General features: G+C 45.6%; 3 protein-coding genes across 4 annotated transcripts in view; 2 read left to right on the top strand and 1 right to left on the bottom strand.

Annotated features, from left to right (window-relative positions):
* The window catches only part of ESRRA (estrogen related receptor alpha), a 25,671-nt gene extending 21,150 nt beyond the window's left edge, over positions 1-4,521 (top strand). For both annotated transcript variants that reach the window (XM_040329007.1, XM_040329006.1), the window contains exons 7-8: positions 919-1,188; positions 3,580-4,521. In XM_040329007.1, coding sequence (XP_040184941.1) covers positions 919-1,188; positions 3,580-3,827 — 518 coding nt within the window. In that variant the 3' untranslated portion in view covers positions 3,828-4,521. The remainder of the gene's footprint in view (positions 1-918; positions 1,189-3,579) is intronic.
* An 8,956-nt stretch (positions 4,522-13,477) lies between these two features.
* On the bottom strand, positions 13,478-27,358 carry TRMT112 (tRNA methyltransferase subunit 11-2). Its single transcript, XM_040329005.1, has 4 exons — positions 27,216-27,358; positions 22,069-22,170; positions 13,740-13,832; positions 13,478-13,655 (listed from the first exon to the last, which is right to left on the bottom strand). Exons 1-4 carry the CDS (start codon positions 27,288-27,290, stop codon positions 13,554-13,556), a joined length of 372 nt encoding a protein of 123 aa, XP_040184939.1. The 5' UTR covers positions 27,291-27,358; the 3' UTR covers positions 13,478-13,553.
* A 121-nt stretch (positions 27,359-27,479) lies between these two features.
* Positions 27,480-52,688, top strand: PRDX5 (peroxiredoxin 5). The gene is made up of 6 exons (XM_040329004.1): positions 27,480-27,619; positions 34,503-34,637; positions 38,646-38,777; positions 44,884-44,922; positions 49,838-49,902; positions 52,462-52,688. Exons 1-6 carry the CDS (start codon positions 27,527-27,529, stop codon positions 52,565-52,567), a joined length of 570 nt encoding a protein of 189 aa, XP_040184938.1. The 5' UTR covers positions 27,480-27,526; the 3' UTR covers positions 52,568-52,688.
* The last annotated feature ends 19,401 nt before the right edge of the window (positions 52,689-72,089 follow it).

Raw genomic sequence — 72,089 nt, 5'->3', positions numbered from 1 at the left:
GCAAGGCTTTCTCCCTGGTGTGGAGTGTCATGCTCGCACCCTTCATTGGACTACAGGAGAGTCAGGACGAACACACAGCTCCTTTCTCTATCTGCAATGTAGAGAGCGTCCTGACTCTCCCGTAGTCCAAAGGAGGGGGCGAGCACGACACACCACACCAGGGAGAAAGCCTTGCATTACTGTGTGGAGTTACAGACAGAAGAACAGGAAGTGAGGATTTCTCAGAAGAAATAAGGAAATTTAAAAGCAAAATGGAAGGATGAGGTAAGTGAAGGAGGACTGCACTAGGGTAAAGGAAGCTATTTAGGGAAACTTTTTTTTTACCTTTTTACAACACCTTTTAACCTTGTATTGCTACATATGTCCCTGTTTGGGAGTTGTCTGGCCATTTCTTGTCTACTTGAGGGTTGTCAGACAACACAGGAAGTGCTGGGAAATGCCTCTCAAATTGAGACGCAGCAATAGTGATTTTTTATTTTTTTTCTAGCAAAGTGAGGAAAGGTATTCCGTATGTATTCCCCCTTAGAGAAATTTTCTCTCCCTTCCTGTCCAGGAGACGCTGTTTGACAGACCAGGAAGAGTTGAGAAAACTTCTGTATTGGGGCATAAACAGTACTTTAAGGATTTTTTTTTCTTAAAATATTAACCGGAACACAGGCCGCATTTAAAAACTGACAAAAGTTATTTTTCTTCCCCTCGGTTTTCCCCTAGTTTTGCCTGGACTTCGCCTTTCATTTAATTGTATTGTGTGGCTTTATGGTTTCTTTTACTCCCACCTCACAATAGTGGCTCATTCATGGAAGAATACACCTTGCTTTTTGAGGCTTCATTTGTAAATCTGCACAAATAGAAATGTTTCTCTCCCCTTGCAGCTGCTGTGTGGATAAGGATTTATGACTGGAACTTGTCCTTTCACAGGTTTTTCCTCGCTGTCCTTATCGGACCAGATGAGTCTCTTGCAGAGTGTCTGGATGGAGGTTCTCCTCCTTGGGGTGGTATTTCGTTCCCTTCCTTACGAAGATGAAGTTGTGTTTGCAGAGGATTTTGTTCTAGATGAGGAATCGTCTCGCTCTGCCCGTCTCTCAGACCTCTGTTCCTGTGTTCTTCATTTGGTGCGCAAGTATCGTGCGTTGCGTGTGGAAAGAGAGGAATATGTTATGTTGAAGGCCCTCACACTTACAAACTCTGGTAAGATGCATATGCGGCTTGTCAGCCTCTGTTTTTTTTTTTTCTTTAACGTATCTTTTTATTAACAAATTTTAAAGTGATTGTAAAGGCAGAAGGTTTTTTTTGTTCATTAAGATAACAAAAAAAAACTTCTGTGCGCAGCAGCTCCTCTAATACTTACCTGAACCCCATCTAGATCCAGCAATGTTGCAAGAGTGTCTCGGCTGCTCGGGACTCCTCTCCTCATTGGCTGAGACAGCAGCGTGGCACCATTGGCTCCCGCTGCTGTCAAAGTCAGCTAGACAACAAATGCGGAAAGAAAGGGTGTGGGGCCGGGCAGCGGCTCTGTGTCTGAATGGACACAGAAAGCTGTGGCTTGGCTCAGGTGCCCCCACAGCAAACTGCTTGCTGTGGGGGCACTCCACAGAAGAGAGGGACCCGAGAAGAGGAGAATCTGGGCTGCTCTGTGCAAAACCACTGCACAGGGCAGGTAAGTATGGGTTTTTGGACTCGGGTGGTGACCTTTCTACACGACAACATGGGCTCGCCCCTAGCTCTGGACCCCAAGCAGTGCCTTTTGGGTATTTTTCCAGATGTTCTAGACAAACACTAAAATCTTCTTGCAGGAGACACTGTTCTCAGCTAGAAAACGTATTGCCAGGAAGTGGATGAGACCATTGCCCCCTAAAATGACAGAGTGGAAGGTGGAGGTAAACGGGACGATGCCCTATAAAAAATGCTTATACATCAACAGAGGGTGCCCAGCGAAATACAACAAGATATGGGACCGCTGCTTGAATGATTCTGACACCTGCACATGACCAAGGAGGGATACCCCTTCATGTATATGACATGATTTATGTTGTTGCTACCATATTGATTAGTATGTAAGCCCTAATTCTACTTTCTGACATTGCTTCCAGTTGATGGGTACGTTGTATGTTACAATGTATGAACCAACTATTGTTACTTTTTGAGTATGGATGTTACCTGTATGTTACTGTGCCTCATATGTATAGCCATGGCCAAAAGTTTTGAAAATGACACAAATACTAATTTTCACAAAGTCTGCTGCCTCAGTTTTTGAGATGGGAAATTGCATATACTCCAGAATGTTATCAGACGAATTGCAATTAATTGCAAAGTTCCTCTTTGCCATGAAAATAAACTTAATCCCATAAAAAATATATATTCCACTGCATTTGTGAAGAAGGCTTCAGGGTGCCCAAAAAAGTCCAGCAAGCGCCAGGACCGTCTCCTAAAGAGGATTCAGCTGCGGGATCGGAGTGCCACCAGTGCAGAGCTTGCTCAGGAATGGCAGCAGGCAGGTGTGAGCGCATCGGCACGCACAGTGAGGCGAAGACTTTTGGAAGATGGCCTGGTGTCAAGAAGGGCAGCAAAGAAGCCACTTCTCTCAAAAAAAAACATCAGGGACAGATTGATCTTTTTGCAGAAAATATGGTGAATGGACTGCTGAGGACCGGGGCAAAGTCATATTCTCTGATGAAGCCTCTTTCCAAATGTTTGGGGCATTAGGAAAAAGGCTTGTCCGGAGAAGAAAAGGTGAGCGCTACCATCAGTCCTGTGTCATGCCAACAGTAAAGCATCCTGAGACCATTCATGTGTGGGGTTGCTTCTCATCCAAGGGAGTGGGATCACTCACAATTTTGCCCAAAAACACAGCCATGAATGCAGAATGGTACCAAAACACCCTCCAATAGCAACTTCTTTCAACAATCCAACAACAGTTTGGTGAAGAACAATGCATTTCCCAGCACGATGGAGCACCGTGCCATAAGGCAAAAGTGATAACTAAGTGGCTCAGGGACCAAAACGTTGACATTTTAGGTCCATGGCCTGGAAACTCCCCAGATCTTAATCCCATTGAGAACTTTTGGTCAATCCTCAAGAGGCGGGTGGACAAACAAAAACCCACTAATTCTGACAAACTCCAAGACGTGATTATGAAAGAATGGGTTGCTATCAGTCAGGAATTGGCCCAGAAGTTGAGAGCATGCCTAGTCGAATTGCAGAGGTTCTGAAAAAGAAGGGCCAACACTGCAAATACTGACTCTTTGCATAAATGTCGATAAAAGCCTTTGAAACGTATGAAGTGTGTGTAATTATATTTCACTAAATCACAGAAACAACTGCAACAAAGATCTAAAAGCAGTTTAGCAGCAAACTTTGTGAAAACTAATATTTGTGTCATTCTCAAAACTTTTGGTCACAACTGTACATGCCTTTCTTTTTCAATAAAACCTTTGTTTAAAGTAAAAAAAATAAAAAAATAAGCTGAACTTAGCCTTTAACTGCAGTCAAGACAGCTCACCAATTTGGCTTTACTCTTAAGTAATTCCTTTGACTCATGTTGTATGTACTATGTATTATCTAATGCATGTATCTCCACAGACTCTGTGCACATTGAAGATCCGGAAGCTGTTCTGCGTCTCCGCGATGCCCTACAAGAGGCACTTAGCGAGTACGAATCGAATCGTCACCCTGAGGAACCCTGTCGTGATGGAAAACTGCTGCTCACACTCCCCTTACTGCGCCAAACGGCAGGACGTGTCCTTCAGCACTTCCACGCCCTGCGGGAGGAGGGGACCGTCCCTATGCACAAGCTTTTCCTGGAGATGTTGGAGGCCATGATGGACTAAAAATGGAGGCATTCTAACGGCAGGAATCTCTTAACTACGTGCAAAGGAAGACGATTTAATGAATGTATGGGGGTCAGACATTTAAGGGTTTCTTGTGCACAAATACTTCTTGGAATTCCTTATAGAATAACAAGGAAGATACCACAAGACTGGTACAGACATATGAAGCAAAATGCATAGTTATTGGATGCACAGCTCAGAAGATATAAGCCATGGGACAGTGACTGATGGGAAACAGTGTCTTCCCTGGAGCCTATGTAACAAATCAGTGTTTTTTGTTTTATTCCTATTTAATTAAGCAATGTGTTTAATATCCCATTATGGGGTATTGAGAACAGCAAAAAGACCCGGAAGTCCTTCAATCCTTAAATGAACACTTGAGCCATATGCTGCTCCTTGTAAGCAATAGGGCACATCGTATAACTGCTGAAAGTAAGTTATTGGTTTGTGTCCCTCATCTTCTCTTACTGTATTTTATTGTGTATGACTACATGCCAGTTACTTGTTTTTATTTTTTAGTGAAAATATGCCTAAATCATCTTATTTAGTGACAATCTATGTGTTCAATGTCTTGAAAATGATTACTTTAGGATGTATGGTACTGGTTTAGGAACAAAACATATGTTGTTCCTGAACAAGAGCATTTTTAAATACTTGAGTTGATATAAATTTTAAGAACACTATTGATTTGAAATTGCAGGTGCTGTTTGTGGTAAGCAATTTCCTATTGTGCTTTCTTCCCTTTTTCCTTTGCTCAAAGTAGCATTTCGGTTCAGTTAAAGCGGAGTTCCACCCTAAAAATGAACTTTATATTAACAGCTTGCCTTTAATGTTAAAAAAATAAAATAAAAATGTTTTTACTCCCTTCTAGCTGGCTGTTACTAGGCAGATTTTGTAATCTGCCTAGTTCCAGGTCCTAGGTGGTTCAACTTCCTGTCCTAAGACCCCATTGCCTCCTGGGAAATGATGACACTCATTTTCCAGGAGTCTTTGGGCATTACTGTGCCTAAAAATCCCACAGCATGCACCTCTCCCTGAAAACCAGAAAGAAAAAGGCTTCACATGGCCACACATATGATGGATACGGCCACAACATGTGCTGGAGGATATAAGGCAAGTGTTTGCAATGATTTCTGATTGGGGAGCTAATAATATGTTTTAGGGACTATTTTAATGTAATACATTTTAGCTTGCAAACTATGCCCGGAACCCCGCTTTAAACCATTCAGCAGTCTCAAAGAATGTGGTTTGGAAGTGGAATATATATTGTACGGGGGTTGCACTTTTAGTCAATACAATGTAGATTTTTGTATTCAGACACTTGTGCACATTTTTAACCCTGTATCGAGATTTACCCCCATCAGAGAGCTGGGGACAGTCTTTCTGAACGAACATGTTAATATTATTTGATATGTTTTGTTCGGATACCTGAACATTCCACTTTTCAAAAACATGAAGATCTATATGGCTTTATTCAGTAGAGTTCCCATTGCTAATGGTAAACCTTTTAAATGCAGTAACCCCTATAAACCCCTATAAACCAATCAGAATTTACTCTGCTGCAGTCAAACCAGAACATGGATTCCAGTTAGTTGTAATTGGATATCGTGCTTAGAAGAGAATAAGTTCCCTTTATTGGCAGATGCCAAGGGAAGTTCTGTGTTTTCCTGTATGTATCAAACAGACAGCTATCCAGATCCCGCTAGGTTCATTTAGAGCAGTGGTTCTCAACCTTTCTAGTGTCGTGACCCCTTGATAACATTTCACAAATTGTGGAGACCCCTAACATAAAAATTGTTTTCGGAGCGTGGAACCCGTACTACAGTGGTGTCTCGCAGCAGTGACACCTATGCTGAAATCGGAAGTAGGGTCTTCTCCAGCTCCTCCCAGCTCACAATCCTCACCAGTCAGCGGATCTCTAGTCTACTGCCCCCCAGCCATGCCCTGAACTGAGTGGGCGGCTGCGGGCTCTAGGAACAGCCCAGCTGGGCAGCCGAGAAAAGGCTGGGAGAGCGGTGTGGGCTTCAGAAACAGGCCAGGATTTGGTGACCCCTGGCAAATCATCATTCGACCCCCCAGGTTGAGAACTACTGATTTAGAGGAAACAACACAGGTGCTGAAATTCAGTTTGCACATACTGTACCATTTGTCATTGCTGCCAGCCTTTGCCCCAATTTCTCTTCAGCAGCATCAGGTCTATTGGAACAGCTTATGCCTTGTACACACGATTGGAATTTCCGATGAAAAAAATTCCGTCTGACTTTTCATCGGATATTCTGACCGTTTGTGGGCCCCATCGGACTTTTTTCCGTCAGAGTTTAGAAATAAAATATGTTTTATTTTTTTCCAATTGTCCGTGTGGAACTCCGATGGAGGAAAAAAAAACACGCATGCTCAGAATCAAGTCGACGCATTCTCTGAAGCATTGAACTTAGTTCGGCTCGTCATAGTGTTTTACATCACCGCATTTTGGATGGTCGGAATTTGGTGTATGCAAGACGGCTTGAATGGAATTCCGACTGGAAATTCCTTTGGATTTTATCCCATCGGAAATTCCGATCGTGTGTACAGGGCATAAGGCTTCCTGCACACTGGCCTTGAAGATTTTTTTATTTTTTTTTTTAAATGCACTTTTACTGGCAGTTGACTTTTTTCTTTCAGCATGTAAAAGCACCTCTATATTGGCCTGTGTCCATGAACACATAGCCGTTTAGCAGGCTGAGAAAAAAAAAAAAAACAGCACCAAATGCATTCAGAAGAGGTGTGTTTAGTTATTAAAAAAAACAGTAACAGGATTGTTACTGCATTCTAATGAGCAGAAGACATTTATAGAATGCATTAACACCAAAATGCATATACCCATATGCGGGAAACATGGCTTTGAGGCACTTTTTTTCCTGCCAGGAGCAAAGGTGGCCAGGGGAGGAAAAAAAAATGTCCACTGTGCTTTAGGCCTAATGCATGGAAAATTGGAAAGTCAGTTATAAAAAAAAAAAGTGTCTATGCAGGGCTCAGGCTGCCTGGCCACATCATTATATACAGTGTTCTGTGAATGTGAAAACTACAAGAACAGACAGCCTTTGCGGCTGTCGGCTTTTAGTTCTCAAATTACCAGGGCGCTATTGGGCACCCTAGGTAGTTTATGGAGTCTTCCTGTCAGTTTTAACTGCCTGCCCCCAAGAGCAGGCCTCTTAGGCCCCTTTCAGACGTGCGGACCGTATGTCCGCATTTTCATCCATCCGTTGCGGATGAAAACGGGACATACATTGGTCCCTACGTGATTTCAGGTGTCAGCGGATGACCATCTGTAATCACCCGCCTCCGCAAAATCGGACGGAAGAACATCCTATTTTTCTTCCGTCTTTCGGATCGGGTGAACACGGACATACGGTCCGTGTTCATCTGATCCCCCCCATAGGGGAGAGCGGAGAAAAGGGATTTTACGGAGGATCCCCGCTGAGCTTGACGGACACAAGGAGGCGGATTATTACTGATCCGCCCCGTGTGAAAGGGCCCTAACACAGACTGTCTACAACAGTGGTCATCAACCCTGTCCTCAGGGCCCACTAACAGGCCAGATTTGCAAGATAACTGAAATACATGACAGGTGATATCATTTTCTGCTCAGTGATTGCAGTATTCTAGTCTGCATCTCCCCAAGGTAATACATAAAACCTGGCCTGTTAGTGGGCCCTGAGGACAGGGTTGATGACCACTGGTCTACAAGATCCCAACATTGCACTTGCAATCTGCTTTTTGCGGGTGCAGTGCAGGCTCATAGTAATATAGAGCATATGTAATCCTTATGTGTAAATCTTGCAGCCTTCAGGCTGGTCCAGTGATGTCACAGGTACTTCCTCTCTTGGTGGCAGGGGTTGTTACTTCAGTCCAAGAGTACTCTGGGACAGTCTTGGCTCAAAGGAAGTGGGATGAATAACAATGGCCAAATATGTTTAGGAGCTGAAAGGAATTGCACCAGGTTGGCATTACAGAAAAAAAGCTGTTTTTTGTTTTTAACACTTACTGGACATTTTATTTTTACTGGAGTTCTGCTTTAAGAACATGTTCTGCATTTCCTATTTCTGAACCTACTTGCTTAGAAGTGTGATGATCACCGAAGATGACCTTTGTAGTAGGATGAATAATATGCACATAGGAGGTTATTTACGAAAGGCAAATCCACTATGCACTTCAAGTGCACTTGGAAGTGTAGTCGCTGTAGATCCGAGGGGGACATGAAAAGAAAATAAAAAACAGCATTTTAGCTTGCACATGATTGGATAATAAAATCAGCAGAGCTTCCCCTCATTTCAGATCTACCCCTCAGATTTACAGCGACTGCAATTTCAAGTGCACTTGCAGTGCAAAGTGGATTTGCCTTTCGTAAATAACCCCCTTAGTGTAACTTTAAAATGATAGAAACTGTAGCAATGCTGCTATTGGCCACAAGGTCCCCATTAATATAGCCAAGCAAGTGTAGACACATCTAGAAACAATGGGGGTTATTTACTGAAGGCAAATCCACTTTGCACTACAAGTGCAGTCGCTGTAGATCCGAGGGGGACATGTAAGGAAAATAAGAAACAGCATTTTAGCTTGCTCATGATTGGATGATAAAATCAGCAGAGCTTCCCCTCACATCTACAGCGACTGCACTTGCAGTGCAAAGTGGATTTGCCTTTTGTGAATAACCATCTATGCGCCTCCCAGACTGCGAGGAATGGAATTCTACCACACACAGGATTTTGTTTTCTGCCTAAACTTGAAGCCAGTACCTTGATTTTTGATACTGAACAAAGCAAAACTATAAAAGCCACGAATCTTCATAATATTCTAAACACCTTCAGCTAAACATACAGGGAAAAAGGTTAAGGACACGAATACTAGTGAAATAATATAAATCAGATCAATATCTTACAAAATTCATGACACTTTTCTGCACTAAAATTCATGACACTTTTCTGCACTAAAATTCATGACACTTTTCTGCACTAAAAATGCATGCACAGTGTTTTCCATGCATTTCAATGGCTCTAGTTCACATCATGCAGTCAGTTTCCGGTGCAGAAACTGACTGTATGGTGCGGACTAGAGCCATTGGAATACATGGAAAACACTGTGACCCGGATTCAGATAGAATTGTCTATCTATGGGCGGGCGTAACGTATCTCAGATACGGTACACCGCCGTAACTTAGGGCGCAAGTTCCGTATGCAGAAACAACTTGCGCCCTTAGTTACGGCGGCGTATCGTATGTGTGTCGGCGTAAGCCCGCCTAATTCAAATGTGGATGATGTGGGCGTGTTTTATGTATATTAACTGTGACCCCGTGTATGTGACGTTTTTTACGAACGGCGCATGCGCCGTTTGTGAAAAAATCCCGTTGCGCATGCTCGAAATTACGCCGCAAGTCGTCATTGCTTTAGACGTGAGCGTAACTTACGTACAGCCCTATTCGCAAACGACTTACGCAAAATTTTCACAACTCGACGCGGGAAAGACGTCCATACTTAATAGTAGCTACGCCTCATATAGCAGGGATAATTTTACGCCGAAAAAAGCCATACCCTTCTGAATCGGCGCATCTACCTAATTAGCATATTCATCGCGTAACTATACGGAAGCGCCACCTAGCGGCCAGCGTAAATATGCAGCCTAAGATACGACGGTGTAAGACACTTACGCCGGTCGGATCTTAGGGAAATCTATGCGTAACTGATTCTCTGAATCAGTCGCATAGATACGACGGCCCGCACTCAGAGATACAACGGCGTATTTGGAGATACGCCGTCGTATCTTCTTTCTGAATCCGGGCCTGTGCATGCATTTTGTGCAGGGAACTGCGTCTGGTGTGAACTGACACTCTGAAACCTTGAAAAGGCTTGCATGACAAAGCTATTTTCATTTGTGAGAGTTGCTATCACTATAAAACTTGGTGTGTCATATAAATAGACGCAACATGCAATTTCTCTACCAGATGAAAACATTCTACATGAAATGGCAGTGGAAATTAATTTTAAACCAACACAGGCGTCTCAATTTTCAATCTAAATGGCTTAAAACTGCAAAAAAACACAACAGATTGAATTGTCTGCTATTTCATGCATTTTTTTTTTATTTATATATATATATATATATATAAATAAAAACTAAAAGCAGATTGAAAGCTTGCAAAATTGCCATGCGTACATGTTTTGCTATTGATAGTGTTAAAGAGTAACTCCACTTCTGTTGAGAAAAAAAACACCACATTCCCCTCCACCACATTATATTTTCTTCCCTTGTTGTTTTTACTTTGGATAATAAAAACTTTTTTTCTGCCAGTAAATACCTTATACAGCCCACTTTGTTTGTCTGGTAATAAGCCTAGGCTTATGACATCCTGCACAGCTTTCTCATCCCCCTCCCGGCAAACAAGAGCAAGTCATAAGAGGACAATAAGAACTGGGGGTGTGTCTGTGTAAATCCAGGACGTGAACAGGCAGCAGCTTCAGCTGCCCACAGTTAAAATGGTTGCAGCCAGACTCAGTGGAGGGAGATTTCTGCAGCATATTTGGCAAGAACAAAATCACAGTATATATAAAATAATATGCAAAGTGGTTGGAGGGAAGCTTCAGAATGGCAAAGATGTTTTTATTACAAATGATGTGAGCAGACTGCAGTTCCTCTTTAAGAAAGTGACATTGCCATCCTCTTGTTGAGATTCTGGGATTCAGTGTTTTCACTGAAATTGTGGCAGCAACCTCACTTAGAATATTTTTCTCCCACAGAGGCAGCATTTAAATTACAAGGTCTGCTTTAAAATACATCTGCCAGCATATCTGGGGGATGCTGGCCTCCTAAAACTGCCATTTACCTGGTTGTACTTCTTAAAGACCTGGAATGAAAATGTGTTGAAATTTCTAAATTTGTTCTAGATCAGGATCTCCAAACTTTTTAAACAAAAGGGCCAGTTTATTGTCCTTCAGACTTTAGGAGGGCCGGATTGTATCCCATCATTGGTATTGGTGGAAGAAATCGTGCCACATTGTTGGTGTCAGTAGTGCCCCAAGGGCCTAATAAAGGCTAACAAAGGGCCACATCTGGCCCTCAGGCCGCAGTTTGGAGACCCCTCTTCTAGATCAATGAATTGAAAAACACTAATGCCTTGTACACACGATCGGAATTTCCGATGAAAAAAGTCAGACGGGATTTTTTCATCGGATATTCCGACCGTGTGTATGCCCCATCTGTCGTTTTTCCGTCTGGGTTTAGAAATAGAACATGTGTTTTTTTTTCCGATGGAGAAAAAAATCCTAATCGGAAATTCCGATCGTCTGTGTGGATCTCCGACAGAGAAAAAAAACACGCATGCTCAGAATCAAGTCGACGCATGCTCGGAAGCATTGAAGTTAATTTTTCTCGGCTCATCGTAGCGTTTTACGTCACCGCATTTTAGACGGTCGGAATTTGGTCTGACAGTGTATATGCAAGACAGCTTGAACGGAATTCCATCCGAAATTCCGATCGCGTGTACAGGGCATAAGGCCACTCCTATGCGAATTTGATGTGGCTTACACCACATCCCAATCGCAGAACATTTTAAAATCGCTTTCAAAACATTCTGGTTCACATATGTGCGTTGCATTCGCACTGTGCGTTTTCTAGGCAGTGCGGTGCGAATTGCAGGTTAATAATCTTCATTTGCAGATGCATTCCTTTGTGAACAGGCATTCTCTCCCCCTCCTCACTACACCTCCCAATGGAGAGGAAGCGCTGAACAGCTGCTTTTTTTCCCCCTTCACACAGAGAACGGAGCTGGAATTCGCACCGGACTGGTGTGAATCTGGCCTGAACCTAAAGCATGGCAGCCAAGCAACCAATATTCTCAGAAGAGGGCAGCAATGGCAAACCCTGTAATTATGTCTTGACAGATGTACTTGAAAAGTGGGGACATACCTCTCTCCCCCCCCCCCCCCCCCCAAGGGCTCACACACCAAAAACACTGGATGCCATGGGGAGAACAAATGTGGGATCACTACACCATCAATTTTAGTTCAAGTGGGAAAATAAAATGTTTAGGCTTCTTGCAGCAAGCTAGCTAGATTCACGTACAGCGGCTTAACTTTGTGCGGGCGTAACGTATGTTATTTACGTTACGCCGCCGCAAGTTAGAGAGGCAAGTGCAGTATTCACAAAGCACTTGTTCCGTAAGTTGCGGCGGTGTAGCGTAAATTGGCCGGCGTAAGCCCGCCTAATTCAAATGTGGAAGAGGTGGGTGTGTTATGGAAAATAATCGTGACCTCACGTAAATGAAGTTTCGAACGACATGCGCCGTCCGTGGACGTATCCCAGTGCGCATGCTCCAAATCACGTCGCAAATAGTCAATGCTTTTGACATGAACGTAACCTACGCCCAGCCCTATTCTGAATCGACTTACGCAAACGACGTAAAAAATACGACCATACTTAACATTGGCTGCGCCATCTTTTTGGTGGTTTATCTTTACTCCTGAAAACGCCTTACGTAAACGGCGTATCTTTACTGCGACGGTCGAGCGTACGTTCGTGAATAGGCGTATCTTGCCGATTTACATATTCAAGGCGTAAATCAGCATACACCCCCCCCCCCTAGCGGCCAGCGTAAATATGCAGCTAAGATACGACGGCGTAGGAGACTTACGCCGGTCGTATCTTAGCAACATTTAAGCGTATCTCAGTTTGAGCATACGCTTAAATGTACGACGGCGCGGATTCGGAGTTACGACGGCGTATCTACTGATATGCCGTCGTAACTATACCTGAATCTGGCTAATGGTGTTTCCATGGCTCTTGAATCCTCCAGCCACAACAGATTGGAAACGAGTTGAGGGAAAACATCCTCTTGGGCTTAGCTATTTTAAGTGCCAATTTGACTATCATTTTAAGACTACATTAAATGTAACGCTTGATTAAAATACAAAAAGTAGTTTAGGTTGCAAAAATCTAATACACTCATCAACCGTGGTTAGAAAAAAAAGGAGTTGCACTCTTCCTGTATAAGGGCCTATTTATAATCTGACGGGTACACGGTGGATTCTGATTGGTTCCTATGGGTACTGCACTTTACATTTTTATCAAGTCTGAAAACGATCAGCTGCAGGTATTTGGCCAAATATTTGCTCAGAAATCATTCTTGTAAGGTTGTGCGGTTTAAGCAGCAATATAAGATGATTTTGTTTTGTCAGATTGAATATTCAGCTCGGTGTCTCAGTCTTTATCTTCAATGTTTCGCATTCTCTTGTCTTCTTACCCTCTGTGCCAGCAGCAGCCTGTTTCATTAGTTCTGTAGATGCAATCAACGCTGACCCACATGTCGGTGGGCCATAAATTAAAAAAAAAAAAAATTGTCTTTATGTTCTGTGAATTTTATCTGTAATACTCTATGCCTCTGTATTCACATTACAGTTTGACTCTTCTAGCCCTGACTGTGCTGGGCGACCCTCTGTATATAGAATAATGTGCATATGTAATATACCTCATTGCTTAGAAATGTATATTATATACAGATATGGCTCCAAAGGCCTGGACTGCAATAAACATCAGGGAGATTTCCTTGTGTGTTCATTATTTTTTTTTACCTCCTTTTCTTATTTTACTGATCTCATCCCCAGAGAAACCATGGACACCAATAACAGGAAAAAAAGAACATTTATTGAGAATAAAACATGGAAGAAATATTTACATTGCAGGATATAGAAGAGTTTGTTAGGACTCCTCTTCATTAATGAGCATGTTGGGAATTCCTCTTGTAATGGGAAATTCGGTTCCAGATTCTGGGCACTTTAGTGCACCTTCAAGGATTTCAACCTATCAAGAGACAAAGCACAAGAAATGTAAAATGGGAAGGTTAGATACTCGCTGCCATAATGTGCATCAATTGTTTGGCCTTACCTCCAGTAACACATGATGGACTTTTTTCAGGAACTCCTCGTCAGTTTCATATCCAGACAGAAGCTCTCGAGGTAGGTCAGACCCATGTCCAAGCTGTGTAAAAAAAAAAAAAAAAGGTAAATCGGATATACAGTATGTAAACATACAGCCAGTTGTATCAGACACCGATTCTATTGGCCAGCTTTCTGTGCACCATATCGCATGCGCTTGACAGCCTTTCCAGTAAAATTCTCTTGTTTTTTCCTTTACAAAGATAGGCCGTTAGGTCTTTTCTCAACTCTACCCAATTACTGGAGCTTTTGACTGGCATGCAGAATGTGATAACACATGTGCATAGCCAATTAGTACACATCTACTTGGGCCAATTTAGACAAAAGGCAATCTGCCTACCATCATGTCTTTGGAGTGTGAGATGATATAATTTCAGAGGACACTCATACAAAAACACAGAGAACATGCAAACTCCATGCAGATCCTGTCCTGGCCAATATTCGAACCAAGGACCCCAGAGCAAGACATAAATGCCAAGGACTAAAGCCTAGCACACACCGGCCAAATGTTAAGGTGGCATCTTATGATTCAATAGAGACCAGCCGACATATGGCCCATGTGTACTGGAGTTGGGCTGGCTTCTGTTGAAGGGACAGGACCAAAAAAAAAAAAAAAACCTGTCAATTGGCTCCCGATCAGTTGTCTCTGTCAGAATACAATAGCACAGCGGGGGAGATTGCTGTACCAACATTGAATTGTTAGTACAGTGGCTTCTCCTGAGCCTCTTTTTTACATCTTGGATATCTTGCACCAGGGTTCGTTGCCATTTGCGCTGCTGCAGCTGAAGGAGAGTGCACCGTTTGCTTGCAGTTTAAATGGGCAGATGCATGGTCTCCTTCCCTCCTTTACCTTGACCAGGGGTGTCAAACTCAATTTCATCGTAAGCCGCATTATGACTGTTCTAAAAAGAGCCAGTTGTATCTGTAAGATTAGATCTCCAGCGCATCCCCTCCCCTTACGATAGATGTCAAGAGCCACCCCACCATCAGAAGTTGAGTCCCCCACTCTTCCTACATCACAGTGCACCCCCCTTTCCTTATGCCGCTGCTGGGAAGAAGATGGATGCATTGCTTGAAAGCAGGAGTCTGGAGTAGGACTGGAGCTCTCCTGCAGCTGCAAGAGAGGTGCAAGGGCCACATGAAATGGCCTGGAGGGCTGGATTTGGCCTACGGGCCTTGTGTTTGACACCTGTGCTCTAGACTTTAATTCCTCCATTATTCTCCTCTACTCTTTTTTGTCTCCTATTTCTTCTTGTTTATACAGTTGCAGTCCAGGGGCAACCCAGGGGCAACCGAGTAGGCTGTGGAATATGATGATTTAGAAAACCAATAAATACATTGAAACAGAATGTGCCGAAACAGCTGCTAGGAGGCACACACTTTTAGTTTCTAGACCATCCTGCAAATGGCAAGATGGAGGGGAATTGAGAGCCAGGGTTGTGGAAAGGAGGCCCTTTTCCTCATTAACCTGGTTGTCTTCCCACTTTCCTGCATACTTGGATAAGGGTATGGTATGGAATTGAGGGAGAGCCTTAGGCAATTTTTTTTTTTTTAGCAGGAGGTTCCCCTCCAACCCATTCCAGACCCGAAGGGTCTGGTATAGATTGGGAGGTGGGGCCCCATGCATTGTTAGGATGCCGGCGGGTACCTGCTCATTAAGAGCAAGGATAAGTCATTGGTTTGTTAGGACACCTGCAGGTGCCAGCTCCTAAAACATATGAAAAAAACAAAACAGACAGTTAGTCTGTTAACATCCATTTAGGTTCACTTCTGTTTTTTAAAAAGCGACAAAAACAATGTCTTGTTCCCATAAAAAAAAAAAAAATACCTGAATGGATGTAAACAAATGATTATCCGTTTACCCACAGGAATGCATTTCTGTCCGTCAATGGATGGATGAAAAAAATGGACAGATGGAACGCCCGTGTGAAAGGGGTCTTACAGCAAAACTAATCCCAATGTAATAAATTAGCTTTTCAGGCCAAACTGAAATCCTTCATATGTTTAAGACACAAGACAGGTCACACCTGCCACAGCCCACATGGAAGACACAGTCACTCATCTCCACCATATACTGTGTTCAGTGTACTGCAATCTAACATCAGCTGAGAAACGAAGCACAGCAGGGTCAAAAAACAAATAGGTTTTTCCTTTTAAGTGAAATGTTATAGTAGTTATTTTCTTATTTATCATGGTCAGATGAACACAAAAGTACCGTAAATAAAACTAAAATAAGCATTATTATAATTATTAGTCAGCCTTCTATCCAACCAGCAGGTGGCGCTCTAGATTCCCATTGCCATTCTAAGCCATTAGCCCTGAAAGGCTTTGGGAATCTCTTGTAATATATAAAAAATGTATTTGTAAAATAAAGATTCTGTGTATTATTTACAGGGATAAATCTTCATAATTGGAGCCTGTTGATGCATAACATAATCCTATGTTTGGATCACTGTTTTAAAACAGATGATTGCCTTGTTTTTCTGTCCCTATACAGGTAAAATCTACCTCCAATGTTTGTTTATATAGGAATTTGACTACTCTACCCAATAGTTAAAAAAAAATAAAAAATAAAAAAATAAAAACACACACACCACTGATCTATGATGACTAAAACAACATCTGGTCTTCTACCTCGTTTGATCTTTCCACGCTCCAGCAAGCAATGTGACTTCCTTCTATATTTTGCAACAGTATGAACTTGACGTCTGTTTGTCAAGTACTTTGTCTATGCTCTTTATGTATACAGTAAAACCTTGGTTTGTGAGCATAATTCGTTCCAGAAACTAGGGTTGTCCCGATACCATTTTTTTAGGACCGAGTACAAGTACCGATACTTTTTTTTTATGTACTCGCCGATACCGAATACTGATACTTTTTTTTAAAATGTGTCCCCAAATGCAGCCATGTTCCCCACATATGCAGCCATGTCCCCAAACATATCCAGCCATGTCCCCAAACATATCCAGCCATGTCCCCCATATACGCAGCCATGTCCCCAAACATATTGCAGCCATGTCCCCCACATATCCAGCCATGTCCCCCATATACGCAGCCATGTCCCCAACATACGCAGCCATGTCCCCCCCACATGCAGCCATGTCCCCCGTATATCCAGCCATGTCCCCCGTATATCCAGCCATGTCCCCCGTATATCCAGCCATGTCCCCCGTATATCCAGCCATGTCCCCCGTATATCCAGCCATGTCCCCCGTATATCCAGCCATGTCCCCCATATATCCAGCCATGTCCCCCATATATCCAGCCATGTCCCCCATATATCCAGCCATGTCCCCCATATATCCAGCCATGTCCCCCATATATTCAGCCATGTCCCCCATACCTACTGTAAATGATGCCGCCGCCGCGTTAATCACTGCGCGGGGAACATTACAGTCAGCGTTCGTTTGAATAGCTGTTTTCCCCGCCGTGCTGTGTATAGAGACACTCCCCCTTGCTCGCGATTGGACAGATCCGTCCAAGGGGGAGTGTCTATGCGCGGCGGGCAAAACAGCTATTCAAACGAAAGCTGACTGAAATGTTCCCCGCGCCGTGGTGATTAACGCGGTGGCGGCTTTGCGACACGCGGCGGCGGGGGGGGGCGGGGTCAAGTATTCTATTTTAGCATCGGCAGTATTAGCGGGAGTACGAGTACTCCCACTAATACTCGGTATCGGTCTCGATACCGGTATCGGGACAACCCTACCAGAAACATGCTTGTAATCCAAAGCACTTGTATATCAAAGCATTTTTTTTTACAGGGTATAAAAGAGAAGAGAGGCACCTCTAAGTGTAGCAATAAGTTGCTAAATGTAACCATATTGCCAGGCCCGGATTTACTCCCTTTGCCGCCCCAAGCCTGCGCAGTACAGGGGGGACATTATCCGGGGACTTTTTCGGCAACACACGAAGAAGGGGGGGGGGGGGTTTGCTGCCGAATATGACATTGAGAGGCGGGGGGGGTGCTGCTGCCGAAAATTGAGAAGCAGGGGGGTGACGTTGAGCATTGGTTTGTGTAACGGACATATGCCTGCTGCCGGGACATCGATGATCTTCATGCAGGGAGGACTACGAGGAACTGCATGGCTTGTCACAATTGGATGCACCACATTGTATTCTGAGCCCAAAGGGTTAACTGGACAAAGGGTCTCTTTCAATGCTGAATGCTAATATTCCCTTCGCATAGCTAATGAACTCTCTTTTGTGGAGGTAACAGCCTCCTGTGCGGTGTCTGCTGAGGGGGATTATGTGTGAGTGATAATTGTTTTAAAGGTTAATTGAATTCTATTGTCTGATCAAGTTAAGTTTAGGAGCCAAAACATCTAGCGGCTGATTGGCTCAAGGGAAGGTCATTCTTTCAAAGTGTGTGTATTGAAGGCCCCCTGGGTGGGGGGGGGGGGTGTCATTTGCTTCTGTACAGTTTGTAACCAGATATAAGGAGGAAAAATGTGGCATTAAAAGTCAGTCCTGCTTGACTCTGCAAACGTAGCCCGTCTCGTTTCTTGAAAGGGTGTTCGATGGGATATACCGGCAGTACCTGCATATCGCAGCTTGCCAGGGAAAAGGACGTCTCCAACGGCTGAGACCCTCACACTACATGGGTAGCCGTTACATTGGTTGGCAGCAGTGGGATGGTCCTTTTATCCAAAGAGCAAGTGCTGAATGGAGTCGCAGTACGCCAGGCTGAAAAGATCCACACTAAAAGATCTATTGGAGAGTCGTGGTAGGAGCGCCAGCAACAGACCACGGAGGGAGCTGATAGCTGAACTGCTGGGGCTGGACGAAATGGATGGATCCATGGAAGGAACTGAGCCCCTTGCACCGGTCAGCGAGGAAGATGTAATTACTGGGATTGTACAGCGGAGATTATCCTTGTATCCAGAAACGTCCGTGGAACTAATAAACCAGCTGTTCCGGGAAGCAAGGGAGGAGATACAAACGAAGAGGGGACAAGAACTGGAACTGGTAAGAGCAAGACAGCCCATTACACCTGCAGTTCCTACCCCCCCCACCTGCTGCTACAGGAAAGAAAATACTGTTCACTGCATTTAAAGCTTTTGTAGAAAGTGAGGAGGAAATAGATGGATATTTGGCGGACTTTGAGAGACAGTGCTCACTACACCAGGTACCACCAGACCAATGGGTCACTATTTTGTCGGGGAAATTGTCGGGCAAAGCCAATGAAGCCTTTCGGGCTCTCGCTCCAGAGGATATTTTACAATACCAGCAAGTTAAAAAGGCGCTGCTAACCCGATACGCCGTAACTCCAGAAGCCTACCGCCGGCGCTTCCGGGAGTCCAAGAAGATGACTGTGGACTCCCACATGGAATGGGCCAACCAGTTACAAAGGGTGGCATCCCTTTGGGTCCAAGGGTGCAAGGCCAACACCGGGGAGGAAGTATTGCAGCTGTTCCTAATGGAACATTTCTTCCAAGACCTGGCCGCAGACATACAAGACTGGGTACGAGATCGCCGTCCCGCTAACTTAAACGAGGCGGCTCGGCTAGCAGATGAGTACGCTGAGACAAGGAAAGTAAGCCAGGGTACTATGCGGCTGGCTCAGAAGGTAGAACCGCGTACTCCAACCGTCACCCCACGCCCAGAGTTTCGGGCTCCAGTCCCACCACGTCCTCAGGGGCCTAGCAACTACCCCCGGGATTCGCCTAGGGTGACGTGCCATCACTTCAGCGACACGGGACATATTGCTCGTTATTGCCCTTTGAGAGCTACAAATAACAATTGGAGACGCACAACACCCAACACAGAGGTCACTCCATCACGTCCCTCTGTGGCCCACTGCCTGGAGACCGAGGGGGTCCCTGAGGAATGTCTGGGAATTTGGTATGAGGCAGACCCAATACAAGCGGCCTCTCCGGATAACCGTCAGCATCACCGTCAGGAGGTACGAGTGAATGGACAAGTAGCACAAGGCCTAAGAGATTCCGGGACTACTATCACTCTGATTCAAAAACATCTGGTAAAGCCAGAGAACGTGTCCACTCGCACAGTTGCCGTCCGGGTCGCAGGGGGTGCTGTATTTCGCGTACCCACCGCCCGGGTGCACTTAGACTGGGGAGCCGGGTCAGGAAAGACCACAGTTGGTATCATGGACAACCTACCTGCCGAGGTGGTGCTGGGCAACGACATTGGCCCTCTGACTTCGGCTTATTTACCTACACCTGCTGCTGCTTGTCCCGTGACCACCCGCGTTGCTGGAATCGACCCGCTTGCTGCTGAGAACCGGGTAAGACTACCTTCCCCGACATGTACTGTAGATCCGGCACAATATCACAGTCTAAAATGGGAATGTGACAAGTTGGCCAGTGAGAAATCAGAGATGCAACGACACTATGTCATGTATTATGAGATGTCCCGTGGCTTGAACATTGAAATGCACAAACAGGCGGAAATTGTCAAAAGATTAAATGGGATTTGCATCCAGGTGGTGCCGTATCTGTCCCAAGAGCATCAGCAACAGGTTTTGGGAGCCATTGAGAGAGCAAAGCAAGTGACTGTTCCAGAATTGAATTCTATTATTCACCGTCACCATCAGCTACCGACCTGGTAAGCCAATGGGAAGGCCGACGGACTGTCCAGGCAAACGGAACTTTTACCCTAACAGCAGACCGGACATCCCCAAGTTGATCCGAAAAGGATCAATCCGGGTCTGCCGGAGTGTTCCACAAAAGGGGAGTAGTGTAACGGACATATGCCTGCTGCCGGGACATCGATAATCTTCATGCAGGGAGGACTACAAGGAACTGCATGGCTTGTCACAATTGGATGCACCACATTGTATTCTGAGCCCAAAGGGTTAACTGGACAAAGGGTCTCTTTCAATGCTGAATGCTAATGTTCCCTTCGCATAGCTAATGAACTCTCTTTTGTGGAGGTAACAGCCTCCTGTGAGGTGTCTGCTGAGGGGGATTATGTGTGAGTGATAATTGTTTTAAAGGTTAATTGAATTCTATTGTCTGATCAAGTTAAGTTTAGGAGCCAAAACGTCTAGCGGCTGATTGGCTCAAGGGAAGGTCATTCTTTCAAAGTGTGTGTATTGAAGGCCCCCTGGGTGGGGGGGGGGGGTGTCATTTGTTTCTGTACAGTTTGTAACCATATATAAGGAGGAAAAATGTGGCATTAAAAGTCAGTCCTGCTTGACTCTGCAAACGTAGCCCGTCTCGTTTATTGAAAGGGTGTTCGATGGGATATACTGGCGGTACCTGCATATCGCAGCTTGCCAGGGAAAAGGACGTCTCCAACGGCTGAGACCCTCACACTACATGGGTAGCCGTTACAGTGGGTCTGACAAAATGACATTGAGAACCGGGGGGGGGATTTTGCTGCTGCCACAGAAATTACATTGAGAGCCATCTCACCTCCTCTTCCCTCTGTTTTCTCTCTCACCATCTGTGACATGACAGGGGGGAACTCCGGAAATGAAAGTGAAAGTGTCCTCTCCTCTCAGCCGCAGTGCCGCCCCTGCACCCACTGCCGCCCGAGGCCTGGCCTTGTTGGCCTTGTCTGGAATCCGGCCCCGAGTATAAGCAGAGTTTTTCAGCCCTTTTTTTGGGCTGAAAATTACCCTTCTCGGCTTATACTAGAGTCAGTACCTGCCAGTCCATTGCCGCCTGGCCTCACGTTGCCCATTGCAGAATCCGATCCGTGTACCCGAGTCTGTGACAGATGGCGGCCGTGCAGTTAAAAAAAAAAAAAAAAAAAACACATCGCACTCCTCCTTGTGCTGTTCCGCGATAGGCGGAACACTCGGTTTCCCAGCAAACACTGTTCAGTGTTCCGCCTATTACGATCGCCCTCTCTAGGTGGAACACTGAACAGTGTTTGCTGGGAAAGTTTTCGCCCTGTGTTCAGCCTATCACGATCGCCCTCTTATTCGTGATAGACGAGAGGACGATCGTGATAGACGGAACACTGATCACAGTGTTTGCTGGGAAACCAAGTGTTCCGCCTATCACGGAACAGCACAAGGAGCGTGATTTTTTAAAACTGCACGGCCTCCATCTATGTCACATAGTCGGGTACACAGATCGGATTTTGCAATGGGCACGGTGAGCTCAGGCTGCAAACGGGCATTGTTGACCCTTATTTCCGCTTACAGTAGCTGCTGCATTCTCACCCTCGTCTTATACTCGAGTCAATACGTTTTCCCAGTTTTTTTTTTTTTTTGTGGTAAAATTAGGTCCTCGTCTTATACTCGTGTATATACAGTACTTATATTTCACGTCTCTACAATCCAAATCACTACAATGAACTTTACTTACACTTTCTGCAGTTTCCACCAAGGCCTCCCACTCTAGTTTAGGAATCATGCGTGATACAAACTCTCGATTGAAATCCACAGAATTGACCTTGACTTCATCTGCCTAATAATTCAATAGAAAAAATAAAATATTCAATAATTACAAAAATCTTTCATAAATTTAAATCAGGGCTAAAGTCACAAAAATGTGTATTTGGAAAAACCCTGAACTGATAACCCCTGTTCGTATAGCCTAAAAGATGAATAGAATACAATTGTACATAAAAATTTAAATATCTTTTAAAAAATTGTCATTTGCATCCTGCATTTTCAGTTTCAAAATTCCCATTCGGTGCACCTCGAGTTGCAACTTATCCCTGCTTCACACCTATGGACTAGTTCATATATGTGTGTTTTGAGGTGGTGCATTTTTTGGAAAGGGTCAGGGGCCTTTTTCAGCAGATTTCATTTTGCATAAAATAGACTGTGGGTTTTTAACAGCTCTTTTCATGTAAAGCGACTTTACACTCAAGTAGCATCAAAGTTGCAATAAAATACTGCAGGAACCTTTATGTGTCCAAAGTCGCATGTTAGGGTTAAGGGTTAGGGTTAAAGGGGTCGTAAAACCCTGGTGTTTTTTCACCTCAATGCATTCTATGCAATAAAGCGGAGATCCACCCTGAAAATTAACTTTATATGTACAGCTTGCCTTTAATGTAAAAATATATATATATATAATAATTCCCCCAAAAATGTTTTACTCACTTCTATCTGGCTGTTACTAGGCAGATTTCGTAAGTAGTAACTAGTCCTCGGTGGTTCAACTTCCTGTCCTAAGACCCCATTGCCTCCTGGGAGATGACACTCATTTCCCAGGAGTCTCTGGGCATGTGCCTAAAAATCGCCCAGCATGCACCTCCCCCTGAAAACAAGGAAGAAACAGGAACTGGGCTTCAGATGCCACACATATGATGAAACGGCCACATCATGAGCTGGAGGATATAAGGCAAGTGATTACAATGATTTCCTGATCGATTAGGGAGCTATTAATATGTTTAATGTAATTAATTTTAACTTTCAAAAAAATAAACAATTATGCCCGGAACCCCGCTTTAAGGTAAAAAAAAAAAAAAAAAAAAAAAAAAAAAACACCTTGCACTGTCCGGCCCCCCAGTTTTATTTACCTGAGCCCTGAATTTCAGTGAGCGCGATCCCATGTCGCTCTCTCCACTGCTTCTCAGCTCTTCATTGGATAGATTGATAGCAGCGCAGCCATTGACTCCCGCTGCTGTCAATCAAATCCAATGATGCGGCCACCGAGGGCAGGGCCGAGTCACACACTCGACAGCTATGGACACCGAGTGTATGACACGGGAGCGCGCCCGCAAGGTAACCCTCTTGGGAGAAAGCTTCCCAGATGGGATTATCTATTGCGGGGAGGAGCCGCCGTAGGACCCCAGAACAGGAGGATCGGGGCCACTCTGTGCAAAAAAAACTGCGCAATAGAGGTAAGTATGACATGTTTGTTCTTAAAAAAAAAAAGGGGGGAACTTTTAGCGTCACTTTAAAGCTTAAGTTTGGGATTAAAGTTAGTTAGGGTTAGCATTTCTAACCCTAACATTTAAACATAACCCTTAACCCTAACAAGCAACTTTGGACACAACTTTCCTGCACTACTTTGATGCTACTTGAGTTGGGGCCTTCTTACCGAGCGGCCCCAAGTGCTCATGGGGCCCCATCAGGGCTGGCTCCGATCAAGGCGGATGCAGTACTCGCTCTCGGCTAGACTGCGCATGTGCAGTTCCCACCTGGAGCCGGCGGATACCGAGAGTCTCCGATCTTCTGAGTGAGTGAAGCTATTTGTACCCTCCCCCTTTCCCCATCGCGTGTGTATTTGACTTTATCACAGGAGATGCTGAGAGTGGGAGGAGTGTATTTTGCGGCACTTTTCGGCCGCTAGCAGGGCACTTTTACCCCCGCTAGCGGGCGAGAAAGGGTTAACACCACCGCAAAGCACCTCTGCAATGGTATACACACACCGCTCCAAAGATGCTGCTAGCGGGACTTTTTCTAACTGTCCTGCTAGCGCACTGAATCGGGGCTTTCACACTGGAGAGACAGCAGCGGCTGTTTTAGGTCGCTTTGCAGGCGCTTTTTTTAGCATTATAGCATCTGCAAAGCGACCCAGTGTGAAAGGGGTCTAAGAGGCTGAGCCAGCTCCCGGGGGTTCTGTCAAAATATCCAACTCATCAGAAACTCCAACTACTTAACTTCCGGTTTCTTTAAACTAGGGTTGTCCCGATACCACTTTTTTAGGACTGAGTACGAGTACCGATACTTTTTTTCAAGTACTCGCCAATACCGAATACCGATACCTTTTTTTTAAATGTGTCCCCAAATGCAGCCATGCCCCCCCCCCCATATGCAGCCATGTCCCCCCCCCCATATGCAGCCATGTCCCCCCCCCCCATATGCAGCCATGTCCCCCCCCCCCATATGCAGCCATGTCCCCCCCCCCCATATGCAGCCATGTCCTCCCCCCCATATGCAGCCATGTCCTCCCCCATATGCAGCCATGTCCTCCCCCATATGCAGCCATGTCCTCCCCCATATGCAGCCATGTCCTCCCCCATATGCAGCCATGTCCTCCCCCATATGCAGCCATGTCCTCCCCCATATGCAGCCATGTCCTCCCTCATATCCAGCCATGTCCTCCCCCATATCCAGCCATGTCCTCCCCCATATCCAGCCATGTCCTCCCCCATATGCAGCCATGTCCTCCCCCATATGCAGCCATGTCCCCCCTCATATCCAGCCATGTCCTCCCCCATATGCAGCCATGTCCCCCCCCATATGCAGCCATGTCCCCCCCCATATGCAGCCATGTCCTCCCCCATATGCAGCCATGTCCCCCCTCATATCCAGCCATGTCCTCCCCCCCATATGCAGCCATGTCCTCCCCCATATGCAGCCATGTCCTCCCCCATATGCAGCCATGTCCTCCCCCATATGCAGCCATGTCCCCCCTCATATCCAGCCATGTCCTCCCCCATATGCAGCCATGTCCCCCCCCATATCCAGCCATGTCCTCCCCCATATGCAGCCATGTCCTCCCCCATATCCAGCCATGTCCCCCCCCATATCCAGCCATGTCCCCCCTCATATCCAACCATGTCCCCCCTCATATCCAGCCATGTCCCCCCATATGCAGCCATGTCTCTCCCCATATATGCAGCCATGTCTCTCCCCATATATGCAGCCACGTCCTCCCCATGTCCCCCCATATCCAGCCATGTCCCCCCATATCCAGCCATGACCCCCCCATATGCAGCCATGTCCCCCCCCCCATATGCAGCCATGTCTCCCTTACCGTACATGCTGCCGCATCCCCGCTTGGTTAATACGCGCAGGGAACATTACAGCTTTGAATAGCTGTAGTCTCTCGCGCCGCGCTGCGTATAGACACTCCCACTTGCTCGGGATTGGACAGTTTACCCAAATAAGGGGGAGTGTCTATACGCGGCGGGAAAGACTACAGCTATTCAAATGAATGCTGGGGGGGGGGGGTGTCAAAATCTCCAATTACTGATGATTTAAATAAACCGGAAGTGATATGGTTGGAGAATGACAAATAGCTAGATTCAGAGAGATGGTCGCAACTTTAAGGCGGCGTAGCTTATGGCATTTAAGCTACGCCGCCGTAAGTTAGCGAGGCAAGTACATGATTCACAATGTACTTGCCTAAGTTACGGCGGCGTAGCCTAAAGCGGGCGGGCGTAAGGGCACCTAATTCAAATTTGGCTGAGGGGGCGTGTTTTATGGTAATGAGGCTTGACCCGACGTAATTGATGTTTTTTTTTAAACTGCGCATGCGCCGTGCGCCTACATTTCCCAGTGTGCATTGCGGCCAAGTCCGCCGCACGGGCCTATTGATTTTAACGTGGACGTAAATCCCTATTCACGGACGACTTACGCAAACAACGTAAAATTTTCGAATTTCGAAGCGGGAACGGCGGCCATACTTTAACATTACTATTCCAACTATTTGTTGGAATAACTTTAGGCCTGATAAAGCGTTACGTAAACGGCGTAAATGTACTGTGGCGGCCGGGCGTACGTTCGTGAATAGGCGTATCTACCGATTTACATATTCTACGCCGACCGCAATGGAAGCGCCACCTAGCGGCCAGCCTAAATATTGCAACCTAAGATAGGACGGCGCAAGCCGTCGTATCTTAGATATTTTAAGCGTATCTCTGTTTGAGAATACACTTAAAGGGGTGGTTCCCCCTAAAACTAATTTCTAACAATAGATTCTTAAGACCCGTTACACTGCGGGTAGGCTGGCTTTTTTTTTTTTTTTTTTCGTACATACCGAGATCTCCCCGTCTCGTCCCTTGGCGGTGGGCGTTCCTAGTTGATTGACGTTCCTCGGACGGGGGGGTACGTGACGTCACGACTTTCCGAAAGAAGCCGAACGTCGCTGCGCATGCGCCGTATACAGTCGGCTCTATACGGCGCATGCGCAGCGACGTTCGGCTTCTTTCGGAAAGTCGTGACGTCACGTACGCGCCCGTCCGAGGAACGTCAATCAACTAGGAACGCCCACCGACAAGGAACGAGACGGGGAGATCTCGGTATGTACTTAAAAAAAAAAAAAAAACCCAGCCTACCCGCAGTGTAACGGGTCTTACGAATCTATTGTTAGCAATGTGTTTTAGGGGGAACCACCCCTTTAAACCTAGGTCGGCGCAGATTCTGAGTTAGGTCAGCGTATCTACTGATACGCCGACCTAACTCTACCTGAATCTAGCTAAAAATCTAGGTGGATCCCGACATTATTGTTGGGATCTCTGCAGAGCCTGGACCAGCTCTGGGATATCAGCCAGCAGCAGTCTTTAGCCCGCTGTCGTCTGATTCTGGCTCACAGGGGTGCAGAAATAGGTGCAATCCTGGGAGCCACAGATAAAACAGCTTTGGCCATACTCCTTATTTATGGTCTTTTGTAGTGTAAGACACAGATAAACAATATATATCCATGGAAGGAACAGAGAGGACAGAGAACACGACAACCAATCAGAAATCATCTCTTCTCTGATTATAGTAAGCTTAAAAACGTACTGCACCCTACAGATCCGCACTAAGGACATAAAGCAGACACCAACATACCCGGATGATGAGCGGGAAGCCCCGGGTCACCCCGGTAACATGGCTCCGCAGCATATTATGTGTCAGCAGCTTCATTTTCCCGTCCCGAGTACCCACGTGCCTGGCGTAGAAACTACTTCCGGGACCTTAACCAATCAATATCCCTGAATAGGGCGGGGCCTACAGGACCATCATGCTAACGCTGGGCTTCAGACACGCATGCGCCTGTAGTTGGCCATGGGACAGCTCAAGGGCGCATGTCAATCAGCGCAAACCACTGAGGAGGCGTGCATATAATAGGACGGCCCACATAAAGCCCCGCCTCAGTTGTCATGGCTTTTAGGTTACCCGTATCTTTCCTCCTCCTGTCACCACTTCGTATAGCTGCGAGGAGCGGAGTCTGGAGCAGAGCCATGTCTATCAAGGTAAACATGGCGTGTTGTGGCCGTGGGGGTTCATGTGACACATGGGGGGTACGGTGTGTGCCGGACAGAGCCCGCCCTGTGTGCGGTGCCAGGTGCCCTCTGTACTTTACCAAATCAGGAGATCGCTGGAGGATCCCGCCACATGCATAGAGGGGCAGGCCTGGGCTCACATCATCCCCACCATGACATGGCCTTACACAAGGGGTTTAACTCGTACATTGGAAACTTGCATTCATATAAAAATGCCTGGATCAGGCCCTGTCATGGGGTGACAACGCTGTGTATTTTGTCTTTTCTTCCTGTCATGGGGTGACACGCTGTGTATTTTGTCTTTTCTTCCTGTCATGGGGTGACACGCTGTGTATTTTGTCTTTTCTTCCTGTCATGGGGTGACAACGCTGTGTATTTTGTCTTTTCTCCCTGTCATGGGGTGACAACGCTGTGTATTTTGTCTTTTCTCCCTGTCATGGGGTGACAACGCTGTGTATCTTGTCTTTTCTCCCTGTCATGGGGTGACAACGCTGTGTATTTTGTCTTTTCTCCCTGTACATGCCTTCATATTTCATTGATTGGTGATCCATACATAGGGAATATTTTACAATGGTTTTCATGACAACATTATAATTCCTGTTTACTGAGAGGTAAATGAGTAATTGCATTGGGGGTTATTTATGAAAGGCAAATCCACTTTGCACTATAAGTGCAAAGTGCACTTTAAGTTGCACTTTGAAGTGGAGTTGCTGTAGATCTGAGGGGACGCTCTGCTGATTTTATTATCCAATCATGTGCAAGCTAAAATGCTCTGTGGGGTGTTTTATATTTATTTTTCTTTGCATGTGTATGTGCGCTAAACCCCAAAGTAAACATTTGTATTATATTTGCAGCTTACCAATTCTTAGATGTGGTGGCTCCATTAGTTTTTCTTTTTATTAGTGATCTGGTCTGTAAGTCAGTTTTTTATTTTTTCCCAACAGGACAATTTGCCTTAGGGCCCTTTCACACGTGCGGACCGTATGTCCGCATTTTCATCCGTCCGTTGCGGATGAAAATGAGGCATACATGGGTCCCTATGTGATTACGGGTGTCAGCTGGTGACCATCCACTGACACCCGTAATTTGTCCGCCTCCGCAAAGATCCGCATTTTCGGACGGAGGAAAACCCTATCTTTCTTCCGTCGATCGGATGAACACAGACACACGGTCCGTGTTCATCCGATTTTCCCCATAGGGGAGAGCGGAGGAAAGACAGGGCGGTCCCTGCACAGTGTGCGGGGACCGCCCTGCCAGCTCAGCGGGGATTTTACGGAGGATCCCCACTGAGCTGTACAGACACACGGAGCGGATCATTACTGATCCGCCCCGTGTGAAAGGGCCCTTAGTCAGTGTTTATTTTTATTTTTTTCCCAACAGGACAATTTGCCTTACAGGTGTAGCAGTTAGGGGCGAGGCAAATTGTACAGCTGACAGGGGTGCTGACAATGGTCAGTCTTTATTTATGTGAAACTTTTTATCCCATAAAGGAAGAACTCCTTTATAAAGTGTGAGCGGGTGTTCATTTTCAATTTGTTAGTGTATTTAAATCTGCTACCCCTCCAGACTGACAATGCTGCTATCCAAAGGTGCCCCCCTCCTCCATAATACAGGAGATGTTACTGGCCAGATCACCTGGTGGAAAACAGAGGGGGTAACTAAAGAAAATGAATACAGCAACTACCTCTAATGATTGAAAAGCTGCAATATATTCCATTTTTGGTTTTGGGCTTAAAGTGGTTGTAAAAGGGGGGGGGGGAATGTTTTCCTTTTTTAAAAAAGCAAACATGTTATACTTGCCTCCACTGTGCAGTTAGTTTTGCACAGAGTGGCCCCCGATCCACGTCTTCTGGGGTAGAGGTCGACCGATATGGGTTTTTCTCTGGCCGATGCCGATATTTAGAAATCGGGGCAGCCGATGGCCGATATATGAGGCCGATATATGATGCCGATATATGATGCCGATATATGATGCCGATATATGATGCCGATATATGATGCCGATATATGATGCCGATATATGAGGCCGATATATGAGGCCGATATATGATGCCGATATATGATGCCGATATATGAGGCCGATATATGAGGCCGATATATGAGGCCGATATATGAGGCCGATATATGAGGCCGATATATGAGGCCGATATATGAGGCCGATATATGAGGCCGATATATGCGGCCGATATATGCGGCCGATATATGCGGCCGATATATGCGGCCGATATATGCGGCCGATATTTTGGGCCGATTTTTGGATTGGGATGCATTGTGGAGGAGGATGGATGGTGCTGGGCGTGGGTGGGAGATGCGTTGTGGAGGAGGAAAGAAGGTGCTGGCCGTGGAGGGCGGTGGATGAATGGTGCTGGGCGTGGAGGGGGATGGCTGGATGCTGCTGGCCGTGGAGGGGGGATGTGTTGTGGAGGGGAAGAGATGGATGGTGCTGGCTGTGGATGGAGGGAAGGGGGTGGATGGATGGAGCTGGCCGTGGGTGGGGGATGCATTGTGGAGGGGGATGGAGGGATGGAGCTGGCCGTGGGTGGGGTATGCATTGTGGAGGGGGAGAGATGGATGGTGCTGGCTGTGGATGGAGGGAGGGGGGTGGATGGATGGAGCTGGCCGTGGGTGGGGGATGTATTGTGAAGGGGGATGGATGGATGGAGCTGGCCGTGGGTGGGGGATGCATTGTGAATGGAGCTGGCCGTGGGTGGGAGATGCTTTGTAGAGGGGGGTGGATGGATGGAGCTGGCCGTGGGTGGGGGATGCATTGTGAATGGAGCTGGCCGTGGGTGGGAGATGCTTTGTAGAGGGGGGTGGATGGATGGAGCTGGCCGTGGGTGGGGATGGATATATATAAAATGAGTGTGTATACAGGAGAGGGGTGTGCTCTGACATGTACACACTGTCCATTGGATGACACCTGTGAGCTCCCACGTGAGTTGGAGTACTATGTACAATCACTAGAGAGCCGAGGCACCTATCAGAGATGATACGAATACTGTACATTACCCCAGTCTCCAGCAACACGAGAAATTAATCCTTCAGCCTGGTAGCCTGCACGCCGACCCCCCCTCTACCTCGGCGGGCTGTACTGTAGCAGAAAGCAAACTTGTCACAAGCCCGAGCAGCTGCAGTACAAGTTGTCTGCGCGAAGAGATCACAAAAGCTTCCTGCATGCTGGGACGGTGGCGGGATTACTGAACATGGGCTCTAGGCTACGGCTGGAGCCGTAGCCTAGAGCCTATGTTCAGTAATCCCGCCACCGTCCCAGCATGCAGGAAGCATAACAAGTGTGATCTCTTCGCGCAGACAACTACTGCAGTTGCTCGGGCTTGTGACAAGTTTGCTTTATGCTACAGTACAGCCCGCCGAGGTAGAGGGGGGGGGGGGGGGTCGGCGCGCAGGCTACCAGGCTGAAGGATTAATTTCTCGTGCTGCTGGAGGTGGAGCGGGGTTTAGCGTGGCAGCCGAAAATCGGCCGATTTTTTTACAATAGTCGGCCGATGCCGATTTCTTAAAAACGGCCAAATATCGGCCGACCGATATATCGGTCTACCTCTATTCTGGGGTCCCACGGCGGTTATTTCTGGTCCCCCCCCCCCCCCGCAAGTACTGACCACAGTAATGTGAGAGCTCGCATGGTGGTGAGTAATTGCGGGCACGCTCCCATGATACAGCTATCCGCTCGCTGTATCACTCGGCCCCGCCCCTCGGTGCGCCGCGTCACTGAATGTGATTGACCGCAGCGCCAGCCAATGGCTGCACTGCTCTCAATCCATCCGCTCTAGCCAATCGGCGAGCGGCCAGGCTGAGCGGCGAAGAGGATCTTGAGACCGCGCAGGACTTTCGACTGGTCAGGTAAATAAAACGGGGGGGGAACAGCATCAGATGTGTGTGTTTTTTTTTTTTTATACAACTCCTTTAATATTGCTTTTAAAGGCCAAGTTGACTGTCATAATAAAATGCACTTGGCAATCTAGGTCCCCCCCCCCTCCGTGCTTTTACATGCAGTGTAGCCTTCAGGGCTTGTTCAATCACATTTGCCTACATTTCTAACGATCAACAAACTTCAGTGTGAAAGCGCTCGGGTTTTCAGATTGGGATTGCAGATGCAGCTTCTTTCAGGCGCTTTACAGGGGTGTGGTGTGTTTTTTGCGGGGGGGGGGTGGAGAAACGCCCCAGTGTGAAGGGGGCCTTGGACTCCTTTTCACACTGATGCGGTGCAGGTTGAGCACACAGCAGGTGTAGTGCAGTGTACCCGCCAGTTTGCTGTGCTTTCCCATAGGCTTCTATTATATCCCACAGTTTATAAAATTCCTGTATGCAGGTCTAATATAAGGGCAAGGGAATGGACGCTGAAAGCACTGCAGGGAGTCTGGGCCTGGCCTGGGTGGAGAGGGCAGCGGCACAGCACTGGGCAGCCCACTTCATGATCGGACACAGGAAGACTGCCGGTCACAATGTGGGGCTTTGGCCAGCCTAGGACTAACCTCTGTGCCCCTCTAAATGTCCCCCCCATATGCTAGGCAACTGGAACCATGCCATGACTCCTGGACTCCCAACCTCACTGGAGCGAACGCTCTCCTTTTCCCATCTCCATGGTGGATGGAGTTCATGCTGCTGCGACAGGGGAGGGAGAGCACATGTGACTTGTGAGGGGGGGATCGTTCATTCTGTGAGTTGAGCCTTTAAACGTGCTCAGGATTCTGTGGTGTTCCCTGTCTTTACGGAGATAGTTTTGCAGTGACAACTCTGTCCCTGTGTCTCAGTTGCAGTCTTGTGTTGTCATCCTCTCACATGCATGCCCAGTGGAAACTAAGTGTTGCTGACGCTCATTGTAAAGGCGCGTTCCACTGTTGTCGCCATTGGGATACCTACCCTGAGAAATGCAACGAAACCACTGAGCCATATCTAGACAAAAATGGCTGGTAAGTGTTTTGGGGTGATGATCTGAATGGCGTCATTGTCCCAACACTCAGTCATTCATGGTGCTATTTTTGCCAAAGATGACTACTTTGACTTTGATTTAGGAATGGTCTACAAAATATTTGCGATTACAGATCAAATATTGTCTTTAAAGTAGTTTTTGAATAGTAGTGAAGGGCCACACTTTATGGTGCTTGCAAGCAGTGAGGCAGTTTTGGGCCTACTTGTCTGCCTACCTGCTGGTAATCTGCTGCCTGATTATTTGATGTTGGGTGGGGCCGTCTGCACAACTGCCTGATTATTTGATGTTGGGTGGGGCTGTCTGCACAACTGCCTGATTATTTGATGTTGGGTGGGGCTGTCTGCACAACTGCCTGATTATTTGATGTTGGGTGGGGCCGTCTGCACAACTGCCTGCTTATTTACAGTTGGGTGGGGCCGTCTGCACAACTGCCTGATTAATTAAAGTTGGGTGGGGCCGTCTGCACAACTGCCTGCTTATTTGATGTTGGGTGGGGCTGTCTGCACAACTGCCTGCTTATTTGATGTTGGGTGGGGCCGTCTGCACAACTGCCTGCTTATTTGATGTTGGGTGGGGCCGTCTGCACAACTGCCTGATTAATTAAATGTTCCCTTTTACTTGCACATACCTGGCAAGAATGAGTGATTTGCTGTTAAACCTGTGTACTGTCACATGCTGATCACCGCCCCTCCCCCATACCTGAAATTGCTGTGCATTCTTGTTGGCTGCAGAAGAATAAAGAGTTGCCAAGGAGCCTGGGGAAGGTGGCTGGGTGTAATTGAAAGGAGGGTTGATGGATGCCCTTTGCAGAGACTCTAACCCTGCATTGCAGGGTAAGGCCCCATTCACATGGAGTGATTTGCTCCATGCCACATGCAGGGCCGACTTTTTCTGGCACGGGTACTGCGGGCACCCCTTGCATATTCTTCCTGTTGGAGGGTGTATGTTCATTCTCCATGGTCTCGCTGTAAACTGACACCCGCTCTTGCTCACTCCCAAGATGGACTGTGGTATTTGTAGTGTGCATGGAGCAGAACACATGGGCACAATTAATGTGCACTGCTTGTTCAAAATAAAGAGAAGTGGGGGAGGAAAAGGAGGTTCAGGGGTCCACCAAGGAGGCTACAAGAAAGCAGAAAAACACAGTAAGAAACAATACCATGAAAAATAGATTACAGGGCCGTTAAAGGTCAAATGCAGACAACGCTCATTTGGCTGTAACTTTCCTGTGAAGTACGAAAGTGCAGTTCGTTCTGCATTTCTGTGATCCGTTTTAAGCAGACAGTGGGCTGGAGCTTCCTGTCAGCTGACGTCGCAGAGCCGGTCCAGGCTCGGGGAAAGATCACGACCATGTGGTTGGGATCTGCACATGCCTGGAATGGCAGCATCTGAGAGCCTGAGATGGCCGCTCCAGTGTGCGTGGGGCGGGAGCAGAGAGCTGATGACTGGCAATCACCAGCTCTCTGCTCACGGAGCTCTTAAAACCGAACAATCGTCTGTGTTTGATCGCTCGGTTCTCAGTCTTAGAGCCGGCAGGCGACAGATCCACCTGGGTAAGTGTGAGTCTTATAATATTTAATATAATGTGACTGAATTGCACAGAAATGTTAAAAATAATTGCTGGTGTCACTATGTAATATTGTTGAACTACCGTAGATGTTGCAATCCCAGTTTTGATGTAATTACAAGATTCAGGATGTGCATGATGACATTTTATGCAGAAATTATGCCAAAGCTGTTCTGGGAAAACCCAAACCTGTGACTGCCAGAAAAGTTTGGCCAATCCTGTGGTTGAGGCAATGAGTGTGAAACGAATAAATTGTACAGGCTGATGAAATGCTAACATTTTGTGTTCCCCAGTAAGAGTTGTTATGTGAACCAAGCTGTTATCTGATATGTTGACAGGTAGGGGATCCAATTCCTGATGCACAAGTATTCGATGGCGGCCCAGGAAACAAGATCAGTGTGAAGGATGTGTTTGGCTCTGAGAAGGGGATTCTGTTTGGTGTCCCAGGAGCTTTCACCCCGGGATGTACCAAGGTAAGTTGGATGCAGTTATGTGTCTGTTCTATAATCCTATTATGTAGCCCTTTATTACAATAGATCACTGAGATGTTACCAGCACCCTATTTCAATTGCTGTATATACTCGAGTGTAAGCAGAGGCACCTAATTTTACCACAAACTGGGAAATTAATTGACTGGCATATAAGCCTAGGGTGAGAAATGCAGCAGCTACTGGTACAGTAAATTTCTTTAGTGTTCTAAGCCAGGGTTTCTCAATTCCAGTCCTCAAGGCGAACCAATAGGTCATGTTTTCAGGATTTCCCGCAGATTAAACGGCTGTGGTAATTACTAAGGCAGTAAAACTGATCAAATCACCTGTGCAAAATAATGCAAAGCTTGAAAACATGACCTGTTGGTGTGCCTTGAGGACTGGAATTGAGAAACACTGTTCTAAGCAACCAGTATTGGACTTGGTCAGACTTATACCCTCTCTACCTATACGTCAGAGGCATGTGCAGACATGGTACAGGGGTCAGAGGCACGTGCGGACATTGTACAGGAGGGGGTCTGTCTGTCTTCCTCCTTCATACTTGTCTCCGTATGAGTTGATTAATACACATCTGACTGACCTGGATGGATGGTCAGTCACTGCTCCATTCCAGAATCCTATCCTGGCCAGGCACAGGCATCATCGTCCTCTCCAGACCCCTGCTGTGGCATGGCGCTGTCAGGAACGAGCGCAGGCTTTTCAAAAATGGCGCCAGGTGGTGACATTACATCACTGGGTATGCGCCCGGCCGAGCTTGTAAGAGTTCGCCAGAGTCCGGCAGACTTCGGAACGGCGCATGCACTGTCTGCCCGCAGCCATCTTTAGATATATCGATGCCCTTTGCAAAGACTCTCACCCTGCATTACAGGGTAAGGCCCCATACACATGGAGTGATTTGCTCCATGCCACATGCAGGGCCAACTTTTTCTGGCACAGGTACTGCGTGCACCCCTTGCATATTCTTCCTGTTGGAGGGTGTATGTTTGTTCTCCATGGTCCCACAGCCATCTTTTCTATGGGCACCGCTGGCAGAAACGGACACTGACTTAAGTATAAGCTGAGGGGGGCATTTTGAGCCCAAAAAAAGGGCTGAAGACCTCATTATATACTGGACACTTTTTATTGGTATAATGTCGCATCAGTCAAACCAATGTTTCAGGGCACTTCCTCAAGGCGACACACTGACATCTAACGGTACAGTGAAGCATGAGTATTATACAGGATTTATATAGCGCCAACAGTTTGCGCAGTGCTTTACAATGCAGGGAGACCTACACCAGCAGTATATATAATTCAAAACAAGAGGGTTGGAAAAGCCCTGCTCCTGCGAGCTTACAATCTAAAAACATACGCAATGGTCATGCAGTACCAAATGCACACCCCCTGTGATGTCAGTCTCTCAAAAAACACAAAATACCATATTCAAATCCTAAAGTATATACAATAAAAACAAGTATAAGGGCCAAAATACAGGAAAGGCGCGTTCAGTGTGGATTTTCCTGTACCACAGGTGAATACTTTGCCCATGCCGGAGCCAATTAATCGTTAATGGCACCCCAAATGCAGCAAGTTTTCAGCCTCCAAATTGCATGGTGCCACAGTGCTATGCTGTTCGAAACAAAGGATTCTGAAAAAGTAGAGCTTGCGCTTTGTTTTCTGCTTTCCAGTGCATTTTGCAGCCCCTTCAAATTAATAGGCTGTCAAAACTGCACCGCGTGGTATTGCCCAGTGTGACCCACTCCTTAAAGCAGAACTTCACTCTTGACTGTAATATATATTAATGATGCTGCGTGTGCAAGATAACAGAGTGTAAGGCTTCCTATTATAATGTAGTAGAAGGCTCTGCTCCCCATTATGGGGAATACTATGTGTGGTGCTTGTAATACAAGACATGAGATTGAAGTGACCTGTATGGCACCAAGAAAATGACCCTCAGAATGTCCCGTTGAACTGTACAGATCACTTCTAGAAATCGTGTGCAATAGGAAATGGAGTAATACCACTTTGTAGGAATATCACTGTCCAGTTTCATTGCCATGTAGAAACTTGTTTTCTAATTTTTAGAAGGGCCATTGTGGAGAGCATCAGAAGGTTGGATAATAGACCTACTTGGGATTAGGGGTCACATGTATGTACTGCATGTCCAGAAACATACATATCATTTTTCCTTTGGGGAAACATGAAGTAGATGGTATTATAGAAAATCATCAGAGGTGACTATTCAGCCTTTCTTTCCCATTGGTCTTGCTTTGCAGTCCTGGGTTTGGATTCCATCAGGGCTCTTTCTTCAGTTTTTCGATGTTTGATGGGTTTCTGTTGGGTCTTTGGGTTTTCTCCCAAGACCTGAAAACTTGTTGGTTACCTCCAAGAGCTGGCCCTGGTGATTCAGCTCAGTACTGTTCCTTCAGGGACCCAACCCGATGTGGAAAAAAATTCTAATGTAGAGCATTGTGGAATTTTTTTCTATGATATAGAATAACTATATAACTATATAACAAAATAACTTGTAGATGTGGTCACATTTCTTATCCTGTTATGTGGCTTTCTTGTATAGCTGTAAACCTGTAGTGGTGCCTGGCTGTTGTAATTGATTGGCTTCAATGTTGACCCGAAATGCATCTGCATGCAGGGGCACATCCATTATGAAAATACAGAGCCACCTAGCTCCCTTGTTGGCAGCACCACTGCTCTTCTTGCCAGTCCCTCTGACTGTTCAGCTCCGCTGGTTCACTTTGCTCTTAGCCTTTAATCGCAGCGCCCTTCCACATAGCCCATTCCTGGCTTCTGACTGGGGGTTCTCCTAGCACCCAGACTCTTACTCCTGGGTGAGACCTCCTGGCTGGGGCTCCTCTGACCCCCTGGGTGAAACCTCCCGTCTCCCACACTGGGAGCTCTGAACTATCCTCAGGCTTGAGTGTATGACCGTACACACCTGTATACTCAGACGGGGTACAGCACCTGATAAAATCCAGACACTGGATTGAAAGTCCTGATCCAGAACTACAAACCCAAAAACAAAGCTTTCTCTGGTCAGAAACCTCACATTAAAGCGGCGTTCCACCCAAAAGTGGAACTTCCGCTTTAAGCACTCCTCACCCCCTTACATGCCACATTTGGCATGTCGTTTTTTTTTTTGGGGTGGGGGCTTTGGTAGGAGTGGTACTTCCTCCTCTCGCCATAGGTGGCCCCTCCCTCTAGGCGATCTCCGAGAACATGTGACAGGTCCCAGGAGATCGCCTGTCCACTCCTAGTGCCCAATGTGAATCGTGCATGCCCGGCCGAGAGCTATCGCGGCCAGGTGCCCAGTCTGAATGGAGGTGCTGGCGGAGAGGGGGGGGAGAGCAGCGACACTCCAGCTGGCTGGACCGTGGAACAGGTAAGTGTCAAGTCAGCAGCTACAGTTTTTGTAGCTGCTGACTTTTAATAAACATAAAAAGGCTGGAACTCCGCTTTAACCCTTAATGCAAATTCTGTGTCCTTTTTCTCCTCCATTTTCAGTGACTGGGTCTCCCTCTGTCACAATATTTAATATTCTAGATTTTTATTTTTTTTGCACTGTGGAATTCAACTTTTTGGCATGAGGGGGCACTATTCAATAAGCCTACCTAAGGTGGATAATGTGTTCAGTATTTGTAACTGATGTATATTTATTCCTATATGGTTAAACTTTTCCAAATCATATACTGTGGTTTCCTGCCATGCATAATTCTTGCCTACTGTAGAGGCGGGCATACAAAAAGAATTGAGGATGTTCACTTCAAATATCCATTTATGTAGATGAAGTAGGTAAACGGGTTTAGATTTTACATGATTGGATAATTGAAGTACGTCTTTAAATGTTTTTATTTTCAAATCCTTTAGTATTCTGGCCTCTCTGTGATCTGGGCTCTCTAGTGGGTAACATTATTAGTCTGTTAGGTTATTTTGGTGACTGTGCCCTTGACAAGCATTGGTTTTGTTTAGTTATTGTCCCTTTTTATCTGTTGCCTGCAGACACATTTGCCTGGATACGTGAGTCAAGCTGAGGACCTGAAATCCCGTGGAGTGAAAGTTATTGCTTGTATCTCTGTCAATGATGCCTTTGTTATGAGCGAGTGGGGGAAAGCTAATGGTGCGGATCAAAAGGTAAGTAGAAAAAGATTCATAAGGCATTACTCATGAAAAACGATTAGTATGATGTAAACAATGTTTATAACTATGTTTAGGCTGGGCTCAGTTTCCCACTGGCGTAAATTGCATTAACGTGTTTTTTTTTATTTTTATTAATGTGCCTTGCATTAAAGCGATTGTATGTTTTTTATTTTTATAGCGGGGGGGGGGGGGACTTGTTATACTTGCCTGCTCTATGCAGTAGATTTGCACAGAGCAGCCCAGATCCTCCTCTTCTCCGGTCCCTCTTCTGTGTGCCTTGCACCTCCCTCCTGTTGAGTTCCCCCTCCCCAAGCAGCTTGCTATGGTGGCACCCGAGCAGAGTCTTGGCTCTCTGTGTCCATTCAGACACTGAGCTGCAGCCCGGCCCCATCCCCCCTCGTTCTCCTAAATGGCTAACTGACTTTGACAGCAGCGGGAGCCAATGGTGCCGTGGTTGTCTCAGCCAATCGGGAGGGAGAGTCTTGGGTGATTGCTGGACAGAGATTGGGCTCGGGTACGTATTGGAGGGGCTGAGGTGGGGGCTGCTGCACATAGGCTTTTTATCCTAATGCATTAAGATGGGGGGGGGGGGAACCTGACTTTACAACCACTTTAAGGCAGCTCATTTATATGAATTGGCTGATGCACCAAAATTTCCATGAAAATACACATGCACCATTTGTTACCATGTGTACTGAAATGAATGTACATTGGAACTGCGTTGCCTTGGAGTACTTGAGTGCTATTCTGATTGGCTGGCACCACCAATTGCATGTAATGTGTGTTAGTTTGCCACAGTGCAATAGTGTAAACCCAACCCCATGGGCAGCTCGGTGGTTAGCACTGAGCCTTGCAGGGCTAGGTCCTTGGTTTGACCCACTACCTGCTAGGGGTGTGGAATATAATTGCAGTGTCGGTGCATCACGATTCAGACGTTCACGATGTGAGTCTGCCAAATCCATGTCTGGTGATGTCATCCATTTTAGAGAGCGATCTTCTCCGCCGCTTCCGGGTATGGGCTGCGGGACTGGGCGTTCCTATTTGATTGACAGGCTTCCGACGGTGGCATCTATCGCGTCACGATTTTCCAAGAGTAGCCGAACGTCGGTGCGCAGGCGCCGTATAGAGCCGCACCGACTTTCGGCTACTCGTGACGCAATGTATGCGACCATCGGAAGCCTGTCAATCAAATAGGAACGCCCAGTCCCGAAGACCATACCCGGAAGCGGCGGAGAAGATCGCTCTCTAAAACGGTAAGTACTGCTTCGTTTTTAAAAAAAACTACCCGATTCCCCTTCACAAAATGAGCCTCAATCTAATGTTAAAAAAATTTGTTTCGGGTGAACTCCCGCTTTAACAAGCATTTTGCAATAAGAGCACTGTAAAAAAAAAAAAATCCTCAGGCCGATACATATTACATATCTACATATTTTTGGTAAAAAAATCGCACTAAGTGTGTATTGATTGGTTTGCGCAAAAGTTAGAGGGTCTACAAAATAGGGGATATTTACAGCTCTTTTTTTTTTTATTTTTTTTTTTTTATCATCTTGACTGCGATATTGCGGCAGACACTTTTAGGACCATTCACATTTATAACAGCGATCCCTGCTATAAATATGCTATGACTACTGTATAAATGTGACTGGCAGGGAAGGGGTTAACACTAGGGGGCAATCAAGGGGTTAATGTATTCCCTAGGGAGTGATTCTTACTGTGGGGGGAGGTGAGTGACTGGGGGAGGTGACCGATGGTTGTCCCTATGTACAAGGGACCCACATCGGTCTCCTCCCTGATGGGACAAGGATCTGTGTGTTTACACACACAGATCCATTGTCCTGATCAGTTACTGGGCCATCGCAGCCACCGGGCACAGGCATCTAGTCCTCAGTGATGCGACGCGTGTGCCCCCTAGTGGCTTGTAAAGGCATGATGTCCGCCCAGAACAGTCTTCCTCCCGCTGTCTTTTGACGGCGGGCGGATGACAAGTGGTTAAAAAAATAAATATCCTGCCTCGGTTTGCGAGTGTCTCACAAAACAAGCAGGATTTGGGACAAAGCGGTGTGCAGTACTGCGTTTTGGCCTGAGGTGTTGGGGGTCCGAACGGGTGGCGCTGTTCAGAAAGACACAAGGACAGCTCGGGAACGGCGTCTTTCCGAGGTTTGACAAAGGTGGCCTCAGGCCATTTCTGAGGCTCTGACGGCCCCTACCGCTGCATGCGGTATTGCATGACATTGAAGTCAATTCAGAACAAATTATTTTCGTTTCCATTGACTTCAATGGGGAAACTCGCTTTGGTATGCAAGGACTTTTGATTATGAGCATTCTCCTGGAACGGATTGTGCTCATAATCGGAGGTTCCACTGTATATTTACCTAGAAAAATGGTGACCTGTTCAATACTTATTTTACACACTGTAAATATAAACATGCATGCATTTTGAAAACACTAAAGGGTTATTTAGTACTGTAGGTGTATGACGTAGGTGCCTACTATTCACTGTGTTTCGTGTGGTGTGTGTTTTTTTTTTTTATTTTTTTTTTATGGACTAGAGAAATGTGAGCTGCCAATGATCAGACAAACGGCAACTTTGATTTGTTAAAGAAAAACAATGTAGCTGTGAGGCCTATGGTTCCAAATAAAACTGAGTGCCTTCTATCTCTATAATTTTTGCCTTGTATAATGTACTGTACTTGGGTATGCTCTGTTTTTATGCAGGAGGCTGGTAACCCATTGTAAGCTCTAGATTCTTCCTTCCCTTTTTGTGTGTGTTTGGAAGCAGAAGGGTAGATTCTGTGTTCAGAAAGGCGGGGTTTTGTTGTGTAACTGCTGGAACTGGCATGAGTTCAGAAATCCTTGTGTAACCACAAAGAGTTGGGTAAGCGGGCCTGTGCTGTCTGTCCATTCCTGTTAGCAGCTCTTAGTTTGGATGGATTTATATGTAGATATAATGTTCTCTTTATAGTAGGATGGCAGTTTTTTTATTTATTTTTTTTATTTTTTTTCCTAAACTGTCGAGTTAAGTAACCCATGATGGGCAGCAACTTGCCTGTCTGTACATCAGCATTCTTAAACTAGGGTTGTCCGATACCACTTTAAGACCGAGTAAAAGTGTGTGTATGTGTGTATGTATGTATGTATGTATGTATGTATATATAATGGTGCTGTCAAGCGATTAAAATTTCTAATCGCATTAATGTCATGGTTGACTCACAATTAATCGCGCGATTAACCACTTAAGCCCCGGACCAATATGCTGGCTAAAGACCCAAGGGGTTTTTACAGTTCGGGACTGCGTCGCTTTAACAGACAATTGCGCGGTCGTGCGACGTGGCTCCCAAACAAAATTGGCGTCCTTTTTTACCCACAAATAGAGCTTTCTTTTGGTGGTATTTGATCACCTCTGCGGTTTTTATTTTTTGCGCTATAAACAAAAATAGAGCGACAATTTAAAAAAAAAATCAATATTTTTTACTTTTTGCTGTAATAAATATCCCCCAAAAACATATATAAAAATTATTTTTTTCCTCAGTTTAGGCCGATACGTATTCTTCTACCTATTTTTGGTAAAAAAAATCGCAATAAGCGTTTATCGGTTGGTTTGCGCAAAATTTATAGCGTTTACAAAATAGGGGATAGTTTTTTTGCATTTTTATAAAAAAAATTTCCTAGTAATGTCGGCGATCAGCGATTTTTTTTTTTTTTTTTTTTTTTCTCGTGACTGCGACATTATGGCGGACACTTCGGACAATTTTGACACATTTTTGGGACAATTGTCATTTTCACAGCAAAAAATGCATTTAAATTGCATTCTTTATTGTGAAAATGACAGTTGCAGTTTGGGAGTTAACCGCAGGGGGCGCTGTAGGAGTTAGGGTTTACTTTGTGTGTTTACTAGTGTAGGGGGGTGTGGCTGTAGGAATGACGTCATCGAGCGTGTCTTCCCTATAAAGGGAATGACGCGATCGATGCGCCGACACAGTGAAGCACGGGGAAGCCGTGTTTACACACGGCTCTCCCCGTTCTTCAGCTCCGGGGAGCGATCGCGACGGAGCGGCTAAAAACAAATAGCCGCGCCGTCGTCCCGGATCGCTCCCCGAGCGGACCCGACCTCCGCATGTACCGGGGGGGGTCCCGATCGGACCCCCCACCCACGTCTAGCAGAGGACGTGGATGTGCCTGTCCGTGCCATTCTGCCGACGTAAATGTACGAGGAGGTCGGGAACTGGTTAAGGAGGTTCACCCTTTAAAACATTTTTTTTTTTTTTTTTTTTTACATTTTGATCGCTTTTATTGCTGTCACAAGGAATGTAAACATCCCTTGTGACAGCAATAGGTGGTGACAGGTACGCTTTATGGAGGGATCGGGGTCTAAAAGACCTCCGAGCCCTCCTTTGCACTTCAAAGTATTCAGATCGCCGAAAACGATCCGGCGCCATTGGCAGCCAGAGAAACCCGGAAGTGACGTCATGACGCCGCTTCCGTGGTTTCAATGCGGAGACTGAATCAAAGCCGTTTACGGCTTAGTGTCAGTCTCCGCCTGAACACAGAACACGGCGGATGGAGGATCGGGTCTCCCGGTGGGACGGGAGGCCCGGTCAGAGCGGCGAAAGGCGGCGGGAGGGGGGGGGATGTCCCCTCCCGCTCCTCCGGCATAACAACCGAGCGGCTTTTAGCCGCATCGGTTGTTATGTTTGGATAGCCGATCGCCCGCTCTAAACAACGGTACCGGGATGATGCCTGCGGCTGCAGGCATCATCCCGGTATAACCCCGAACGCGAGGACGCATATATGCGTCCCGTCGGCGTGAAAGGGTTAAGAGGTACGTGCTGACAAAAAAAATGTTTTAAAGGGTGAACCTCGTTAATCGCGCGATAAAAAAATTGACGGCGTTAAAATGGGTTTGTGTTAACGCCATTAACGCGTTTAACTGACATATATATATATATGTTGGGCTTTGGTGAGATATCAGGGGTCTTAACAGACCTCTGACATCTCCCCTTTGAGACAGGAAAAGGGACACAGATTCCCCAGTCCATTTCTCTGCAGCTTCAGCTGTCGGCAGCTGACAGCGGCTCCTCTCCATTTATAAACTGAAACCTTGTAAACAGTTTAAGATGTTTCAGTTATGTGATTGGACTCTGTACATTCAGAAAAGGTAGGAGCTGGATTTACTGGCTTCTACCTCCGCTCTCCATCCTGACACATCAAGGGGGTGGAGGAGGGGGACAGCAGCAGAACGGAAGGGGGCTGCAGGAAGATACGGGGACAGTCAGCGGTGATCAGTGCTTGTAACGTCCCCCACCGCACTGATCACGACTGTCCAGGTATCAAGTAAAGCATCGGAGCATTTGCCCGAGTACAAGCACTCGGGCAAATGCTCAGTATCGGTATCGGACAACCCTACTAAAAACCCAAGTAAGATATGAAGACAGACAGAAGTAGACACAGCTCAGGTTAATGTAAATTACATTGGAGGGGGGGGGGGGGGGTTAGGGGGTTTATAAAAAAAACACTGCTGTGCAAATACCGTGTGACATAAAAATTGCAACAACCACCATTTTATTCATTGGGGTCTGTTCTAAAAAATCATTTGTTTGGGGGTTTGAGTAATTTTCTATCAAAAAATGTTTACATGGAGGAGTGCCAGAATTGGCCTGGTATGGAAGTGGTAAATTCTGCCACAAAAAACTACTTGCCACAGACAACTAGAATGGTAGAATACAGCATCCTATACCTTGCTTTTCTGGGTGAATTCTGGGCCTATCTGGCAGGTAAAGCTCCAACACTTCAATGGTGGTGTCGGACATCTTGCTGAAACATCCCCCACATTATTTTTAGCCCATTAATGGGCTGTCTTGCTGACCGGGAGCGATGTTCATGGGCAGGATGGAGCGGGCAATCGTCATCGCGGTCGAGACGGAACAATTGGCTTCTGCCTTAACAGCAGCGTATTGGGGTGCTACGGGTATGTGCAGACACCTACTAAGTATTTGCAGCGGGTTTGTTCTTTTTGCTTTAATTGAAAAGACCTTTGGTCAAAGATTTTAGCAGTACAATACCTTGTCATGTTAATTTCTTTAACTGTGTTCTGTTCCTGTAGATTCGGATGTTGGCTGATCCCACTGGGAACTTCGTCAAGGTAATTGCTGTGTATCCTAGCAGTAATAATCACAACATACGCTGTATCTTTCTTTACCATTTGAAAGCTAACCAGAGTTTACAATAGAACTTCATTTGCTTTGTACAAAATGTAATTGTGCTGAACTCTATCAATCCTTTATGCTGCCAGCCTTGCTAAATAGATGTAAAGTTATATTATGATTTCTTGTTTTGGAAAATGTGTTTGTTACCCCAGCGTTTCATTTTCCTGATATGTGCCTGCTGTACGATGTGTATATACTGTATTGCTTCCTTTTGTGTGAAATCTTAGGCAGTCCCTTGGCTTTCATAATAAAACTGACCACACTAAGCAGGGGAACACACTGTGGTCCGTTTTCGAGCTGTGATTGGAACTCTGCCTGTTCTGCAATGATCAGACTTGTCCTGACGCACCCCCCTCTGCACAGGCTTTCACTGGGAAGCCCAAATGTTTTTGCCTTTTTCATTTTAGTTTTTAATGGAATGGGTTGTTTTACAAGGTGATTGTTTACAATCCATATAACCACTTGAAAACCGCGCTATAGACGAAAGTTGTCTACAGCATGGCTCTCAACTGCTGGGTGGACGTCACCCTGTTTATATTCCCCCCCCCCCCCCCCCCGCGCGCCGAGGGCGCGTAGTGGGGAAAAAACTGTGCCCGCCCTGTCACGTGATGCTGATGCGCATGCCTGGCGGCCGCGATGTCTGTCAGGTACTCGTGATTGGCAATTACAGAGGCAGGATTTGGAGCTGTGTGTAAATGCAGAGCTCCACATCCTGTCAGGGGGAGAGGAGACCGATGCGGTGTCCCTTGTACATAGGGACACAGATCGGTCACCTCCCCAGTCAGTCCCCTCCCCCCCCACAGTAAGAATCACTCCCAGGGCACATTTAACCCCTTCATCATCCCCTAGTGTTGACCCCTGCCAGTCACATTTATACAGTAATCGGTGTATATTTATAGCACTGTTCGTTGTATAAATGTGAATGATCCCAAAATAGTCAAAAGTGTCCGATATGTCCGCTGCATTATCGCAGGCCTGACAAAAATTGCAGATCGCCATTACTAGTAAAAAAAAAGTCCTAAATCTATCCCCTATTTTGTAGGCGCTAAAACTTTTGCGCAAACCAATCAATATACGCTTATTGCGATATTTTTGGTAAAAAAAATATAGAATACGTATCGGCCTAAACTTTAAAAAAAAAAAATCTTTGCGGTTTTTATTTTTGTGCAAAAAAAAGAGGTGATTAAATGCCACCACAAATAAAGCTCTATTTGTGGGGGAAAAAAATTATAAAAATATAATTTTGGGTACTGTGTTGTATGACCGCAATTGTCGTCCAAAGTGCGTCAGCGCTGAAAATTGGTCTGGGCAGGAAGGGGGTTTAAGTGCCCAGTAAGGAAGTGGTTAAAAACGGCAGTCTGCTCACATAAATTAACTTAAATGCGTGTAGATCGTGCTGGACTGACAGTCAGTGTTGTAGATTGTTAGGGTGTGGGCAATAGGAAAGAATTTGTTTCCAGAAGTCTATGCCCAGTTAGGAAAGGTGGTGATGAGCCCTGTTATGGGCTTGGGTTACTACCTTGGTGTGCGTCCATTCAGTCGACATGTGTAATGTAGAAGAAATGCAGATAAAGGAGTGCCCGGTGATAAAGAGATAATTAACTTTATATTTTATGTAAAGTTCCAGCAATAGAGGCCAACGGGTTTCGGGGGACTAGACTCCCCCTTATCTGCTAGTAAAAGTAGTTGTTGAATGATCCTGTTGGCAGGTACCTTTTTGGCACATGGATCTGGACAGTTAGAAGTCCTCTGCAAAGACTGTGTTCAGAGGCAGCAATCGCATTGTCCTATTTTTATTGCTGAAACTTCAAATAAAATATAAATTAACTACCTTTGTTCACTGGGCACTCCTTTATCCTCATTTCTTCTCGCATAATTTGTAATAACATCTTTTGCTGAAGCTTCCCTCCAACCACTTTGCATATTTTATATATGTGTGTGTGTGTGTGTGTGTGGTGAGAGGGTCTCAGCCGTTGGAGACGTCCTTTTCCCTGGCAAGCTGCGATATGCAGGTACCGCCGGTATATCCCATCGAACGCCCTTTCAAGAAACGAGACGTGCTACGTTTGCAGAGTTAAGCAGGACTGACTTTTAATGCCACATTTTTATTCCTTTATATCTGGTTACAAACTGTACAGAAACAAATGACCCCCCCCCCCACCCAGGGGGGGCTTCAATACACATACTTTGAAATAATGACATTCCCTTGAGCCAATCAGTCGCTAGCCGTTTTGGCTCCTAAACTTAACTTGCTCAGACAATAGAATTCAATTAACCTTTAAAACAATTATCACTCACACCTAATCCCCATCAGCATACACCTCACAGGGGGCTGTTACCTACACAAAAGAGTTCTCATTAGCTATGCAAAGGGAACATTAGCATTCAGCAGTGGAAGAATCCCTTCTATAATTAACCCTTTGAGCTCAGAATACAATGTGGTACATCCAATTGTGACAAGCCATGCAGTTCCTTGTAGTCCTCCCTGCATGAAGATTATCGATGTCCCGGCAGCATGCATATGTCTGTTACACTGTACTTGCCAAATATGCTGCAGAAATCTCCCTCGATGGAGTCTGGCTGAAGGCATTTTAACTGTAGGCAGCTGAAGCTGCTGCCTGATCACTTCCTGGATTCTCATGCGCACACCTGCAGCTCTCATCGGCCCTCTTATGACTCGCCCCCCCCCCCCCCCACCCCCCTCCTGGCGACCTCTCACAAGATCTGTGCATAATGTCATAAGCCTATGTTAATGATCGGACAAACAGCAAGTGGGCTGTATAAGGTATTTACTGGCTGGGGGGGGATTTTTTTTGTGTGATTATATATATATATATATATATATATATATATATATATATATATATATATATTCGCACACTATATATATATATATATATATATATATATATATATATATATATATATATATATATATATATATATATATATATATATATATATATATATATATATATATATATATATATATATATATATATATATATATATATATATATATATATATATATATATATATATATATATATATATTATATTATTTTTTTTTGTACTGCAAACTGTGGGGACACTAGTTCTGATACTGATCCATACAAACACCAAACCAGTAAAATGTTAAAGTTGCGACTGTCTCCACATTTTTGCATGCGTAACGACTAATACCTGTAATGTGTGTAAGACCTGGTGCGTTTTGACATGGCAGCTGCGGCGCTGCACAGATTTAAAAAAGTAGTTCTCCTTTCTCCTGTTGATTCCCGCAGCCCAGTGTGAACCAGGGCTAATGGGTTTCTTGTTGCCTTTTGCTGGGCGAATGTAACATTCAGTCCTATTAGAAGAACTATAAAAAACATTTGGCCATGAAAATTAACCATGAGGGAGATCTCTGCACTGTGTACTCTCTATGCAGAAACTTGTAAATGTAAAAATGGCCAAATGTCCCCCTGTCACTGGGCAAGGGCACATCACGTGATGTGTATCTTATATCTGACAGGGGCAGAGTGAATCCCATATTCAGCACAGCTGTGTGGTCACTGTCAGCTGGTTCATGCTATGGGGACAAACCTTACTGGGAGAGGTTCTTTTGCCTTGTTTCCACTGCACGGATCGGTTCGGGTCAGAAAGAATGGAGCGTTTAGAATGGGACCGGTCTATTCTGCAGAGCATTTCCACTGCAAATCGGACCATCCGGGACCATGCAAGGTTTAGAAAAAAAGCCTAGCACATCCACCAATCAGTGTGATGTATATGTAGGTCCGCCCTAATGGAACCGTTCCATTCTCTATGGCCCCACATCTGAAGCAGGACCCAGAATGGTCCGGTACGGTTCGCTTTTATGGCACGCTTTCATAATGGAAACACCCAAAAAAACGAACCGAACCGATCCGCTCAGTGGAAACGAGGCATTTGTGTTCCTTCAGAAGTCTGTGTTCATTTAAGGTTTCATTGATGGCTGCTTCTCTTTGGGTTCCTTCATGGGTTCAGTGGTGACTGGTTATTTGGGTTCTTGTATGGCGGTTCACTGGTGGTTAGCTCTCTTTGGGTCCTTCTATGGGTTCAGTGGTGACTGGCTCTCTTTGGGTCCTTCTATGGGTTCAGTGGTGACTGGCTCTCTTTGGGTCCTTCTATGGGTTCAGTGGTGACTGGCTCTCTTTGGGTCCTTCTATGGGTTCAGTGGTGACTGGCTCTCTTTGGGTTCTTGTATGGGTTCAGTGGTGACTGGCTCTCTTTGGGTTCTTGTATGGGTTCAGTGGTGACTGGCTCTCTTTGGGTTCTTGTATGGGTTCAGTGGTTGGTTCTCTGGGTTTCTTGGGGTCAGCGGTGACAGGTTCTTTCAGTGAGCCCCAGCTCTTTGACCGGTGATCCTGACGCTGGTCAGTCATGTGGGCGGGGGCCCCCCCCCCCAGGCTGACCTTGTTGGAGAGCACTGTAGGGGGACTTCTGAGCTCACATCATTGTGGGTGGGGAAGACCCCAATAGGCTTCACAGATTTTACACAACATTTCTGTACTGTTCAGAGGTGTCATAGCCGTCATCTTGTCATAAAGTCTTCTCATTCATAGGATGTGCCCTTAACTTTAGAAAAAAAATGGCCAAATGAATTGGGTGTTCAGCTGAACGAACCTCCAGTTTTAGTATAAAGCAAAAAAATTGGCATTGTTGCCACTGCTGCCTCATCCTTGTTAGCAAGCACCCACCGACATTCCTAATAACCAGTATCTCAACATTTTTAAAATGAAATGTTTTGAATAAACTTTTACTAGGGTATGTCCCGCTTTCATCAAGTTCTAGCAGGTGTAGCGTTGTGTTTAACTATATATTTTTCTGTTTCAGGCTGCTGGATTAGGTTTGGACAAACCAGAGCTGCTCGATCTCTTTGGGACCCAAAGGTGCAAGAGGTAAGCCCTTGCCGCCTGATGCAGAACTTCCTTTGCCTTGTTCAAAACTACCAGCCATTATTATCTTGTGTGTGTGTGTGTGTGTGTGTGTGTGTGTGTGTGTGTGTGTGTATATATATATATATATATATATATATATATATATATATATATATATATATATATTTATATATATTATTTTATTTTTTTGTTTTCTTTTTTTTTTTTTATTAAGAAAATCTTTAGTTGGCAAACTTTCATCTAGGCAAAAGTCATCTGGTCACTATTATGCATTCCAGCAGTTAATGCCACTTATTAGATTATACATATTTGTTCTATTGGTAAAAATTGCAGTTTGCTTTTAACCACTTATACTTTTTTAAAGTGTTTTTTTTTTTTTGTTTTTTTCATTTATTCCAAAAATATTTTTTTTCTGTCTGAATGTAACTTTAAGGCCCCCTTTCACATGGGTGATCTGATCAGGTCCAACTTTTCTGTTTTTTAGAGGACCTGATAGGAATGCATAGACCTTCCAATGGACAGGCAGGTGTAAATGGACTTGTGACCGTTTATACCCAGCTACCTCTGGGTCTGATCCAGTCCGCAAATAAATAAATAAATAAATAAAAAATAAATGGAAGGGGATCTGACCTCTTCCATTTAGGCAGATGAGAGGGAAGTCGGGCGTAAATGGACAGCGGAGTTTGTTTACTCCCAGCCACCCACAGAACTGAACCAGCTCTGTTCGTGTCCGCGCTACAGAAACGGAATAAACACAAATGTGTCATCCACCCGCTCTGCTTCGACCAGCAGGAGATCTGTGAGCTGATTTACCCCCACCCCACGCTGATCAGAACCTAATTGGCCCCATGTGAAAGGAGCCTAACAGCTGCAGGATGTGATCATTGATGTAGTGAATAACTGACCAGAAACCAAAAATATATGTATGTGTTTTTGGTGCCTACTTCTCTAGCCGATCTCTTAAAGTCCAGTGACGTTATTTTGCTGGATGTTCCAACACTGAAATCGCCCTTCCATAGTTATTCCTCATTCTGGCCTTTTTCCACTTGGGAGTGTTGAGTATTCCGGCAACTCCTCCTGTTTCATTCTCCTTAATGAATGAAACAGGACTTCACAGACAATCCTCCTTAACTGGTGTTTGATAACTTTTATCAATAAAAGGCAACCAAGAGGGTTTTTCCAGAGTGCGGCTGTCCAAACATTTCTTTCTACAATTGCTTCGTGCATTGCCGGCACCTGGGTTTCTCTGAGAGGACACGGATTTATCCACATACCAAATTGGAGCGGTGACTATCTTCTCTACATTAGTATTGGTACCTAGGCCTTAGGGGAGCATGTTGGGAGAATTGTGTTGGCTTCCCTCTGTCTACAGCTGGCTTTTGTTTCCTTCATTGTCCCTCCCTAAAGCCTCGTACACACGGGCTGAATGTCAGGCGACATTGGCCGGTTCACTAAAAACTGGCCAGCTTCTGTCTGTCGTGCATGCTGGCTCCTGATCAGCGCTCTCCTAAAGGCTGAGAGCACTGACCAGACTGTTCTGGTGGGGGGCCACCCTCCTGTCAAAACACAACAGCTCAGTAGGGGGGGGGGGGGGGATCACTGTTCTAACGTCGGATGGTACAGTGGCTATGACTGGAGCTCCCAACCCACTGGGTTCAATAAAAAAAAAATAGTGTGCACTTGGCTTCAGTGACCACTCACTGATTGTTGTAATATTGTACCTATCTCTCAAGGAAATGAGGAGTGCAGTGATCTTTTATCTTGAGAAAGTACCTGTAAATGTCACTTCAACATGGCATACACATATTTAAAAGTATGGGTTTGGGTTTTTCTCCATCATACTTGCCTTGGTGGACGCAGCATAGGTCCAATGCTGCATCTTTGCTCTAGCGCCTCTACACTGAAAACTGAGCGATAGAATATTGCCGATGGCTCGGTTCTCGCTGCTCCCCCAAGCAGAGCTGCTGACTGTCAATCGGCGGCTCTCCACTCTGCTCCTCCTTTCCCACTGGAACACTGAGCTGTGGAGGGAGCAGCCAGCTCAGGGTCTCAGCGGCTCGCTGAGCTTGGTGTCACTCCAGGCACCTGGTGGATCCAAATCTTGACGCGGTGCATAGACTGATATCCGTGATGTCAGCAGAGAGTCGACTTCAGTCAACTCTCTTTTGAAACCAGGTCACAGGAGTGCAAAACAAATTGCACTCCTGTGATCAATAGGAGAAGATAATCATACGAGCCCAGGCTGGACTTCTTTTATTTTGTAAACCAGACTGGAGTTCAGCTTTAAAAAAGTCTCCTCCCTGCATATTCAGGATTTATTGTTCATTTTTGTCTAGGAGGGGATCTAATAGAGTAACGCCTAATCCATAGTGCTGTGGCAGGTTAGGTTGTCTTCTGTTCTGCCCAGAAATGTAGATGGTCTGTTGTAGTCATATATATTATGCAGGACCAATGAGGACCATAAAATATCTGATGCTTGCTAGTCCTGCTTAAAGCCAGACCACGAGAAAATGGTATTGGTCTTGCTGATTCAAGTGTTCATTATTTTTTGTTTTTCAGGTTTTCTCTGATAGTTGAAGGTGGAAAGGTGAAAGCCATTAATGTGGAGGAAGATGGGACCGGTCTGACCTGCAGTCTGGCTGCAAACCTATTATCTCAACTCTAAACTGGAAATCTGCATACACATTATGTCACTGTTCTTAGAATTATAGCTCTGCAGAAAAGTTAGAATCAGGACTGGTTGTATAAATTACCATAATTACATATTAAAGGCAATATCAACTATTTCTCCTGAGCAAAGCTGTTTTATTTTTCCATATTTTAGATGTTTACTCAGCGGATTATAGTAGATTTGAGGTTGTAGGTGTAGCCGTTTTAGTATTTACAGTTTTCAGACGGCACTGTGAATAATAAAAGTGGTTTTTGCTCAGTAATATCCTTCTCGGAAAGCTTCATGCAAATATGATTGGTCTGTGTAGTGGGCCCTGATATCTCATTGTAACCAGATGCTTGCAGTCCCTGTAGAGCAAGGATCCTCCAACTACGGCCCTCCAGCTGTTGCAGAACTACACATCCCATGAGGCATTGTAAAACTCTGCCATTCACAGGCATGATGGGAATTTTAGTTCCTGAACAACTGGAGGGCCATAGTTTGAAGACCCATGCTGTAGAGAATAAATAAAGCTAAGCACCTTCACTTATACAATGTGCAGAACCACTTCATTCACTCTCCTCCTGCTATATAAAAAAAAGTCAAACCACGAAATCCTGTTTTTGTTAGTCAGGGTTTTTCCACTGTGTGTTGTGGGTAAATTGTGTTTTTTTTTTTTTGTTTTTTTTTTGGCTACAAAATCCTTTCCTCAAGACAAATTGAAAATAATATTGTCTTTATAATCTTTTCATGAATCCATAAATAAAACTGAGATTTACAAACGGGAGCACCCAAAATCTGGTGGAGCTGTGCATGGTAGCCAACCAATTTGAGCTTTGACAATAAAACCTGGAAGCTGATTGCATAGAAACCAGAGTGCAAACATCTGATGCAGCTCTATTTGGATCTTGTTTTTTTTTTTTTTTTGTTCAGGTCCAAAAAGCGCTTCGACAGAAATTGCCCTGTGTGTGTTGGGTTACCAAAAAACAAAAACCCAAGTGCTGCAATTAAGGTTGGAAACAAATATCCACATAGAGTAAACACGTGTGATGTCTGAATTGTTTTACAATGTATACAAAATTTACACTTGCATGCGATTGTGCTACTATCTGCATCAAAAACAAAGGGTGTGTGTACATGCATACATTTGCAAAACCCATAGAGGTCTGGCAAACTGGACTTTCTCAAAGGGTTGATGGCCTCAAGCACTGGCTCTGGTTATAACTGCACTCTAGAACAGGAAATGGTTTTTCAAAGTTGCCCATACATCTTATACATACAGTATCTCACAAAAGTGAGTACACCTCTCACATTCTTGTAAATATTTTATTCTATCTTTTCATGTGACAACACTGAGAAATGACACTTTGCTACAATGTAAAGTAGTGAGTGTACAGCTTGTATAATAGTGTAAATTTTCTGTCCCCTCAAAGTAACTCTACACAGACATTAATGTCTGAGGCCCCGTACAAACGACCGAGTTTCTCGGCAGAATTCAGCCAGAAACTCGATCGGAGCCATATTCTGCCGAGAAACCCGGTCGTGTGTATACTTTTGGCCGAGGAAGCCGATGAGGAACTCGTCGAGCCAAATAGAGAACATGTTCTCTATTTCCTCGTTAGTCCATGGGGAAACTTGGCTCGCAGAGATCCTCGGCGGCTTCACAAGGAACTCGACGAGCAAAACGGTGTGTTTTGCCCCTCGAGTTCCTCGGACGTGTGTACGTGGCCTAAGCCGTGGGCAATAAAAGTGAGTACACCCCTAAGTGAAAATGTCCAAGTTGTGCCCAATCAGCCATTTTTCCCTCCCTGGTGTCATGTTACTTTTACAAGTTTTCAGGTTTGTTAAATTTGGGGTTCTCTCGCACTCATACTGGTCACTGGAAGTTCAACATGGCACCTCATGGCAATTAACTCTGAGGATCTGAAAAAAAACATTGTTGCTCTACATAAGGATGGCCTAGGCTATAAGAAGATTGACAAGACCCTGAAACTGAGCTGCAGCACAGTGACCAAGACCATGCAGTGGTTTAACGCCTCAGGTTCCACTCAGCACAGGCCTCTCCATGGTCGACCAAAGAAGTTGAGTGCATGTGCTCAGCGTCATATCCAGGGGTTGTCTTTTGGAAATAGATGTACGAGTACTGCAGAGGGTTGAAGGGGTGGGGGGGTCAGCCTGTCAGTGCTCAGACCATACACCGCATAAAATTAGTCTGCATGGCTGTCGTCCCAGAAGGTAGCCTCTCCTAAAGATGATGCATGAGAGAGCCCGCAAACAATTTACTGAAGACAAGCCGACTAAGGACATGGATTACTGGAACCATGGTCTGTGTTCTGAGACCACAATAAACGTATTTGGTTCAGTTGGTGTACAGCAGCAACCAAGTTAGGAGTACAAAGACAAGTGTGTCTTGCCTACAGTCAAGCATGGTGGTGGGAGTGTCATGGTCTGGGGCTGCATGAGTGCTGCCAACACTGGGGAGCTACAGTTCATTGAGGGAACCATGACTGCCAACATGTACTGTGACATACTGAAGCAGAGCATGATCCCCTTCCCTTCAGAGATTGGGCTGCAGGGCAGTTTTCTGACATAACGACCCTAAACTCACCTCAATGACAACCACTGTTTTGGTAAAGGTGATGGACTGGCCAAGCCTGTCTCCAGACCCAAACCCTATTGAGCATCTGTGGGGCATCCTCAAATGGAAGGTGAAGGAGCGCAAGGTCTCCAACATCCACCAGCTCCGTGATGGATGTCGTCATGGAGGAGTGGAAGAGGACTCCAGTGGCAACCTGTGAAGCTCTGTTGAACTCCATGCCCAAGAGGGTTAAGGCAGTGCTGGAAAATAATGGTGGCCTCACAAAATATTGACACTATGGGCCCATTTTGGACATTTTCACTTAGGGGTGTACTTTTTTTTTTGTCAGCGGTTCAGACATTCATGGCTATGTTGAGTTATTTTGAGGTGACAGCAAATTAACACTTATGCAAGCTGCACACTCACTACTATACATTGTAGCAAAATGTAATTTCTTCCGTGTTGTCACATGAAAAGATTAAATATTTACAAAAATGTGAGGGGTGTACTCACTTTCGTGAGATACTGTATATTGCAACTTGGTGGTCCATACATGTGTCGACCTGCATTCGTGTGTGTTTTTTTTTTTTTTTTTTTTTCCCCTGATGATCCTTCCATTAACACACCTCCCATCCAAGGGTGACAGCACTGTAAATATCTACGTAGAATCGGCAAGGTCCGCTAGGCTGCTTTCCTGATTTGGGCTACAGAACACTTCCTGCTCTCCTTTTTGCCAGTATATAGGGGAAGGTTTTCTGTAGCCCACACAATCAAGAAAATTTAGTGACACAATTATGAAAAATCAGGCTGTCCTCTCATTTAGCAAAGGTAGGTAGACAGATTTTCTATGTATTTACAACTCCTACAATCCTTGGATAGAGGACTGAGATGTGTTTGCATAGATCGGCATCAGTTGTAGAAGTGAAGATGAAATGGATATTTACTCCTGACAGATGCACAATTGGGGACCTTTTACACTGGTGTGCTTAAAAACATGGTATGCATTTTGCAAAAACGCATATCGCGTAATGTGTTTTTGGATTATATACGCCAGCAGTGCTTTTTTGATGCCCATGTCCAAGTTTCACATGTGCACGCTGAAGCATGCACATGTGAAACTTGGATATGGGCATCAAAAAAGCACTGCTGGCATGTATAATTTTTTTTTTGTTTCCTATAGAATCAATCAATAGGAGGTGTGTTTTTGAAACGGAGCACCAAAGACACAGCACGCAGGACTTCAAAACGCAGCACACTGATGTGAAGAGTTCCATAGGAATGGTGGCACTGATCATTTGGGAAAAACTCAACAGGCTGGTTGCACACAAGTCGATCGATAGACTTGTTAACAACCAGCTTGCCCTTCGATGGATCGAAATTTGGCAGGTTTTAAGAGGGTTAAGTTCTGGAAAATAATGGTGGCCAAGCAAAATATTGACACTTTGGTCCCAATTTGGACATTTTCATTTAGGGGTGTACTCACTTTTGTTGCCAGCGGTTTAGACATTAATGGCTGTGTGTTGTGTTATTTTGAGGGGGACAGCAAATGTACACTGTTATACAAGCTGTACACTCACTACTTTACATTGTAGCAAAGTGTCATTTCTTCAGTGTTGTCACATGAAAAGATATAATATTTACAAAAATGTGAGGGGGTGTACTCACTTTTGTGAGATACTGTATACAATATAAAATCTCTATATACAATTTCTATTTAGATGCACTACAAAATAAAATTATACATTTTACCAATTAGGCCCCATTCAGATGGGTGCTGACACCTGTAGTCTGTAAATAAGCACCTTGTTTTATGTGGCTTAAAGGAGTTGTAAAGGGAAAAAAAATTGCCTAAAATTAATGTCTGCAAGGTAGACAGACAGATTAGTGTAATGATTCTGTTAAAAAACTAGTAAATACATATTAAATTCCATCATCTATATCACCTCCGGCATTCTAGTTTCTGTTCTCTCATTCACTTCCTGGTTTGTGGCACTCGTTCATGTAAGAACTACATTTCCCAGTATGAATTGCGGCACGTCCAGTAATTCACACCTCCTTGAAGTCTCTGACACGTAGAGAGCGTCCTGCCACACAGATGTAGTTCCCAGGAGGGGGGGAGCACGTCACTGACCACCGCAGTAAAGCCTCCCTTCACGGTGGTCAGTAAAATCAGACGAGCAGGAAGTGAACAGAACAGAGAAGAAATAGAGCAACTTCTGAGCAAAAACGAACAATGAAGAAGTGAAAAGAGGAATGTCTGCAGGTAAAGGATGCTTATTATGAAAAAAATGTTTTTCCTTTACAACCTCTTTAAGGTGCTGAGTGCAAGTAGCGCATTCACTTTTATTGGGATGCAGTGGCTGCACAGACATGGCTGCTCGTCCCAATTTGACAGTGGTTGGGGTGAGCAGCACTGAATGCAGACTGTCTGGGTGGCTGAAGACGCATAAACAAGGAGCTTATTCAAGAACTATGGATGACAGCGCCTGTCTACTCAACATATATATATTAATATAATCAATAAAGTAATTTATATACTGTATTTATCGGCGTATACCGCGCACTTTTTTGCCCTGAAAATCAGGGCAAAATCGTGGGTGCGCGGTATACATCGATACCCGCTTTCCCGTGCCGAGTTTTGAATACTGCGCCGACATATACCGAGCGCAGTACACTCGGGTATAGTCGGGCAGTCTCGGCTCCTTCTGCGCTCACATCCTGGACGTACAGGACGTCAGCGCGGGTAGCCGAGCATTACCGACAATACACGAGTGTACTGCACTCTGTATATGTCGGCGCGGGGAGGACGCCGCAGAAGGACGCCGGACCCGCCGAAGAGGACACCGGACCCGCCGAAGAGGACACCCGAAGCCGCAGACAAACGCCGGACCCGACGAGGCCGCCGATGGACGCCACGCAAGACACCAAAACTGTAAGTACAAAAGAACTTTTTTCCACAGGATTCGGGTCAACTTTGGGGGTGCGCGGTATACCGCGATAAATACGGTAACTCCCCGGTTTCAACTTATTTACCCATCATTGATAATCCGTCCATATCTACAGCATATCTTCACTCCTTTTTGAAAGCATCACAAAAAACATTATTATGTTGCGTTTGTCTTGAGAAGATTGCTACTTATTTTGCAGGTGGTTACACTATTTTTATACACACAAGAGACCTGTGGAAATGAAGCGTGTAGAAAAGGCTGCCCTTTTTCCCAGGATTTTTTATTTTGATCTAGTAGGAGGATTTTTTCATTAGGTGATTTTGCACATTGTATTAGTGGACGTGTTCAGTTGTATTTATCTGAAATTTCTGGTTTTGCAATTTTCTTATTGAATAGCATTCAAAGTGAGGGTTATGGGTAAACAGTGCTGATTAATGTGAATATACCTGTAGAGGATATTCCTGTGCTCAAGAATCCGATAGGTAAAAGTATAAATTCACCTTTTGTAACATGTTACACCCATATTCAGGATGTAACAATTTATAAATGGGGGGGGAAAACTACAAGTCCCAACAGTCTTTGCGACTTGTCAGCTTGTAGTTCTAAATGAACTACCAGAGCGATCGTCATCGCTCTTGGTGGTTCACTGAGCTTCCTGTCATGCCTAGTACACACGATCGGTTTTCCCGGCGGTCAAAAGTCCGCCGGGAAAACCGAGAACCTGCTCGGTTGCTTTTCCCCGTGTACACACGGCCGGTTTTCCCGACAGGAAAACTGTCATGACAGCTTTATTTTTGATATAAAATAAAAAGTTTGAGGATAAAATCAATAGTGGAAAATACTTATAAACCACAAGGTGCAACGTGCAGTAAAACACATGTCATGTCACAACTACAGTGAAAACATTCTCGATCATTGCTGTTTGCGTAAAACCATATCCTGGAGGGGTCACACCTGGCATGCGTGAAAATTATGCTAAGGGCCTTGCATCTGCAATGTGGTGGAGAACAAAGGCGGCAGCCCGCCATGAATCCGGTGCATTGGCCTGCCCGGGAGCGGGTGGGAGATCGAGAAGGGGACTTCACCTAGTCTACACATGTAGATGATTCCTTTACCCATCTGTCCCAGATTTTATTGAACTTGCCTGGGCATCCACGGTGTTGGTACAAAACTTTCTTGTATGGGAGAGTGGCGTTCACCGCCCTCTCATTGTTGGATAGTTGGGGGGAGTGGCTCTGAGCCAAGGTTGAGCTATCTGCATTCTAGCTGTAAATGGGTTTCTTGTAAAAAAAGGTGATAAGGTACCTCTCCTCCGGGATAGGGGGGAGGCAGAGCAGACTCTGGTGTGGGAAAAGTGACAGGGGGGACCCCATATGGTCATGTAGAAATTTGACTATTTGTAACCAATATTGCCGAAGAGGGGGGCAGGACCAAATAAAATGGTAAAAGGTGCTTACAGTACTGCCACATCTGACCTCTGCCGGGTTAATCCCCCCCGCCCCCCATATAAAAAATGTTGACTTTTTTATGCAGTTTGTTAGATCTTTGTTAGATCAGGTTAGATCAATCATTGTTTGCGTTAGATCTCACACAGAAGAAGCAATATTAACAGTTATTTGCTGGGGGGTCTAACCCGTCATCAGCCCCCCCTTATCAAATTTTCTGGCCAAAAATCATTCAGGCTAATAGATATTCGTTAGATCCGGTAAGATCAAGTGGTTTTAACGTTAGATCTCACATAATTAGACACTTATTAAGTGATTAATGAGGGGGGGGGCTGGCCCCTCCTTATAATTTTTTTTGGCCAAAAATCATTCAGGCTAATAGATATTCGTTAGATCCGGTAAGATCAAGTGGTTTTAACGTTAGATCTCACATAATTTCCGAGATATTCCACATACAAAATTAGATTTTAGGTGGTACATATGGATGTACATATGGACGAGTTGGCCCCCCCTTATCACATTTTCTGGGCAAAAATCATTCAGGCTAATAGATATTCGTTGGGTCAGGTAAGATCAAGTGGTTTTAACGTTAGATCTCACATAATTTCCAAGATATTACACATAAAAATAGAGATTTTAGGTGGTACATATGGATGGGTTGGCCCCCCCTTATCAAATTTTCTGGGCAAAAATCATTCAGGCTAATAGATATTCGTTAGATCTGGTAAGATCAAGTGGTTTTAACGTTAGATCTCACATCATTTCAGAGATATTCCACATAGAAATAGGGATATTAGGTGGTACAGAAGGTACATCCATCTACAACTGTCTCTGGAACCGTCTTTGGATGGTTCTCTAGCAAATGCCTGTAGTCTCTCCTCACACCTCTGTTCATCTTCCTGCCTCATGGTGATCTCCCCTCAGACCAACAAGCTTAAGTCTTTAGCTAGCCCCCCTTCTTGCAAAGCAAAAGTAGTAGCTCTGCTCCCTGTAGAAATCAATGGTGCCATTTTGGGATGAGACTTCAAGTCCTGTGGTCCTCTGCTGCTGCTTGATTGGCTCCCTCACCCTGCCAATAGGGACACAGAGAAGAGAGCATAGTGGGCGGGATGCCGGTGAATGAGCGCCGCTCGTCACTCAAGGAAGAGGAGACAGGGACTGACAGGCATGATCTCCCTCAGTGAGTGCCCGTGTCAGTGTCTATTCAGTCCGACGGTTGCTGGCGGGAGGTGCTGGACCATGGGTGACAGAGCAGCCCCCTGCTACACACTCCCCCCACCAAAGAACCTTTGGTCCACCAAAGGAGGAAAAGAGTCTACGATGTGTTGCATGCTTTTGATATACACACGGAAAAAAATAAAAGTTTAGTGTGCACAGGAAACCATACAATTTGCATCTGCATATAACCCTGGCAGAGAAACATCCCACCAATTACTATAGGAGGGGAGGTTGTCCTGCCTCGCTGTTTTCATCTTCAGCAAGGGGTACAGACTGAGATCTAGTCACTGGCTGGGATCTTTGAGGGGCCGTTGGTGTGGACTGTAAATCTGTCTGTGGTGGCACATGAACTGCTTCTGACAGAGGCAACAGATGATTGCGATGCCAAGTCTTCAGCAGGCCTGTGCTTCCCTCTAGTCGGCTTTGATATACTGGGAATCCTGGCAGATGCTTGCAAATGACATAGGGCTGTGACTTCCAGTGGTCAGCCAACTTGTGCTTTCCATGGACACCCAGGTTTCTCAGCAGTACCTTGTCATCTGGCTGTAGGTCCTGCACTTGTACCTTGAGGTCAAAGTCTACTGGCAGCCGGGCCCACCGTCCGAACATCAAACTATAGGGAGAGTAACCTGTGGCTTAAAGGGATTGTAAAGGTTTGTCTTTTATTTTCTAAACTGGTTCCTTTAAGCTAGTGCATTGTTGGTTCACTTACCTTTTCCTTCCATTTCCCTTCTAAATGTTTTTTTTCTTTGTTTGAATTTCTCACTTCCCGTTTCTCCTCAGTAAGCTTTCTACCATCATCCGAGCGGTGGAAAGTCATTTAGAACAGCTTACTGAGGAGTAACAGGAAGTGAGAAATTCAGACAAAGAAAACAAAGAAAAAAAACATTTAGAAGGGAAATGGAAGGAAAAGGTAAGTGAACCAACAATGCACTGGCTTAAAGGAACCTATTTAGAAAATAAAAAACAAACCTTTACAACCCCTTTAATTGGCATTGTTCAGGGGTCATGTCCTGGGGAAAAAAGTGTGGGAACTCCCACCCAAGCTCCCCCACCAAGAAAAAAAAAATGATACGCTCATATGCATAATTACTAAACCGCATGTTTTTTTTCCGATCCACTGTACCTTAGTAATCCATTATGTTACTGGCCGCTTCTTGTATATGGATTCATAGGGTAGTGTGCGGGTATTCCGTCACTTCCTCGATGCCGCAATGTCTCCTGGGAGCTTTTGTCATTGTTCCCAGGAGACATTGAGGAGGTCTGCCGCGAGTTATCGTGGGATTTAGAAAGAAGCAAGTTCTAAATTCCTCCGCAATGTCTCCTGGGAACAACGACAAAAGCTCCCAGGAGACATTACTGCATCGAGGAAGTGACGGAATACCCGCACACTACCTGATGAATCCATATACAGGAAGCGGCCAGTAACATAAAGGATTACTAAGGTTCGCCCTGCCCCTGACAGTGACTCGAGCTGGGCATAGCCGCTTAGTGAAGGATTGGCTCGGGCGGCTCGGCTGCTCTAGTTCTGCAAAGGGAACTGAGTTCCTGCTGTGAAAAAAGACTTGAGCCCTGGCGTTGTTATAAGCATGCACAATAGCCACTATATGCTTGCTCCAGTGCTGCTTTTGTTCTGAATTTAGAGTTCCGAGCATATCCAGGAGGGTTTGATTGAATCTCTCTGGTTGAGGATCTCCTTGAGGATAAAATGGGGTGGTTTTAGACTTCCTGATGCCCAACAGGACTAAAAGTCTCTTGATAAGACTACTCTCAAAATCTCTCCCTTGATCAGAGTGGATGCGTTAGGACAGACCCTAGTGCACAAAGAATGTCTCCACGAAGATCTTGGCCACGGCCGATGCTTGTTGGTCCCTCGTGGAAAACGCCAGGGCATACCGAGTGTAATGGTCAGTCACTACCAGGATATTTCTCTGCCCGCTAAGATCAGGCTCCAAGAACAGAATGTCAATGCACACAAAGCTCCATGGGTCCCTGACTCTGAAGATGGCCGTTGGGCTAGCTCGGTGAGGCAAAGTCTTTTTTTGGATAAATCTGAAGCAGGAGTGACAATAGTCCTCAACTTCAGCCCGCATGCAGAGCCAGTAGAACTGGTCCCTCACCAGGTGAAAAGTCCTCTTGGGCCTTAGGTGGCCATAGTTGTCGGGTAGGGCAGTTAATACTGTCTCCCTATGTTTTTCAGGTCGGAATAGCTGCAATTTTTCTTCAGAATCATCAGAGGGGCCCCTTCGGGAGACCAACCCTTGGTGCACCAGAAACCATTCCCACTCTCTGTGTAGCAGACGGGTTTCCTTTGGGGAGTCAGTGAGGAGCAAGTCAGGGCGTTGGTTCTCCAAGGCCTTCAATGCCAAGCTACAGGGACGGTCCTCCAACTGGTCCCTCTGCAGGTCTTTGACAGCTTCGAGCAGACCTTCATCTCTGACATTGCAATAACATCTGGGGACACCAGCGGCTGACACTCCAACGTCTTCGGCCCTGGGTCCTCCTCCAGCTTGATGTTCTGCTCCTTGACATAAGGCTCGTACCACTTCAGGTGTCAGATGAGCCTATTCTTCTGGAGGGTCTCTGGAACAATGGGGCCTTCTTGACAAAGCATCCGCGTCTTTTTTAAAGCGGTGGTTCACCCACACTAACAACATTTTAGCATTAAATTAGGCATAGTAGCGCGAGCTACAGTATGCCTGTATTGATTTGTTTAGCCCGGTACTCACTGTGCAATCCTGTATAGAAGATTCTGACTCCCCGCGGGGAATGGGCGTTCCTATCAAGAAGGAGGATGATCGACGGCCGGCTATGGCACGTCACGCTCCCCGAAGATAGCCGGAACAGGTCTCGGCTCTTCACGGCGCTATACGGCGCCTGCGCACAGACTATGCGCAGGCGCCGTGAAGCGCCAAGTCCTATTTCGGCTATTTCCGGAGAAGCGTGACGTGCCATAGCCGGCCGTCAATCATCCTCCCTCTTGATAGGAACGCCCATTCCCCGCGGGGAGTCGGAATCTTCTATATAGCATTGCACAGTGAGTACAGGGCTAAAAAAATCAATACAGGCATACTGTAGCTCGCGCTACTATGCCTAATTTAATGCTATAAAAAAAAAAAAAAAATTTATTAGGGTGAACCACCGCTTTAAGGCTGAAAATAAACCCTGATAGAGTAGCTAATCATTTGTGACCCGTAGTGTCCAACTTGGTGGTAGTGAGGATGTAGATGAAAGGATTGTTGTCGGTCTTAATCACGAACTACGCTCCATACAGGTAATCCCTCAGCTTATCCACCACCACCCTCTTCAAGGCCAGGAACTCAAATTTGTGCTTGGGGTAGTTCTTCTTTATGTACCATACCATCCAGCATACTTTTTTTTTTTTTTTTTTATAAATTCTTTATTTTCTCAACAGCAGTAACATTATGCAACAACATAAGTACGTATATTAACACTCCATTATAAGTCTTATTCTCTTCAATTTATCCAATTATTACCATCTATTCATATAATTATATTATCTTAACATACCAGTGGCGGCTGGTGCTCAAAATTTTTGGGGGGGCGCAAAGGAAAAAAAAATTGCAGTCTCACTGTGCCCAAACGCAGCCACTGTTACATGCCATCAAATGCAGCCACTGTGCCATCAATTCGCACCACTGTGCCATGCCATTAAACGCAGTCACTGTGCCATGCCATCAAATGCAGTCACTGTGCCATCAATTCGCACCACTGTGCCATGCCATTAAACGCAGTCACTGTGCCATCCATTGTCACCACTGTGCCATGCCATTAAACGCAGTCACTGTGCCATCCATTGTCACCACTGTGCCATGCCATTAAACGCAGCCACTGTGCCATACATTGTCACCACTGTGCCATGCCATTAAACGCAGCCACGGTGCCATCCATTGTCACCACTGTGCCATCCATTGTCACCACTGTGCCATCCATTGTCACCACTGTGCCATGCCATTAAACGCAGCCACTGTGCCATACATTGTCACCACTGTGCCATGCCATTAAACGCAGCCACTGTGCCATACATTGTCACCACTGTGCCATGCCATTAAACGCAGTCACTGTGCCATCCATTGTCACCACTGTGCCATGCCATTAAACGCAGCCACTGTGCCATACATTGTCACCACTGTGCCATGCCATTAAACGCAGCCCCTGTGCCATACATTGTCACCACTGTGCCATGCCATTAAACGCAGCCACTGTGCCATCCATTGTCACCACTGTGCCATCCATTGTCACCACTGTGCCATGCCATTAAATGCAGCCACTGTGCCATCCATTGTCACCACTGTGCCATGCCATTAAACGCAGCCACTGTGCCCTTTAATGGTCGCCGCTGTGCCAATTGTCCCCACTGTGCCGTGTGCCCTGTAAATTGCGTTCTTCCTCCCCCCCCCGCCCGGCACTTACCTTTACTGGAGTCAGGCATCCACGTCCCACGATGTCTTCTCCCGCCCTCGATGACTGACAGGCGTCTCAGCCAATCAGGTTACAGGTAGCCAGAACCGGCCAACCTGATTGGCTGAGGCGCCTGTCATCTTATTCAAGGGGCGTACAGTCTGTGCGCTCCGAGAATAAGATTCCGGGACCCGGGGGCTGTATTGGGAAAGCCTATCAGAGCCGTTGGCTTTGATAGACATTTCCCTACAGCCAATCAGCTGGCGTTATTCAGATGGCCGGACATTGAGCGCCGACCATCTGAATAACAGCGGCAGCGGCGAAAATAACATAGATTCGTGCAATGCATGAATCTATGTTATTTGACTCAGTGGCGGTGAGAGCCAGAGGGGGCGGCGCTCCAGCGCCCTCTATGGACGAACCGCCACTGTAACATACCCATGATCATCTTTTCCTACTATTATCTCTCAGTTCTAACCACTTCAGTTTATTATTCCACAATATTACTGCCATATATTATCCTCACCACCCAAAACAGCTAGACCTGCTAGCAAAAACCAACCGAAAAAAAAAAGAAGAGAAAAAAAAAGGAATATAAATAAATAAAAAATTAAACTTTAACTAATATCAGGCCCCCTTCCCCTTCCCCCCACCATCCACCTAAGGGTCCTGAACCCTATACACCATATATGGCAACCAGACCTCCCGATACTTTTCTTCTTGCTCTCTCAACATCATAGTCAAACTTTCCATTTGCTGAATCTCCGCTATTCTCCCCATCCATTGTATTTTCGTTGGAACTATTGTACTTTTCCACAGACTCGGACCATCCAGCATACTTGCGTCAGCTATAGTATGTTTTTTTTTTTTTTTGCCGCTGTATTTACTGTTTAATCGCTCAGTTTCATTTCAGACTCCGGCGGGGAAATAGGCGTTCCTATGAAGAGGGGAACATGATTGACGTCTGGCTATGGCGCGTCACGCGTTCCGAAAATAGCCGAAATAGGACTTGGATATAGACTGCGCAGGCGCCGTAAGCTCCTGGTCTGTGCGCAGGCGCCGTATAGCGCCGTGAAGAGCCGAGTCCTACTCCGGCTATTTTCGGAACGCGTGACGCGCCATAGCCGGACGTCAATCGTGTTCCCCTCTTCATAGGAACGCCTACTCCCTGCGGGAGTCTGAAACGAAACTGATTGATTAAATGGTAAATACAGCAAAAAAAAAAAAACATACTATAGCTGACGCAAGTATGCTGGATGGGATGGTACATAGATGTTTTTTAGGGTGAACCTCCGCTTTGATATGGTTTGGACCCTGGGCAAACATTTTTTTTTGGGCCCTCCCCCCCAATGTAATTTTGCTCTTTAGTAAGAGGATTGCTATTGTTTTGCTTATTTTCCTATTTAGGCCTTTTTTTATGGTGGAGTAGCAATGTATTGCTTGCACCAGTAGCAGCAAGAGGGCAGGGAAGCTGACATTGAAAACAATATTTTTTCATTTGCAGCAGCATTAAAGTGTTTGTAAGCCCAAAAACTAACTTTACATTAATAGCGTCCTGCATTTCCTGTATGCAGTGGCGGCTGGTGCTCACATTTTGTTTGGGGGGGCGCAAACAAACTGAAAAAAAAATACATCAATTGCAGCCACTGTGCCCATAAAACACAGCCACTGTGCCCATCAAACACACACAGTGTACGCATAGCAAGGGGCGGGACCAGACCATCAGTGGAGCTCAAGGCCCCGCCCACCCATGGCCCTCTCCTCGATCAATAAAATACAGCACTAACACTGTTAAACTGTGCGCGCGCCGCCGACGATGAAAGTGACAGACTGTCTGGCTGTGTGTGGGGATCAAGGCCGATTTTCAGGCAGCACGTGGGCTTAACGGACAGCTCTGCTTTGGGCCTCAAACAGTGACAGGGCCCTGGGCAGCTTCCCCGTTTGCCCTGTGGTAAAGATGGCCCTGGGCGTCAAAGTGTAGCTCGTACGTCTTGGTTGGATCTGCATAGACCAGGACTGGAGCGGTTGTTAGGCTTCACTTCAGCTGCCTAAAACCTCTTCACACTTCGGAGTCCATTGTTACTGAATGGACTCTCTGGGTTTTCTGGGTCCTCCAGTTGGTCTGACAGACTTCACCAGATCAAGGTCAACATTTCAGCTAATCCCTTGACAAATCTTCTGTAATAAGAGCAGAATCCTAGAAATGACCTAAGCTCAGTCACGCTGGTAGGCCTCGGGTCAGTGGCCACATCGTCGGCAGACACAATGTGGCCAAGGTAGTTGACTGAGGGTTGATAAAACTGGGACTTTTCCAGAGACAGCTTCAACCCCCTCATCATGCAGTCTCTTCAGGACCTTCTCCAGATGCTCTTCGTGTTCTTCCAGGGTCTTGCCGAAATCAATGATGTCGTCTAAGTACACCAACACCTCGATCAGTTTCATGTCACCCACGGTCTTCTCCATTAGCCTTTGGAAGGTGGCTGGGGCACCAAACAGGCCTTGATGCATACGGTAGAATTTAAAGATCCCCTCTGGGGTAATGAAAATAGTCTTCTCCCAATCCTCAGGGTGCATGGGAATATGGTAATACTGACTCTTTAAATCCAGCATGCTAAACCATATGACAGGCTCCTGACAGGCTCTGCAAGGCATCTTCTATCCTTGGGTGGTATATTGGTCATGAATGGGCCTTTAGTTCAGCGTCCAGTAGTCAATACACAGCCTCAGTGACCCATTCTTCCTCCGTACCACCACTATTAGGGAAGCATATGTATTCTGGGACTCTCGGACGATACCTGCCCTCTTCAACTCTGCCAGTTGTTCAAGCAGATCCTCCAAGTCCCCTAAAGGAATACATCAAACTCTTTCTCTGAACAGCTAATTGCACTTGAAGAGATGGATCCGGTATTGGGCAATTTTTGCACACTCCACATCAAATTCACTCTTGGAGAATGCAGCCTGCCATCTCAGGAGCTGAGTCTTGGCCCTTCCTTTCCATTCAGGCAAAAGAGGAGCATTCTTTGGATAGAACTCTTCCACAGAGATCCCATCCTTTGCTCCCCCCACCAAATCAGACGGCAGGGCTGGGGTGTCCGAATTTACTTGTCCCAGCAACATCTGAGCCGGCATCTTCACTGGAGAGGCTGTTATGTTGCGGACACTAACCAAGATCTTCCCGTGACTTCTTTGCAACCCTTTGGTTGAAACCACCTCAGAATTATCTCCACTCCCATGGCTTCTCTCTGTCCGTCCACTTAAAGGGCAATGAAAGGGCCTGGTTGCTTTCAATTTAGCTTGACAGATGTTAGTAAACAGGCCACTTTACCAGGCTGTAACACTTTCTCACACCGGTCCAAGTGCCAGATCTTTCCCACTCCTTTAGCTGGGGCCTTCTGTTCTTGTACCAGGCGCTGGTAGGCTTGTCTCAGCATGGGGTGCACACTTGTAGTTGAAGTGCTCGGCTCCAGACAAAGAGGTATCAACAGCCTTCTGAGAAGATCAGTATTGGTCCCTATGATGAGAGAACTCTTACTGGCCCCTGGTGGGTGAGGACAGACCACTGCCAGAGTGTCAAAAGTCTTGGCTTTCCCAGCCAAGGAGGGATGGAAGGTCAGCTTGACCAGTAGATAGCCATCATAGGGGGAGTTCTGAGTCACAATGCTCCATATCTCCAGCTCTTACAACATCTGCAATGGCAGGTGCTTGAGGTGCCTGTCATAGAAGTCTCTGTAGAGAAGGGTCACTTAAAGAGGAAGTAAACCCTGATGGGTTTTACTTCCTCTTTTGCTACATGAACAGCCTGCAAATGTAAAGCATAATGGGTTATTATGGGTTATTATGCATCGCATATTAGCCCATTTTGTGACAGTGTGACACTTACTTGCAAAAGAATCCAGCGATGTCCCCACTGCAGGAAGCGTCCATCTTCTGTCTCCTCTTACTTCCGGGCTGCGGACTCCGGCGCTGTGATTCGCCGGAGCAGCATGATGTCACTCCCGCGCATGCGCACAAGAGCTGCAATTCATAGCACAGGCTGGGGAAGAAACGGCACTTAAGTCCTGTACACATGGCCCAGATTCTCGCCAGGAAAAAAACAGTGTACAGACACCATTCAAAAGAAGCGCCGTTCTTTTGAATGGCACGAACGCGGTGACGTCATCGACTACGACGAGCGTGCGCTCGTCACATTCGATGCCGTCGCCGCCATCTTGCTTCACCCTGCCTATGCCTTGGAAGCTACCGCACATGCGTCAAAGTCATTTCGAGCATGGGCAGGTTTCCATGGAGAGGTAAGTATACACACGCTCGGGTTTCTCGTCAGAAAAACACTGCCGAGAATCTCACGATGATAGAGCAGGTTCTCTATTTTTCTCGTCTAGATTCTGGGCAGTTTTCTTGATGAGAAACCGCAAAGCCTCGTACACACGCTCGGTTTACCGTGCGTGTGTACGAGGCTTAAGTTTAGTTTCTTCCCAGCGCATGCGCCGTTAACATTTGCGGCGGACTACAAGTGAAATAACTCCTAAACGGCGCAGATTTAGGAGATATTTCCACTACCTATAGGTAAGCCTTATTCTAGCCGAATATCTATTAGCCTGAATGATTTTTGGCCAAAAATGTTGATAAGGGGGGGCCAACTCGTCCATATGTACAGCCGATATCTGTATTTGTATGTGGAATATCTCGGAAATTATGTGAGATCTAATGTTAAAACCACTTGATCTTACCGGATCTAACGAATATCTATTAGTCTGAATGATTTTTGCCCAGAAAATGTGATAAGGGGGGGCCAACCCGTCCATATGTACCACCTAAAATCTCTATTTTTATGAGGAATATCTCGGAAATTATGTGAGATATAACGTTAAAACCACTTCATCTTACCGGATCTAACAAATATCTATTAGTCTGAATGATTTTCGGCCAAAAAATGTGATAAGGGGGCCAACCCGTCCATATGTACCACCTAAAATCTCTATTTTTATGTGTAATATCTTTGAAATTATGTGAGATCTAACGTTAAAACCACTTGATCTTACCGGATCTAACGAATATCTATTAGTCTAAATGATTTTTGGCCAAAAATTTTGATAAGGGGGGGCCAACCCGTCCATATGTACACCCAATATCTTTATTTGTATGTGGAATATTTCGAAAATTCTGTGAGATCTAACGTTAAAACCATTTGATCTTACCGGATCTAACGAATATCTATTGGCCTGAATGATTTTTGCCCAGAAAATTTGATAAGGGGGGGCCAACCCGTCCATATGTCCATCCATATGTACCACCTAAAATCTAATTTTCTATGTGGAATATCTTGGAAATTATGTGAGATCTAACGTTAAAACCACTTGATCTTACCGGATCTAACGAATATCTATTAGCCTGAATGATTTTTGGCCAGAAAATTTGATATGGGGGGGCTGATGACGGGTTAGCCCCCCCAGCAAATAACTGTTAATATTGCTTCTTCTGTGTGAGATCTAACGCAAACAATGATTGATCTAACCTGATCTAACAAAGATCTAACAAACTGCATAAAAAAGTCAACATTTTTTATATGGGGGGGGGGGGGCTAACCCGGCAGAGGTCATATAATACACCCCCAATATATACATATAATACACCCCCTCCCCCCAATATATACATATAATACATCCCCCATATATACTTTTAATACACCCCCATACTCCCCCAAATATACATATAATACCCCCCCCCCCCCATATATACATATAATACACCCCTCCCCCAAATATACATATAATACACCCCCCCCAAATATACATATAATACACCCCGTATATACATATAATAAACCCCCCATACACCCCAAATATACTTATAATACACTCCTTCCCCCAATATACATATAATACACCCCCTATATATATACATATAATACACCCCTCATACCCCCTAATTATACATATAAGTCACACCCACTGCTACATACACTAACCACTCCCTGCCAACAGATCAAAAACAAACAGGCATAGCTTTCAGCACAGGCCTGCCTAAATTTACCTGCACCGACAGAGCCTCAAACACTACACATCTAGCACCTACCTATGGTTAGGGTTGCCACCTGTCCAGGATTCACCTGGACAGTTCGGCTTTGGAATCATGTGTACGGGTTTCAAACTGCCTAAAACCCGGACACATTATTCAGACTAGACTGTGGCTTCCCAGCAGGGTTGATGGCTGCAGTTCTCTAACCTGAGAGTGTCTGTTACACTCTCTTTCACACTGCCCAAAGCCAACACTAACAACCCCCCCACATACAGACAGGAGAGGAGAGAGTGCTCAATCTGTTCCTCTTCCTCCTGCCCCTACCCCTCTGTGTCTGCCCACCTTCCAATCCCCAGTGCTGTGCCTCAGAAAAGTAAAGTGGGGGCCGGAAATTTGAAGTCCAGCAGCTTCAGATACATCTGGATGAGAGGTGCTGACTGCCAAGGGGTGAGTGAGCTCACCATCCATCCCTGTCTGTGACTGAAGTCTCCCCCTTCCCTCTTCTGTCTCTGAGTGAGTACACTAAGGTAAATCAGGGTTCTCAGAGCATCCCTTATGTCAGAGTCCCCAGAGTTCTCCCTTATCAGAGTCTGCAGAGTCCCCCCTTACAGTGTAAGGGAACTCCATGGATTTAGATGTAAAGGGGAACTCTTGTTATTAACTTCATATGATTATAAATGTTATTTAATTGTAAAATATATGTATAGTTTATTCTATAATAATAATTGTTGTGCGCCGCTAAAGTTTTCGGGATTAACTTGAAGAAAAGGTATCAACTCTACCTATAGTAGAGGGTGCTACATACATATAATACACCCCCCCCATATATACATATAATACACCCCCCATATATACATATAATACACCCCCCATATATACATATAATACACCCCCCATATATATATACATAT

This window comes from Rana temporaria, chromosome 11 (assembly GCF_905171775.1).
Source record: "Rana temporaria chromosome 11, aRanTem1.1, whole genome shotgun sequence".
In the NCBI taxonomy this organism is placed as follows: Eukaryota; Metazoa; Chordata; class Amphibia; order Anura; family Ranidae; genus Rana; species Rana temporaria.
Note: the sequence above shows the minus strand (reverse complement) of the source record. Positions and strands in the feature narration are given on the sequence as shown.

Bases quoted from the DNA above. Each gene is read 5' to 3' on its own strand.
- TRMT112 (XM_040329005.1), bottom strand. From the start codon at position 27,290: ATGAAGCTGCTGACACATAATATGCTGCGGAGCCATGTTACCGGGGTG. The intron at 22,171-27,215 runs GTATGTTGGTGT...TTGAATTATTAG, and splicing joins GCTTCCCGCTCATCATCCGG to GCAGATGAAGTCAAGGTCAA. The intron at 13,656-13,739 runs GTAAGGCCAAAC...GTCTCTTGATAG, and splicing joins TCCATCATGTGTTACTGGAG to GTTGAAATCCTTGAAGGTGC.
- PRDX5 (XM_040329004.1), top strand. From the start codon at position 27,527: ATGGCTTTTAGGTTACCCGTATCTTTCCTCCTCCTGTCACCACTTCGT. The intron at 27,620-34,502 runs GTAAACATGGCG...ATATGTTGACAG, and splicing joins GCAGAGCCATGTCTATCAAG to GTAGGGGATCCAATTCCTGA. The intron at 49,903-52,461 runs GTAAGCCCTTGC...TTTGTTTTTCAG, and splicing joins GGGACCCAAAGGTGCAAGAG to GTTTTCTCTGATAGTTGAAG.